This window comes from Pygocentrus nattereri, chromosome 12 (genome assembly GCF_015220715.1).
Source record: "Pygocentrus nattereri isolate fPygNat1 chromosome 12, fPygNat1.pri, whole genome shotgun sequence".
In the NCBI taxonomy this organism is placed as follows: domain Eukaryota; kingdom Metazoa; phylum Chordata; class Actinopteri; order Characiformes; family Serrasalmidae; genus Pygocentrus; species Pygocentrus nattereri.
In genome coordinates, this window is record NC_051222.1 from 16,481,257 (window position 1) to 16,543,149 (window position 61,893).

Genomic DNA, 61,893 nt, shown 5'->3' on the forward strand with positions numbered 1-61,893 from the left:
ATGTATCTGAAACAGCCAATCAATGACACCTGCTTAGCTGTAACAGGTATATAAGACTGTGGTTGGAACTCTGCAGGCTCTGCAGGAAGGTAGATCTCAGCCACCAGGGATGGTGACCACTAGACAAAATAGTCTGGGTTTCTTTCATCTCTTTTTAATGTATTTATTTTAATTGTATACATCAGTTCATAAGACAATTTGTAACAAAAGAAAAAACACAGTAATAGCAATAATAAACAGCATATTATACTTTTAATGTAATGTGGAGCGAGGAGGCGGATGCACGTGCTGAGATAAGCGAGATTTATTAAGGGCAAATCCAAAATTAGGGTCATAACGGTCCAAAGTCAGACGGCCAACACGGATAGATCGGGGGGCAGACATGACAGACAAACCAGAACAAGCAGAGCAGAACAGAACAAACAGAACATCCAACACAGCAGATAACAGTTCAGACAAACAAAGACCAGCACAATACAAGAGGGCTAACGAGGGTTGACAAGACACAGGTGGAAACACAGGTGAGAATAATCAGAGGAGGAATCACCAAAACAAGGGGCCGGACTAGGAAACCAAAACAAATGCACATGGAAGATCAAAACACAACATGAACACGTGGACAGGACTGGGAGGGGCCAATCGTGACATTTAATTTTAATGTTATTGAATGTTTTGTATTTTTTTAATTAACGTGGGAGTTCATTCTGGACTTCAGGATCACCTGGCACTGTCATTTATTGTTTGATCATGAGTATAACTGTTACACTGTGTTATGACTGAATATTTTTTAGTCTACAGATCAATGATCTAAGTTAGGTATGTTTTATTTCATTTTATTTACTTATGAATGAGGACCATCTAAACAGAAAGCAAGACAAGAAAGTGAAACACTACCTCTGAATGTAGACTGTTGCTGGTATCTTTGTACACCATATATAGCTCTAGTTTACAGGAACATCTTTAAGAGAAGAGGTTGGCATCAACCCTTCCAATTGGGCATTATACTAATATAAGCTAGTAAGACGGCTGTGAGACATCAAAGCTAACACTGGTGAGAAAAGGTGAAGGCTAGAAGCCATTTATAGGCTGGGGAAGTGCGTTTTTCCTTGGCGTGACAAAACAGGTTCATTTTCCGACGTCGGGATGAGCCATCTTGATCAGCAGTGTTGCATTAATATGCACCAACAGTGAGAAAGTACTGCTCTTTTAAAATGTCAAATATAGGTAAACCTGATAATGACTACAATTATTTGTCTGACATTTCTGTCACTGCCTTTAAAACATGAAATTCAGCCTCAATTTCAAGATGCTGTAACATCTAAGTTATGTTTGCAAAGGTCAAGCCTGCTTCTGTATATCACTACTGTCAGAACAAAACCTTGTATCTCCAAAATGGTAACTTTACAGGAGAAAAAAAAACACACTTTCCTTTTAATGCAAGTCAATGGAACCAGACCTTTCTCACGTCAGTTTGGGCTGTTTGTGTTTCTCCATTCATCATGAAATTTACACGCAGTGTAAAGGACAACAAACATTTTCAAATTATGTCAGAAACTGAAAAACGACAAAAATCGAGATACAAGGTTTTGTTCTGACCATGGTGATATGCTTCTAATATGCTAATTTGTGTCTAGTTCAGCATGTTGTTGATAAGTGTTAACACACTTGACCTGCTGCTCTGGGGAAGTGTTCTACTTTAACTATGCATACTGTATTATTCTGCTCATTAGCAAATTTGTAATACAGTCCCTAAGGCCTTTCCTCCAGGGGATCTATTCTGATGGGCTTCAAAAACTGATTGGCTTCATTGTAGGGATGTAAATAATTTACAAAGTAACTGGTAATCTGACAGAAAACAGTTGCTCATCCAAAGCTATTGATTAAAAACATTAATTCTATTTTAGTTTCCAATAACCCACAGTTTCTGTTGGATTAAGCAGGTGTATCATTCAATTTGAAGAGCAGTTTTGGACTGCACGCATTAGAACGTCAATAAACATGTAGCTCAGCTTGATTAGCCTACTAAAAGTGTGCAGCTACAAATAGTGGTGTTCAGGACCACTTTTGCGAGAGGAAGACAGCAGAATAAGAATGACGAACCACATCGAAAGCAGTCATCTGTGAAAAATAAGACAGTTGTGGTTATATGGTGGATGGTGATGTCGATGGCTTTGGAAAGCTAGTGAAGAACAATGAACTAAAGCGAGCTCATTTAATTTATGTTCATTTCTATGTGGGCTAATAATGAGTGGTAAGTGTAACTTTAAAACTTCGGAACATAGAACATTTAGTAGCTTATCACTGTGTATTCCAGTGAAGTGGCAACTTTTTAGTTTTTGGTCACATAACCAAAATTTTATATACTTTCAAAGTTTCATAGGTTCGAATAGGCCTGTCACAATTATAAAATAATAGCTGATGTCATGTACATAATCATGATTAACAGATTCATTGTTTCTTCTTGCTGATTGTAAGCAACTATTAAAGTATGAGACTAAAGTGTTCAGATTAGCTGCTTAGCTACCTTGCATATTAGCAGTGTTTACAGAATAGCTAACACTAGCTGTACCGTTGAAACGATACACTACATTGTTGTTTTAAACGAAATAGAATCGCATGTGGAGTTTTTTCTTGGGTGTGGCTAAAAACCCAATCTTTCTGCTAATACGCATGCTAAAAACATTAGCATTAGACATGTAGCTAACAAATAAACAAACATTACTCACATTGTCTTTTAATTAGATTAGATATATTAGAGCACAACCACAGGACCCATGATGTTTCTCAATGACTACATTTACCAATTTCTTTTATTGACATGTATTTGTCTCAGCCCTTTAGCTTGTTGCAGCATAAAACAATCTAACAACTGTGAAAAGACTGCAGTCGGCGTAAATAACTGCAATCATTAGAAATAAAGGTGCTCCTTTCAAATAAGTGGGATTGGGCAAATATGTAATATTTGTTAAAGGCTTAAGTTTAAACAGGGTACAGGGTAATAGCAGGGTGTGTTTAATACGATTTCAAAACGTTCACTTCACGCTTATTTCTGGCCCCACCCATCAGTACCACGTTCCACAGTCCATCCAAGGAACACTTGCTAATATTTCAGTGCATTAATACTGAATTCAGTTAATGTGCGCACAAATAAGTGGAGATATAGCTGGCATTTTACAGCACCTTTGTTAGAGGCTCAGCCAATCAGATTCCATAACCAGAATTATCCGTATAATTTATTTAGGCTTGCCAGTTAACGACGGACCACCAACTAATGATGGTCTGTTAGTGGTCAAAAGAATTTGTATCCCTAATTCAGTGTCAGAAGTAAACGAGGGGCAAAGAGCGCAGATGTTGTTTATACAGTACATGCCCAAAGTAATAGAATGAAGCAATATCAATGCACTTCATTGTGGTCTTTAATGTAAATACAACACCACTGCACTAATATAACAATACTTGGCAAGCTGTCCTTTATCAGACTACATGAACACATTCCTCACTGAATAAATGACCATTACATTACATGGGAAGCTGCAAACAGTATATTAATGCTCACCAGCATTCACTAGCACTTCAGCATTCTTCTTCCAATGATATCGAAACCACACTGAGTCTTTACACGACTTCATTTGTATGTTTTCTACTGTGTGAGACAAAATTTGCTAAATTCTAAGCCCCACCTCCCTTACTCTCAGTTCAGGCTACCTAGCAGAATCAAAGTTCTTATAGGAAAGTCTGTTCACTCAGCGGCCAATTCCTTAACACTGCCGGGCAGTTATTTCCAGCCATACAATACAAGAAATTACTGACAAAATCCGACAAAAACCTCTTGAATGCTTTGCAGTGTTTGGCTAAGTAATGAACGAAAAACTTGTTATTTCTGGTTGTTTTGCATTCTGTGCTTGTGTAGATCTCCACAACTGACGAAGGCTTTCCCCATTCATCCCTACTGAAAAAGCACCTTTAGAACTATTGTTAGTTTTGCTTTTAAATGGGAATTGGCATAATAGTTACCATTAGAGACCACTTTTCCACTGTGATATAAACCCATCAGGAAAACACAGAATACCATTAATGACTGTTGGATTCCAGAAACCATCAGAAACTTTTAATAATTTCTCTGATGTTTTTTGCAGCAGAGATGGCATAACCAGCAAGCTGTTCAACTGTTTTACAGAAGGATGGGTCTTTCTCCACAAACAGACGCCATGTCGAGCATTTTAACCAGTGACCGGTCTCCTCCTTTATAACGTCTCTGGTGAAATCTGTAGCACTGTTGACTGAAACGTTCAGTAACACAAAGGAAAATTTAGAAGCTTGCAAAGGAGACATCCGTTTTTACAGGTTGATCGCCACTGGGCATTAAAGTGGTCAGCTTTCATGTGTAATACAGAATAGATTTGAGCTAAAAAGCTGCCTCATTAGATCAGGTTAGCTAAAGCTAAGAGTGGAAGTAGCGGGTGCTATGCTGAGGAGAGGGCACGTTTTTTTTTATTGTTTTTTTTTTTTTACTTCTTTTTATTTCCTTTTTATCAAGTGCAATCGTACAGTACAGTTATATCTTCAAAGACACAAAACAGGACGCAGGGATAGACGTCTTGTGGGCAGTCCATGAATTTCGGCATTCTCTCTTTGTCAATAAACAATTTCTTCAGGGATGAATCAAATTCTTCCATGAACATAACAGAAGCAGATAGATATGTTTTATAGCAAAGCATGCGGTGCTTCATTTACATGAGGAGAAGAGAAAAAGAGAAAAAAAGTACAGAAGGGACTGTTAGATGATGACATCTGACCACTAGATGACATCTGTTGAAAACAAATGTCATAACTGAGGACCATTTAGTCAAGAACACGTCTGATTTCAATTGTAATCTCGCAGTTATACTTCCCTTATAGTAAACATCCTTAACTTTTTCCCTCCATTGCGCTACCGTGACCTCAGCCAGGAAACCATAATCATCATTTTAGCAATTAAAAGAAGGATTCTCAGTAATGATGTGCAATTATTTCCTACACTTTCTAGTAATATTCCTAATAAAGTAGCATGGTTCTAAGGGCAACTTTATACGTAGGCATTTTTTAATTACATTTTGTATGTTTTTCCAATATTCTGATATCTTTGGACAGTCCTAAAATATGTGTGTATTGTCTACTTCCAGGCCACAGCCCTTCCAGCACCGATCAGAGGGGCCACTGAATTTTGATGTGACAAGAGGAGTTCTCTCATCTTAACTTTCCATTTAAACTCCTTCCAAATAGGCCTATTAATTGTTTTAAATCCCTAGAAGTTTGTATTTATGCTGAAGCTGCTGAAAGGACATCAGGTTTCCTCATTCAAATAACTGACCATACATGATTAAACCTTTTTCTTCTAGCTGAGATGGAAGAAAGTCGATGTTATGTGCATCTTCATCTTCATCGTTCTACATATCGACATGGGGAGTCTAAGCTTCTTTCTCACATTTAACCATATCTTTAAAGTATTTTTTACCCATTGATTGCTAATTTTGTTTACTCTCCATGTACCTTGATTGTGTCTAAGCGCATATTTGGGCAATCGTTCCTGTTCCATCTCCACCCATTTGGCATCGTTATCTTATCCAAGCAACCATTGAACTAAGCTGGGCTTCCCAGTAATATTTTCTCAGGTTAGGCAAATCTAGAATTCTTTTATATTTACTAAGTCTTTTATTTTTACATTTAAATTTACAGTGCCCTCCATAATTATTGGCACCCCTGGTTAAGATGTGTTCTTTAGCTTCTAATAAATTGAGGGTTTTTTTAAATAATATAGGACCACGATGGAAAAAAGAGCAAAATCCAACCTTTATCTCAAGTGCATTTATTCAGTAGGAAAAAAATCCCACATTAAGAAATAATTGTTTAACATCAAATAATGTGTGCCACAATTATTAGCACCCCTGATGTTAATACTTTGTACAACCCCCCTTTGCCAACAAAACAGCACCTAATCTTCTCCTATAATGTTTCACAAGATGGGAGAACACAGAAAGAGGTATCTTCGACCATTCCTCTTTGCACAATCTCTCTAAATCATCCAGCGACCTGGGTCCTCTCCTCTGCACTCTCCTCTTCAGCTCACCCCACAGGTTTTCAATGGGGTTAAGGTCTGGGGACTGAGATGGCCATGGGAGGAGCTTGATTCTGTGTGTGGTCAACCATTTCTGTGTAGATCTTGCCATATGTTTAGGGTCATTATCTTGCTGAAAGACCCAGTGACGACCCATCTTCAGCTTTCGGGCAGAAGCCACCAGATTTTGTTTGAAAATGTCCTGGTATTTCAAAGCATTCATGATGCCATGCACCCTAACAAGGTTCCCTGGGCCTTTGGAAGAAAAGCAGGCCCACAGCATCACTGATCCTCCCCCGTATTTCACAGTGGGCATGAGGTGCTTTTCTGCATACTCAGCTCTTGTGTTACGCCAGACCCACTTACAGCATTTGTTGCCAAAAAGCTCTATCTTTGTTTCATCTGACCAAAGCAGACGGTCCCAGTTGAAGTCCCAGTACTGCCTAGCAAACTCCAGACGTTTACGTTTATGATTGTGAGTGAGAAAAGGTTTTTTCCGTGCATGCCTCCCAAACAGCTTGTTGGCGTGTAGATAGCGTCTGATGGTTGTTTTGGAGACTTCGTGACCCCAAGATGCTACCATTTGTTGCAGTTCCGTAACAGTGAGCTTTGGAGAACTTTTTATTTCTCTTATCATCCTCCTCACTGTGCGTGGTGGCAAAATAAACTTGCGTCCTCGTCCAGACTTGTTTACCACTGTTCCAGTTGTTTTAAACTTCTTAATAATTCCTCTGACAGTAGATACGGACAGGTGTAGGTGAGTGGCTATTTTCTTGTAGCCATTGCCTGACCTGTGAAGGTCAACACACATCTGCCTTACTTGAGTGCTATGTTCCTTTGTCTTTCCCATGTTGAAGAGAAATGGCCTCTGTGTCACGTCATAATTATACCCCAGGGAAACAGGAAGTTGTGAATTGCTAATTAAATGTTCCTACATACTTTGATTAACTTCGTAAACTACTGTAGAAGTGACAGAAATTCTTTAATTACATTTATTTCCTAAGAATTGTTAGGGGTGCCAATAATTGTGGAACAGGTGATTTTATGAAGAAAAATTATTTCTTAGTCAGGGATTTTATTTTCCCCCTAAAACTCTACTTGAGTTAAAGGTTACATTTTTCTACAATTTTCAGTGTGACAGTATGTTTCCACAATAAAAACTGAATTTATTTTAAGGCTTTTGACACATCTTAACCAGGGGTGCCAATAATTATGGAGGGCACTGTAGATAATCTATGGGTAGAGACTAGAACAGAAAAGGCTTCTGTCATTCGTATTATCTCCACTCATTCTATGAAAGATAAGGGGAGAATTTCACATCTTCTAAGGTCAGTTTTTATTTCATGCATCAGTTTCCTCAGACATTGATTGCTGGATTTGGCAACCTGAATGCTCTCCATATTCTTTTAAATTCCTTATCAATGCAGGGGCTTAGGAAACCGGGTCAGTGATATACGTCAGTATGTCATCTGCATAGAGTGAAATCTTGTGTTCTGTTTGACCCTCATCTTTTACACACTTCATGCTATGATTCTGTCTCATTAGTGCTGCTAGAGGTTCAATATTCACAGCAAAGAACAGATGACTAAGACAGACTTTGCCAGAATATTGGTCAGTAGCTTTTAGTCATTACACAACAGACTAATGGGTCTATACCCCTCACAAAATGTCGTGTCTTTCCCTTCTTTGTAGATCACTGAGATAGTGGCCTCTGACCATGTATTTGGTGGATCGCCTTTGAAGAGAGCATTATTCATTTGCTTAATACTGGTACTAAATCATCCGTGGAACATTTATAAACCTCCCCAGGGAGCCCATCTGTCCCCAGAGATTTGTTGCTTTTTACATTTTTTTATGGCTTCTCGTATTTCATTTTGTGCAATGTCTGACATCATTTACAATGCTCAATCTTCTGACAACGAAGACAGAAAGAAAGGTAAAATAAGGCCTCAGATTTGTCATTAATTGTTTTTGACTTGGGTTCTTCATACAAATTTTTATAGAATGGTGCAAAGGCATCCGTTATATCCTTTGGATAAGATAAAATTTTTTTAGCTATAGGATGTACAATCTTAGGAACCACACAACTGGCCTGGGCTTTATGAAATTGAAAAGCTCTGTTCCCCATCTCATAATATCTCTCTTTGGAAAATCATAAAGCTCCTTCGGCTTTATACACAGAGATTCACTCGAAAGAGGCCCCAAATATCCTGTTGTAACTCCCATTAGGATGAAGCAATCTGAACCCAAAAAATCTGCTACACACCTTGACGACTGCATTACATGCCATGCTGGAAGTGATCTCAGTTTTCTGCCAGACACATTTCGACGTGGTGCTCCATGTTCCTGAATGTACTGGCAAGCATTAGAGAGGTTAAACGTGGCGACAGCTGTCCAGCACCTATCTCATCACTCTGACGCAGGGGTACCCAACTTGATCGGAGCTCCATATAGTGAGGAGCACATTGCACATTGTTTCGTTCAGACTGCTTCACCCTAGCAAGAGTTATTACAGAATATTCAGGGCCTCTTTCGAGTGAATCCCCCTTTAAGTGAGAAGCGTATCCAAGGCTGAGAAGGGCAAGTTTTAATAACAAATGTGAATTCTGTACAGTCCTGTTTAATCTGATTTATCAAGCTAATTGCCAGCAGTTAAGAAAATCTAACTTAACCAGCAGATCTAAACAATGTTCTGTAACATTATTTACCATTAGACATCACATTAAAATGAGTGTTAGCAAGTATCAGGTCAAATTTAGCTTCCCTTAGAGCCAGCAAAAGTCATTCTGTTAATAATGTTTCTATTAAGCTTTGAGTGTGGCTATATACATCTATATACAATCACTGGCCACTTTATTAGGTTTCAGTTGCTTGTTAACACAAATAGCTAATCAGCCAATCACAGGGCCTCAACTCAATGGATTTAGGCATGTAGAGGTGGTCAAGACAACTTGCTGAAGTGCAGACCGAGCATCAGAATGGGGGAAGAAAGGGGATTTAAGTGATTTGAACGTGGCGTGGTTGATGGTGCCAGACGGGCTGGTCTGAGTATTTCAGAAACTGCTGATCTACTGGGATTTTCACACACAACCATCTCTAGGGTTTACAGAGAACAGGCCGAAAAAGAGAAAATATCCAGTTGTGTGGACGACAATGCCTTGTTGATGTGAGAGGTCAGAGGAGAACGGGCAGGCTGGTTCGAGATGATAGAAAGGCAACAGTAACTCAAATAACCAACCAAAATCTCTGAGGAATGTTTCCAACACCTTGTTGAAAGTTTAGCATGAAGAATTAAGGCAGTTCTGAAGGCAAAAGGGGGTCCAACCTTTTACTAACAAGGTGTACCTAGTAAAGTGGCTGGTGAGTGTAACTTAATCCAAAACTTAAAGGAGAATTCCACAGATTTTTCAAATTTTTAGAGTGTGAAATGCTCTGTTCTAGAGAAATTTACAGAGTCAGAATTGGTCACAGTGGAGGTGATAGGAACCAGACTTCTGAGGAGTTTGATGCCTCTAAAAGCTCACTCACAGAAATGGTTATAAATACGCGGCCTGATGTCTGACTTTTGTGATAACGTTTTGGTCTAAAACATAATTTTATTAATTAATTTCAATCCATTCATGGTGGAGGGGTACATGAAGGGTATCATGAGACAATTTTTTTTTTCTGATTTACCGCTATTTTACCGTCATCAATGTTACATATGAATGCTTAGAAGGTGACTGGTGGTTTTAGGCAGTAAAATATATAGAAAAAATGTCTAACAATCTCTGCAAATCAACCCCTTCACATCAAACCCTTCAGAATGACTGTTTATATCTCAACCATTCAATTATACAGAATTTTTTTAAAAATCAGTGGAAAGTGTGCATCTGAATTAAAAGCTCCACAGTAACACATTTTCACTTTTCTTCTGCATAATTTACCGCCAGCACCAGGTTTGCTTTGAGGAGTTTAGTCGGTATTTATCATCACTTAACAGGGAAAATAATGCTTGGAGACGGCTGTGACTGACTGATAAGCGCGTCAATCTTTATTCTGCAAACAGTCAATTGCTAGTTAGCATTCAGATGAAGTTAAAACTGTATTTTGAACATTTCACAAAGTGCCTGCCTTTAATCCCCCTTGTGTGTCAGTGAGAGAACTTATTATTTCCCTAAAGACAGTATTATTCCCCACACTGGGCAGATTACATGTGGCATGTATGATATATATAATTTAAAAAGTATAATATATTTCTTTTGTTTTGCATTTCTTTCCTTGAGATCCAAGACATTTATTTGGGTTTATGTATCAAAAATAGTCATAGTTCAGCTGTATTGTTCAGTTGACCATTTTTGAGCAAATTTAATGTGCTGTTTTTGTTTCTGTAATAACTGGAGGGTGAAAGACACATTTGCAAACTTTAATGCTTACATACTATATAAAACATGCTTATTTAAAAGAACTGAGGACAACTTGAATTTCCATGGGCTTATTAAGTACTAAAGATGTCTCAGTGGGGTTTACACTCCAGTTCTTGGCAGGACACATTTTGCAGAAGCCTGTATTTGATGTCAATTTCTCAGAACACAATCTCAGACTGAATAATACAAAGTAATACAAAGTCTGTGAATTTGGCTTTTCCTCTCATGCTGTTACAACCAATGTGGCTGTATTATAACCGCAGGAGTGCAGAGCTCACATCCAGTGGAAAATGCTGAAGCTCTGAAAATTTGATGCAGAGGTGCTTCAATGGCAGGGTGGGGGGTGTTTGGGGGGGACGTTGTAGCTGCCAACAGGTGGTCGTAACACCTTACGCCAACGTTACTGAATAATGAGGTTATGATAACGTTGAGACAGCCTTGCCCAGGCAATGTAAACAGCACCCTCTTTTGACAACGTTGTAGGAAAGCAAAGTTGTGACAGTGTGTTTGCTGATTACTGATGCATGATTAATGCGGATGAACTGGGACTAGGATTATTACATTATATGAGGTTTATTTTTCCCTACCCAGCCGAACGGTGAAAAACATTAGAACAAACCACATTTGTTAAACCGTGAACATTGATTTCGGTTCACTGCATTACAGCCAATCAAATCATACGATCTCCGCCAAGCCCTGCCTTCTTTTCCTCAGCCCACCAATCACTGCACAGCAACCGTTGAGCCTTCAGTCCGTTATCAGCGCGCCAGTGTTTGAATTTAAATCTCCATTAACGGTTAAAAGACGACCCTGTGGACGTGTAACGGTGAGACTCCGTCCTATAACCTAGAGTATGTAGTTAGTTTCTACCAATTCACGGGCAAAAAACGCTGTCATTGCCATCTTTCTGCAAACTGGATACTTTATTTACTATGCTCTTTTACTACAGAGCTTGCAACAGACTTCGAGAAGACGCCGAGGCAGACATCTTAGGTTAACTTTACGTAAGTGCATCACAGGCGAGACTCGAACGGACTATAAACATTTCCATGCCTGCCGTGGCAATATGTTTTTGCCTAGAATAATTAGAGTTGTTGTGTGGTTTTACCTGCATCTGTACCTCTCAGCTGGCTGTTTGTAACTTGGCTAGGTTAGCGAACCTAGTCTGTTCATTAACGTAACCTACGTTATGTGATCTGAGCAAATGTGGTAGGTTAGTTAACGTTAGCCAGGGCGAATGGCTGCTGCAGTGTCGGTTATTCAGATATCAGTTTTGATCAATTTAGTTGATTTATCACGTTTGATATCAGCTAACATTTGGCTGAAACTGGCTTCATATTTGCCAGTATGTTTTTTTTTTTTCCGTTCCACCTTAACTGGTGTTGACAGTGAGAAGTTATGGGGGGCGCAGAAGCAACAGAAGCGCAGTTTAGGGTGGAGCGGAAAATTCGGAAAAACTGCTGAACTAAACTTCACCTTCGTTTGAGAAGGGGCTGTCTTCTCAGCGCAAATTCACACCCACGACCGACTTTGTCTTTTAGTGGTCTAGTTATGGCTTAAGTTGAAACTGAGGTAGAAGGGGTAGGTTAGTGGTTGGAAACCCCCCCCCCTTGAAATGGGACGACCCTTCAAGAACCGGAAACGTCATCAGCGACTTTACGTAAACAGACAAGACGAGGTTTTCCAGACATTTCCAATATGCCGCCTCCAGCTGTGGTGATCTCACTTGTGTGCCACATGACAGGACAGGGGAAACACATTTAATACAGCCTGGAAAAAATCAGGATGTGTTTTCCTGCTTTGTCTCCGTTCTACAGCAATAATGGTACATCACACTGATATTTGCCATTTATCTGAAGGAGACTGAAAGCATGAGCGCTCGCCCAGTTTTACTCTTCAATCAATCAAACGGGTCACAGAAGGAAAAAGTGACAGCAGAGGAGGGGAATTTAGGGCATCATACGCCTTAAAAGAGGGGGGCAATTATTTGTTATCGCCACCAAGAATTCTTCTCTGAAATGAAGCTGAACTTAGCTTTCTATTCGCCAGCTTCATGATCAATTTCCCGTTCCACCTTAAATGGTGAGGGAACTTGACGTACCAGAACGTAACTGCTGCACCATTTAAGATGGAACGGGAAAATTCGCTAGATAACAACCGAGACATCAGCGCGTTACTAGCGATAAACCGCCATTACGATGGTTCTTACAATACAAAGTCTTTTTAACAGAGAAAATGCTTAGATTATGTGTCTCTTTGGTCGCTTGTGGAGTCATCTTGCATGGGCATGATGCACATAGCATTCTGGGAATTTTCTCATAACTCTCCGTTTGGAGGGCCATGTAGCCCCAACACTTCACCCTACCCCCCATCTCAACAACAGTCGGGACAACCCTACCCCTAGACGTGAACGCGCAAAACGGAGGGGTAGGGCTAAGTGTTAGGGGCAAGGGATGAAATGGGATTGAGCCTTGATGTGTTCACTCCTCTCAATACGCATTTCATAATTTGTAAACTATGTTGTTGATGTGTTTTTACCTTGTGTATTTACTTGTCTGATATTTTTATATATATATATATATATATATATATATATATATATATATATATATATATATATATATATATATATATATATATATATATACTGGTGAAATCATTTCAAAATACAAAAATAATAAGGAAATGTCAATAATGTTATTCCTGTCTTTTTCTTACACTCGCTATTTATTGAGGCTTCTTTTTCAGTTCAGTTCATCCATGGCCAGGAGTCCAAGACAGCATACATTAACTGGTCCTGCTGTCTCTGGGCTCTTTCCATCACCCAGTGTTATGCTAGCCAGCACTGTTAGCTGACATAACACCACTCTTCTCCAAGCGTGTTGTGCTGTCTGATGACATTGTGTTAGAAGCAGTTGAAGATGATGTGACGCTTCCCATGACTCAGAGGAAGCATGTGCTAGCCTTCACCCTCCTTAGTGCTGGTAGTATTGTGTGACTGGGGGAGACCTAGCTACTTGAGTGGAATTAGGCCAGACTAAATTGGGGAGAAGATAGAGAAAAACCACCAATCGCCTTTCAACTGAGCAACCATGATCTCTGTTAAGAAAGGCGGCATTAGTGTTAAAGTGTAGGTTTTTAAAAACTTGTCTTTTGTTTTCATGTTTGGTGCTCTCTGGCACAAAAGGGAACTGTCCCAGCTAAACACATGTAGTGAAAATAATGAAAAATCCACATTTATCAATAATTTTGTTCAGATTAATCAATTTTTGAAAATTGCATAACGTCCCTGCCCTAGATATAATGTATTTTAAGTTAAAACATGCTGGTAAAGGTGCTTTACATACACATTATTATTATTTTTTTTTTTAAATTTATTTATTTTTTATAATAGTAAAGAGGACGGGTCCTCTAAAATCTTATTAGCAATTCTACAAACAAATACAGCTGAGGTGCCTAGTCCTGGTCATGGACATCCAGCAGACCTGGCTATAATATTCAGATGCTTTTCAAGGCCTTCATTACCTGGATCAGATTTGTTACATTTGAGGTTAATCTCTTTTTAGAGAGGTCGATCTCCAAGACCAGAATTGTGCACCCCTGAACTACAGAGTGATACAGAGATGGTGGTAAATTTGTTGCTGTCTTGTTTACTCTTCACATTTCATTATGTACATTATAAAACCAAATTTAAAGTAAAAAATATCTCTAAAAAGTTCTGTGCCAGTCTCTTTTTTTTCTATTGTGGTATGACACTAGTTGACAATCAGTTCAATTAACAAAATGCATTTTAGGTCCAGATTTGAAGATCCAGATTAGGTCCAGATTAGAATATGCATCTACATCTTGCCCTAATACCTACAGTGATCTTTTCCAGGGTGGGAGGATACCGTTCCCTCATCTCCAACATGCAACTCTTTAGTTTAAGACATTCAGTTTGAGTGAACTATCCTTAAACTAGACAATCACTGTACACTCAAAATGTATATACAGCTTTAAAAAGAGGTTTTTAGTGATTATTATTATTAGTAGTAGTAGTAGTAGTAGTAGTAGTAGTAGTAGTAGTAGTAGTAGTAGTAGTAGTAGTAGTAAGTCAATTCTGACTCCTAGCAACCAAATGGAATTGGAATTGTTTCTCCAGAATATCCTGGTTGGGTCTTTACACTTTTCTTTCTAGTAAAGGTAATGATTATTGAATCGACAACAAAATTTCAATGCATAAATGTTTCTTTGCCCGTTTTGTTGTTTTTGTCTATGATGGAAAACCCATTGTGTATTGTTCATTAAAGAAAGAAATATATATAAGATCCAAGATTGCGCCACGTACGGCTGCCCTGGCGTTCGGGTGCTCTTTGTTTTGTTTGTTTTTGTGCGTTATTCGTGTGTCTTCGTGCTCCTACAGCCGCGAGGAGCTACTAAACAGCAGAACAGCTGCTGCATTATTAGTGCACTTTATAAACAAAAAAGTGAGATGCCGCCGAAGAGGGAAGCGAGCTGGTGTACTCGTGCGCCTTCGCACACGGGGGACGCGCACGCCCCTACCTGGGATTTTCCTCTCCAACGTCCGCTCACTCGCCAATAAAATGGACGAGATAGCGCTGCTGATGAGAAGGAATAGCGACTTTTCCTCCTCTAGTGTGTTGTGCTTCACCGAGACGTGGTTGAACACACAGACCCCGGACTGTGGGCTCCATCTTGAGGGATTCCAGCTCCACCGCACAGACAACGGGAACTTGCCGGAGGTAAATTGAAAGGTGGAGGAGTCTGTTTCTATATCAACAACGCCTGGTGCTCCGATGTGACAGTGATTTCCCAACACTGCTCTCCTTCTCTGGAATACATTTTCATTAACTGTAAACCGTTCTACTCTCCACGTGAGTTTTCCTCATTTATTCTGGCCGCTATTTACATTCCACCGAGCACCGATGTGCACGAAGCTGAGCGTGCTCTGGCGGACCAGATTATGAACGTGGAGCGGTTTTTACCGGACTCCCTTGTTATAATCCTCAGAGATTTTAACAAAGGGAAACTTAGTCATGAACTACCGAAATACAAACAGTTTGTCACATGCCCGACCAGAGAGGGGAACACGTTGGATCACTGTTACATTACAGTGAGTGGTGCTTACCGTGCTGTGCCCCATGCGGCTTTAGGACTCTCAGATCATGTCATGGTTCACCTGATCCCTGCGTACAGACAGAGACTAAAGCTCTCTAAACCTGTCGTGAGGACATATAAAAAGTGGACCAGTGAAGCTGTGGAGGAGCTACGCACGTGTTTGGACACCACAGACTGGGAGATGTTCAAGGCTTCTACAGACAGCTTAGATGAATACACAGATACCGTGACGTCATATATACATTTCTGTGAAGACAGCATCATCCCATCACGCCCCAGAATCACTTTTAATAATGATAAACCCTGGTTCACACCAAAACTCAGACAGCTTCGCCAGCAGAAAGAGGTTGCTTTCAGAGAGGGAGACAGAGTCAGCTACAGAGGTGCAAAGTATGAATTTAGCAGGGAGGTGTTAAATCCAAGTACAATGCTTGTCTGAAGCAGCGGTTCTACGCTAACGACTCTGCCACTGTATGGAGGGGGCTGAAAGAGATCACCAACTATAGGCCCAGAGCACCTCATTGTTCAGAAGATTTCAAACTGGCTAACGACCTTAACGACTTCTATTCACGTTTTGAAGTCATGGACTCACACCCCCCATCCTCCACCCCCCACACCACAATACACTCAACCACTTTGGATTGCCCACCTGCCCCCTCTGCCCTCTCAGTCCAGGAGGAGGATGTGAACAGGCTGTTTAAGAGGCTAAATCCACACAAGGCTTCGGGCCCTGACTCCGTGTCCTCTGCCACCTTGAGACACTGTGCTGATGAGCTGGCCCCAGTCTTCACGGGAATCTTCAACTCTTCCCTGGAGTCATGCCATGTCCCAGCCTGTTTCAAGTCCTCCATCATCGTCCCTGTCCCCAAGAAACCACGCGCCACAGGACTTAATGACTACAGGCCTGTGGCCCTGACGTCCGTAGTCATGAAGACCTTTGAATGCCTGGTTTTATCCCACCTCAAGTCCATCACCAACCCCCTTCTGGACCCCCTGCAGTTTGCCTACAGAGCCTACAGGTCCGTAGATGATGCCATAAACCTGGCCCTCCACTTCATCCTGCAGCATCTGGACTCCCCAAGAACCTACGCTAGGATCCTGTTTGATCCTGTTTGACTTCAGCTCTGCATTCAATACTATCCTTCCCACTCTGCTCCAGGACATCACCTGCAGGACTCCACCTGCAGACTTCCTCACAGACCACAGTCAGCGAGTACGGCTGGGGAAGATTGTCTCGGACACGCGGACTTTAAGCACAGGATCTCCTCAGGGCTGTGTACTTTCCCCTCTGCTTTTCTCCCTGTACACCAACTGCTGCACCTCCATCCATGACTCTTTCAAACTGATTAATTTTGCGGACGACACCACCCTCATTGGACTCATCTCAGACGGTGATGAGTCTGCCTACAGGAAGGAGGTGGACCGGCTGGTGACCTGGTGCAGCAACAGTGCTCAATGCCCAGAAGACAGTGGAGATGACTGTGGACTTCAGGAAAGCCACAAGCCCCCTGCCCCCCCTTATCCTTACCGACACCCCCATCACCACTGTGGACTGTTACCGGCTCCTTGGCACCACCATCACCCAGGACCTCAAGTGGGAGCTGAACATCAGCTCCCTCATCAAGAAGGCCCAGCAGAGCATGTACTTTCTGCGGCAGTTGAGGAAAGCCAAACTGCCGGCCCAGCTGATGGTACAGTTCTACACGGCCATCATCGAGTCTATCCTCATCTCCTCCATCACAGTGTGGTATACCGGGGCCACTGCCAGGGACAGACAAAGGCTGCAGCGCATTGTGCGCTCCGCTGAGAAGGTGATAGGCTGCAGCCTCCCATCTCTCCAAGACCTGTACGTCTCCAGGACTGTGGGGAGAGCAGATCGGATTATAGCAGACCCTTCTCACCCCGCACGCGGACTATTTGATCCACTATTTGTTCATTGACAATGGCAATAAAACTTCTTCTGATTCTGATTCTGATTCTTAAAATGGTTCTATATAGGGTTGTAGGATGTGTTCTTCTATTATTAAAAGTCATAGTCTATTTTGGTACTATATAGATCCCTTTTTAAGAGTGTAAATATATAAAGAGTCCTCATTAGTCAGGAAAGTCACCGGAGCCATATAATCTGCGTGTTTTCCTCTTGTTTTTCATATATTTTGATATCTGGCATGGTATGGAAGTGATGTTATTGGTATTAGTTTAGAAGTGATGTTATTTATTCCAGCTAAGGAGCATGGAAGCATTCATTGAGGTATTGTAAAAGAGTCCTTATCCACAGTTGTGCTGACAAAACTAAAACTGACGATAAAAATGCAGTGAACTGGGACAGCAGAGTGCCCGAAACGTGACCATGAAGTGAGGGTGGTGATCCAGAGGTGGCAAGACTAATAGAAACATTAATATTCTCCTTCCATTCTTCTCTTCTTTGTTCTCATTCCGAAGCCTGGTCCACATCCTCCACCCTCATTACTCCAACAGTGCTCAATAATGCCATAAATTCAGTGCAACCAGGGCCACGGCAGATCTTTAACGGGTGAACATTGGAGAGAAGGACATTAACCATCAGCATGGGCACAGCAGGCCGTCTGAGAAGACGCTCATTACTGCCCCCATTACTGCCAATCATGGTAATTGTGTGCCAATTTAAATCCAATACCAACCATTCCGCTTTGATTTGATCAGCAGATGCCTCCATGCCTGAGAATCTGACTCACTCATTTAAAGCAGTCCTTCTGGAAGAGGCTTGTTTTATAGTGTGTCAGTTATAAATGGTCCTTATGTTTCTTTTGTAATGTCAAGCAAGATGATACTGGCGGATAATTTGTTAAATAATGTTTGGTGACATTCACAGGCCTGCTCAAAGTAAAATAGTAAAAGATGGAAAACAAAATACAAAATTGTTGAATTTTTGAGATGTAAACAAAGTGATTCAGAGTGGTTTGATGTGGTTTACTGTAGAGAAACTTAGACTCAGTTTCTTTACCATGGTGGTGATGGGAACCAGAGGTTGCCATGTCTACAGCAGAGCTAACTGTTTTGTTTACTACACAGTTTTCAATGTTGATGATAGTAAAATTGTGTTAAATTAAAAATAAAAAAAAGATTTTGGGACTATTTTGCCTCACAGTGCCCCGTGTATACCTCTCCACGAGGAATAAATACAATTTAGCCCAAAAAATTGTCCTATCATTATAAAACTACTCTGAGGCATCAGGCAGTGTATTTGCAACTGTTTCAACATTTTTTTTGCATTTTTGTGTTAAATTTTAAATTATGTTCACATCATAATTTATTTATGCAGAAAATGTGAAAAACCAGTGGAACTCTTTAAGTTAGTGTAGTCTGGACCTGCTGGTAAGTCCATGAATGTTAAATCTCAGAATAAGTAGCATGAATTTAACATGATATATCTTACAGGTCAAATAAACGTCGGTCACAGAGTTCTTTTCTCTTATAAAAGGAACCTACAGTAATGAGGACAAAACCTCAGATTCAAAGTGCAAAAAGTAGCGTGATGTGGTGACAAGTTGTCTTTCACCCATTTACCTTTAACACATCTATAACCATAGTGGACATGCTGGGAGAAAGAGGAAATCTCAGATCCACCTGCTTGCAACTGAAGGCTATTCAAAGGTGTAATTTTGTTTACCATTATTTCTGGCTGGAATTGGCCCTGCGGTGTCATTAACTGCATCATAAACAGTCTGTGACATTATGGCCAATATTTAATCTCTGGAGGGAGAATAAAAGAAATGATGCAATTATCAATCCGTTTCAGAAATCTGTTCCATTGAAAGTGTCTCAAAACATCTCCCACTTTGAAGCATAACTTGCCTTCAGGGTAACGTTAGTCGGCAGCAGTGAAATGCTGACACAGGAGTGTATTCCTTCATTTGTCCTAACTGCACAAACCCATTTTTCCTGAGCTCATTGTCAAGCTGTACAAGCTGTACTAGACCATCGTTGTTATTGTTGTTGTTTTAGTGGAAGCAGCATAACCCTGCTGTGGATCATTCCAACGAAATGTGAAAAGGGAAGAGCTGGTTTAAGGAAGCCTGGCCACTTCATATTTTTTCCAGTGAGGGTACACGTGAGCGAGTCCTACATGAAATGGGGTCAGTGGAGCTAAAGAGCTAAAAACGAAACATTAAAATCGTTTATACTTTTACCAGGCAAATGGGTTTTGGACAGCAGGGCGCTAACATTACTGCTACTGAGTGCTGATTGGTTGGTAGTGCTGATTAGTTGAGTGCTGGTCATCTCTTTGGCGTACATGAGGTGAACGTACATGAGGTGCTGTTATAAAGTCCTCTTAACTGGAGGTCATAAGCTCTCAAAAGTATAGCAGCGATGTTAAAATGTTTTGTGTTGTTCTGTCTTCAGGTAATGAAAGCACACTTCTATATGATAAATGTTTAAGCATTTACACACTGATTTTGCTCAAATGCTCCTTATTAACCCATACATGTTGGAGCCCTCTAGTGTTTGAGAAACCTGGAATACATTACTGAGTGGTAAGTCTCCTCTCTACACATTCTCTGAAAAGGCCCCATTTCTTCTAAAGTAGGATGGATGTTCGCCACCATCCTGTAACCCTCAAACAAGGACACGACTGACGAATCAACACATACCAGTGGCTCATCCTTCAATTCACTAATAGATTCCACCTACAAGCTCACAGGATAAAAGAGAGCTGGGGTTTGCTGATTATTCTCGACCAGAAAGCCCACTGGTCATCCATAGTTCTTTTTTTTTGGTATTTATCTTGTCATTTTAATCACATAGACAGGATATCTTTCATTTGGACAGATGCTTTTTTGGTAGAGAAGAAAGATATAGGTGTAGGAGGGATTATATGCTAATTACATACTGTATTTTGAACACATCCTGAATCAAACTTTTCTTCCAGTACAACCCCATTTCCAAAAAAGTTGGGACGCTGTGCAAAATGTAAATAAAAACAAAAGTCAATGATGTGCAAATCATTTAAACCCTGTATTTAATTGAAAATAGTACAAAGACAACATATCAAAAGAAACTGAGCAATTTTATTGTTTTTAGAAAAATATATGCCCATTTTAAATTTGATGCCAACAACACATTCCAAAAAAGTTGGGATGGGGGCACGTTTGCCACTATGTTTCACTAGCTCATCTTTTAACAACACTCTGTAAGTGTTTGGGAATTGAGGAGACACTGCTGTAGCAGTCTTTCACAGAGTGGTGAACCACTCCTTATCTTTACTTCTGAAAGACTCTCTGGTATACTTTTTTATACCCGGTGTTACTGACCTGTTGCCAATTAACCAGCTGTTGGCAGTCAGCATTACTGGCTGTGTTTTGTTAAAAGCCAGCAATACTGACGTGACCTTTAATTGATGTTCACTATGACTGAATGTTTCGTTCTAAATAAATTACTGAAAAAACACTACTAGGTTTTTCTTTGTAAAGTTGGTACAAGCAGGTTTTACCGAGTATGATGTCGACTTCTGGAATCAAGAGTGGAGCTTCATTTTCTCCTCTCTGTCAAAGAAAGCTCTTATTTATAAAGTGTTATTTATCTGATGGGGACAGTTTTGGTGGTCTGTCAAGTCTTTCACATTGGGGTCACATTTTCTCTCATAATTATCTTTTAATTTTTTAAAAACTTTATGTGTGTGGATTTTTAAAATGTAATCACCTGATAAATATCTCTAGAAAAATGAAAAACCTGAGCTTCATGGCCATTTTGACTGGATGTGTTGGCTTGCAGGGTGGCATGGTGGTGCAGTGGATAGTGCTGTTGCCTTACAGCAAGAAAGCCTTGGGTAGGAGTATATTGGCTTACATTATACTGTAATATAATTATAGTATAAATGTGTATTTTTATTGACTTTTTTTATTATTTCATTGATCTCTTATCATTTTATTGACTTTTTATACAAGCCCAGATTTTGGTGGTTAGGCCTATTTTCATATAAATGATCTGTTTAATTTCAGGAGTGGCCTGCACTCATAAATTAATATATATATTTTTTTATGATTAAGGTATTTTGCAGTGAGCCTGAATGCACACAGTCCACGAATGAATGTTAACTGACAAATTAACCTCCATTGAGCAATGTAGAAAAAAAGTCTGAACTCAGCAGCAGTATCACACTCTAAAGGGCAGTTAGTCTGCTATCTGCACACATATGTTCACATATACATTATTTAATTCCGTATGGCGCATCACCATGTAGGCCCACTGTACAGCTGATGGAGGCCAAGAAGGTGCGCATTGATGGAGAAAGAAGAGAGAAAATAGATGGTGATGATTAATTTAAGCAGAACAAGAGTCCATGACAGATAGTAACTCTGACAGAATGAGCCCAACACTTGCTCGGTACATAATACACAGGCAGGCACGTGCGACGTGGTAGTGCGTTCGGTGTACTAGTCAAGAATTGTCTTAACATGTTAGCATGTTTACAGGACACATATATATGGGTGCCTCTGATTGCTTTTGTTGGTGCTTGTTTATGTCTGTCTAGTGTTATTTCAGTCTGAGCACAATAACACAGTTTATCCATCATACACTATTCAACTAAAACACAATGAGCCACGCTCATGTTTTCTTTATTTGTTTCTTCTTTGGTTTATGGGGGCTCTCCAGTGAACCACACTATATGTCCAAAGGTATGTGCACACTTGACCGTCACACCTATATGAGCTTGTTTGACATCCCATTGAAAGGCAACAGGCATTAATATGGACTTGCCCCCCTTTTTTGGCTGTAACAGGCTCTATTCTTCTTGGAAGGCCTTCCACAAGATTTTGAAGTGTGTCAATGGGAATGATGCAGTGATGTTGTACAAGAAGGCATGTCTTGCAATCATTCGTGCTGTGTCTGATCCACTAGTGCAACACACACTAACACACCAACACAATGTTAGTGTCACTGCAGTGCTGAGAATGATCCACCATCTAAGTAATACCTGCTCTGTGGTGGTCCTGTAGGCGTCCTGGCAATTGAAGAGCAGGGTAAAAGGGGGCTAACATAGTAGAGAAAACAGATGGGCTACAGTCTGTAATTGTAGATCTACAAAGTGCACCTATATGGTAAGTGGAGCTGATGGGAAGGACAGAGTGTGAATACAAGTGTACATAATGAATTGGCTGGTTAATGTACACCTAAACCCATCAAAAGGCAAGTCAGTTTTTCAAAATGAAAACTGTATTTTGTAAAAAGCAGCAGAAAACATGAGTCTCTCTCAAACACCCACACACCATGAGGACGGAACATGTGTTGCGGTGGCATGTTGCAAGTTTGTCACACTTGTACCACATTTGGAAAGTACAGAAGGCTGTAAATGATTGTCTCTCTCCAGTGAAGAGAATTGAATTGGATAGTGTACAGCATTTAAATAACAGGGTGTCAGAGTGATGGCACTCAATAAAGGATGTGAGTGGCTTCCTCTCCTCCCTCTCCCTTTAGCTTTTGGCCCTGAGGAGGCCGTCTATGATTCATCTCAGTCTCTCTGTTGCACAGGGGGGATTTTTATCCAATTTTCTCCCCCTTAGTCATGGGCAATTTCCATCCACTACTAAGTGTGAAGGGTAACCTGTGCTTCCTCCAAGTCACGTGATCTTTCCAAACTGCCATAAACACTGTTATTCAACAACATAGCATTCTTGGAGAATTCTGTTATATCAGAAAATAAGATACCCACATTGCACTGTGTGATGGCGGGGGAGAAAGAGGCTCATCCCAAAGAGAGTGAGGCCAATTTTAATCTCTTCTGATGATGGACGTCTGTGGCATTGCTGGGGACCACACCCGTGATCTTCTGGTGATAGGGCCGTTGCATTGAAGCCCTAAAAGTCGAATTTACATAATCTTCCACTTACCCAAAATGTGGAATATAAGAATATAGTGTTTTAAGTAGAAACCTTTGCTTTATGTGTAGCCTTTGTTTATCATAACACCACAACTACAATAATACTAGAATCATTTTCTCTGCAGAGTTTACAATGTTACATGACAGCCAAGCTAGTGGTGCTGTACACTACCTACACTGGGTCTGAGACTATTAAAGTAGCTCTTGCTCTTGTAACCAACACTTTGCATGTTACAGTTTTGTATTTCAAATGAATGACTAATGAATATTATTGGAAGAGTCTGTTAGCTACTTTTCGAGCTGGTTATTAAAAACTGTTCTTACAAATTTCTTGGCAAGGGCCGTCTTAGGGTTGTGCCAAACATGGTACTTTGAGTCATATCTCTGGTCATTTATAAATACTTAAGTAAGTTTTTGACACTGAGTTTGTTTCCATTTGCTAGCTTTGATCTTCACGGCAAGGTAAATGAAAATAACTTGGAAAGAAAGTGGCAACGGAGCTTCTTATATATATATTTGTCATCTTTGTTCATCGTGGTCATTTTGGTGTCCACTGTTTGACCTTCAAGTGTAAACAAACAGTTTGCTCAGCTGATTTTGATGTCATGTTAAGTGAGTCTATTATCTTCAGGAAATATACAGGACAGCAGTGTTTACTGGCTAGGAATTCTGAGTGGAGCATTGTTGTTTTGCAGAAATGTAAATGTCAGATATAGACTGTATTGAAAAGATGAGAGCAACCATCATCATCATCATCATCATCATCGTCGTTGCCCGCTAGTCCAAACAGGGTCGCGGTAGCAGTTGGGAGAGCAGAGAATCCCAGATGACCCTGTTCCCCGCAACTTCCTCCAGCTCATTCCCGGGGACCCCAATCCGCTCCCAGGCCAACTTGGAGACATAATCCCTCCAGCGGGTCCTAGGGCGACCCCGGGGTCTTGTCCCGGTAGGCCGTGCCTGGAACACCCCCACCGGGAGGCGTCCAGGGGGCATCCGGATCAGATGCCCGAACCACCTCAACTGGCTTCTCTCAATGCGGAGGAGTAGCGGCTCTACTCTGAGCTCCTTCCGGATGACCGAGCTCCTCACTCTATCGCAGAGCGTGTAGCCCGCCACCCGACGAAGAAATCTCATTTCCGCCGCTTGTATTCGTGATCTCGTTCTTTCGGTCATTACCCACAGCTCATGACCATAGGTGAGGGTTGGGATGTAGATCGACCGGTAAACAGAGAGCTTCGCCTTTTGGCTCAACTCCCTCTTCACCACTACAGTCCGGTACAGTGACCACATTACTGCTGCCGCCTGTCCCAGCCTACGGCTGATCTCACGATCCCTCTTCCCATCACTTGTGAACAAGACCCCAAGATACTTAAACTCCTCCACCTGGGGCAGGTCCTTTCCCCTTACCTGGAGTGGGCATGCCATCCTTTTCCGGGCCAAGACCATGGACTCAGACTTGGAGGTGCTGATCCGCATACCAACCGCTTCACACTCAGCTGCCAACCGCTCCAGCGAACGTTGGAGGCATCCATGTGATTCCGCCAAAAGAACAACATCATCTGCAAATAGCAGAGACGCCACCCTCCGGCCTCCACACATAATGCCTTCCTGACCCCGGCTACGCCCTGACACTCTGTCCATGAATATCACGAACAAGAGTGGAGACAGAGCACAACCCTGGCGAAGTCCAACGCTAACCCTGAAGGAGTCTGACTTAATGCTGAGTATACGGACACAGCTCTCACTCCGGGAGTACAGAGATTGGATAGCCCGGAGTAGTAGCCCCGGCACCCCATACTCCCGTAGGACCTCCCACAAGATATCTCGAGGAACACGGTCATAAGCCTTCTACAAGTCCACAAAACACATGTAGACTGGGTTGGCAAACTCCCATGCCCCCTCAACAATCTGTGAGAGGGTGAAAAGCTGATCCATTGTTCCACGGCCGGGACAGAATCCACATTGTTCCTCCTCAATCTGAGGTTCAACTATTGGTCGGAGTCTCCTTTCCAGCACCTTGACATAGACTTTCCCAGGAAGGCTGAGCAATGTGATACCCCGATAATTGGCACACACCCTCCGGTCCCCCTTTTTAAAAATAGGGACCACCACCCCAGTCTGCCAGTCCAAGGGTACTGTTCCCGAGGTCCATGCAATATTGCAAAGGCCTGTTAGCCATGACAGCCCCACAATATCCAGAGCCTTAAGCATTTCTGGACGAATCTCATCCACCCCCGGTGCCTTACCACTGAGGAGCTTACCAACTACCTCAGTGACCTCCACCAGGGAGGTCTCCCGGATTAAGAAGTTCCTCAAAGTGCTCCTTCCACCGACCGACAATATCCTCATTCGAAGTCGGAGTTTCTCCACCCTTGCCGAATACAGCTTGGGCGCAGCCACCCCGACCCCTCCTGAGTCGCCAGACAGTTGTCCAGAACCTCTTTGAGGCCGAACGAAAGTCTTTTTCCAAGGCCTCACCAAACTCCTCCCATGCCCTGGATTTTGCTTCTGCCACCGTTGCAGCTGCCACCTTTTTTGCCTGTCAGTACCTATCTGCTGAATCGGGAGTCCTTCGGGCCAACCAGTCCCTAAAGGCCTCTTTCTTCAGCTTGACGGCCTCCCTCACCACCGGTGTCCACCAGGAGGTTCTTGGGTTACCGCCCCGACAGGCACCCACAAGCTTTTGGCCACAGCTACGCCTGGCAGCTTCCACAATGGAGGTTTTGAACAGGGTCCATTCAGACTCCATGTCCCCTACATCCTCCGGGACGTGAGAAAAGCAACCAAAAAAGATTTTAAAAAAAAACTGATTTGGACAGTAAATAGGAGCGCAAGTGCCTATTTTTCACCCGTACAGTCAGTTTCTGAACTCTAGCTTCTTAACAGTGATTCTACAGCAATTCTACATCTTGCTTAAATCTTGTTCTTCAGAATTGTAAACTGTGCACATTTATATGTTATCCTACATTTGTTGTTTGGACAAAACATACAGGACATTGGAATCTCCATTATGTTAATGTAAAAAAAATACACCATATGAAATAAGTGCACTGATCAATTGTGGTGTATGGTTCTTACCACGTCTTCCACTTTTCCGCTATGTATGTATGTGTGTATATTGCATATCCTGTTGATTTTCTAAATACGAAGTTAACAAATCATCTACAGAAAACACACATAATATGGTATTTCTCTGCAGTTTGTAGCAGACACTTTCTATTTATTTGCCAAGCTTAACATCTTGGGGGAAAAACCAAACATACAATAGAAAAATAACTTGCACAGGCCTTTTCAGTTAACTGTAAAGCTTGGTACTGATTTAATTCAGTAATTCAGTAATTCACTTGTGTGTTAGCTCTGTTGGGTTTATTTACAAATATTTTGTCACCGTCAAAAGAAAAACGTGCATCTCTATGGTTTGCGATTTTTACTTTTCTTCATCATTTAAGCACAGCAGCTGTCCTTTTACATTGTGTGAAATTTTCGAAAATTCAAAACTGCACTGAAACAAAAGATTGTTTTTGACCTCTCCTATAAAGTTACTATTTTGGATATATTGTATGACTCATCCAAAAATATGTGGAAATCATGACTGGAAACTAAAGGAAGTAAGATCAGGACTGGGATATATGATTGGACTCCACAGTGCCAGTCATAATCCTCACGCTCTCCACATCTTTCCTAGATGTCCTCTTCATTTTCTCCTCCAATTGCTGCTTAATAACCGTTACACTATCCAAGTTACCTTGGTCAAGCTTCTTGGTCAAGTTGCATTGTCCTTGTTGGTAGTGATCTGCAAACTATTACCAGAGATAAGATATAAATTTAAAAAAATGACACAACTGCCATGGCAGTACGCTTTAGCTAGGATGCTTTTCAAGGTTGCTGCTTTTTCTGTGTTTATGTACATTTCAGCTGTTCAGTTTAACTGATGTTGTCTTCACTGGGGTAAATGATCAAGAGCAGACACATGGTCTGGACGGTTAGTATGCTGTCATCACAGTGCTGCATAGACCTCTTGTAACCTGTCATTAAAACAAAAAAACACTGACCTCCCAAAAAGGGTAGCCATGTAGGGGTCCACCAAACATTTGTGCCCAGGGGCCAATAACTTGATGATCTGGGCTTGATCCCACATGCATTTTCCCCCCCAAATATCACTGGATCCACTGAATTATGAGGTTGTTAAGGAGTCGAAATATGGCTTTTGCTACATTCATGGTACAAGGAATTTAACTCTCCTGCACATTAAATTGACACTATTCTATAACACCAGCTGCTCAAACTGTATCTTAAATCTGCCAAATCAACTTAAATACCTCATTTGATAGAACTTGCTGGTTGGTGTGGGGTGTTTAGGTGAGGTTGCCAGTCTTATGATGTCAATTCAGTGTGCAGCAGTGTTATCCCACATGTGGCAACATTTATATTTCTACTCTGTAACAGTCTCAAAATTCAAAGTATACAGTGACCTTTGCGGGGACAATGTACACAGGATAAAATGTATCAGTTTTGAAACATTTTTACCAAAAGTGCGATGATGAAAACTTTCTAAAACTAAAGGGCTTTTCACAGAAGGATGACAAAGTCCTTGGCTCCACTGTAATGATTCTTTCAGCTCCATCAAAATTGCCAGAAGACCATCTAAACTATTTTATGTAATGCATTTGGGGCTATTGCACCTGTTACCTAGGCATTGTATTTTATTTTCCTTCCTCTCCCTCACAAGCACAGCAGCCTCTAATTGAGTGGAGAGAAGGAAAAAAAGAGCTTTTTCCTTTGGATGTTAATTAAAGACATTCCCTTTAGATGGAAGCTGTTGGCAGGGAGACGGGTTGCGCTGGTGGCAGGGACTCACTCTGCTGACCTTTTTGCTCATGCAAGATAAGCAAGAGACACTGAAGTCTTCACCAAAGCATCATAGACAAGTAAATCCAATTAGGTGAACAGAGAGAGAGAAAGTGAATTTTAATAGGCCTTTATTGCTCAGTCAGGCACCAGGAATCCTGTGAGGCGAGATTCTTCAGCTAATTTTAACTCCCAAAAATAGGAACTGAGTAAATAAATATCCAGGAGAGACAGATGAAGGGTGAGAAAAATTTCATGTCAATAGTAAAGGAACATTCTGGCATAAAGGTAGCATTTGAATGCTATTTGTGATGTCGTATGTATAATGTATTATTCTGTAGCACAGCATTGCATGGCTTAACCTCATTATGAATTCAATGAATTCAATATTTTGAATTGTCAAAAATAACTTGCATTTTTTACTTCAGTATTCTCTCACTACAATACCCAGAATGCATTACACAAATGCATCATCTAACTAGTAGGAATCCCTTCTTCAGTCAACAAATCCTGACTGCTAGCTCGACGCCTGTCTGTTAACTTAGTCTAATAATTACAACTGGCGTTAATTGTATACTAGCTCAAGAAATTGTGGAACATATTTACTTTTATCAAATATCAAGACATCCATCCATCCATTTTCTAAGCCGCTTCTCCCTCAGGGTCGCGGAATATCAAGACATTTATTGTTTTTAATTTACACGGAATTAAATATTTAGACATATTATTAGTAAAATAAATATAAAAATAAATATATACAAAATCATTTATAGGGTACTTTTCTATTCTATTTCTATCTACTTTCTATTTAACCCCTAAATTTCAGCTTGCAAAAGATACTTATTACTTACTTAATTTTGTCTTTTGAAAGATACTTTGATAAAGTGATTCATCAGGAGTTAGATTTTTAAATAAAAATAGCGTTCAGAAAATTCTGTCCCATATTTTCACTACTTAACACAAAGGTTTAGTCTGTAGGCGGAGCCTTATTTTAGCAACACCCCTGCATTTTAGAGCAGGAAGTGAGACTGCATCACTGTCCCTCATGGCCACATGGTGATGGTGAGCATTTAGATCCTGTTTGGAAGTAAACATGTCCCAGTCTTAAAATCAGTGGGTAACATTAAAAATTGTCACTAATGAATCACATATTTGCAATTAAGTAAACTGAAAACATGATTTTGTGTTTGGATGACTGTTCAAAGCTGTGTTTGCTGTATGTACTGGAGACACTACCAAAATTGTCACTACTGAAACAGTTGATAAAGTTACAGTAGTGTTATGATTGTTTTGGTAGTGATGAAATTGTTTAATTATTTGTTTTATGTTTTAATGAAGTAAGGTAAATGGTAGAGCTGGGGAATATGACAATAATTAACACTATGAATATGCTTTTCTGAGCATATTGTGGATATTGTTAGTACTTAAAAACACTTCCCAACGGTCTGTTTGGTTACAGAGAGAGCATAATTAGTCTGGATTTAGTGCTGCTCAGTATGTGCAATGTTGAATGCAAATCAGTGAAATCATTCATTTTTGATAGCATTTCTTATAACGTGGCACTACTTTGTTCCAACTTATCATATGTCAGAAAAATATTGCGACATGAAAATGTCTTGAAGTATCATAATATTACGTTTTCTCCATATCGCCCAGTGTCATTCAAATGTTTTGTCTAAAGTCCATCCGAAATATGTTTTCAACCCTGACTTTGTACCAATTTGGTAGAAGGACCCATTTACAATATATAGCATATAACGTCTCTTGATTGTAGCCCTTTTCTTTTGAGGAGACTTTTTTCTTTCATTTTTTTCAAAGAAATCTGCAGAGATATTTTTCCACACCTCCAAAGTTCACTCTTAGAAGTTGGTTGCATTTTATGCTTCTTTTGATCCAAGTAATCCAAGCACATGCAGTCATGTTGAGGTCTGGACTCAGTCCATTGTTCTGAGAACACAAGCTTCTTTGCTTTATTTGCTAATTTTCTTCTATTTTGTCTATTTTCTTTTTCTCAGTAAGGCCTTCTTAACGGCTGCACATCCTTTCATCCTCATAGTGTTGAGTGCTCTTCTCACAGTGGAAGGATTGACAGAAATGCCTGTGGATTTTTTTCAGATGTAAGCCAAGAGTGGAGCTTGATTTTCTCCTCTCTATTAAAGATGAAAGCTTTAAATATTGCTCATCTGATGGGAACAGTTTCGGTGGTCAGCCAAGTCTTGAACAGTTGTTAGGTGTCACATTTTCTCTTTTAATTGTTTTTTTAATCAGAACTGTTTCTTATTCATTTTTATTTAATTTATTTCATTTTTTTTTTATTTTGACTTTTCCCTTTCCTATACAAGAGAATTTTCTTTTCTCTGACTTCTACACAACACTGTGCATAAACACTGTTCACTGCTGACTTGCCTATCTAATGTGTTGAACATTAGTATGAACTTCTCACCTTATCCCTCTTTCCTAACTCTATTCATGCTGCAGTCAGTTGTCTGAGCTCCAGTGACTTAAGCTTGTGAGAGTGCACAAAGCAGTACTCACTCTGCTCACAAAAACAGGCCATTTACTATTGATGACAAGCCAAGGTGAAAGCATTTATTGTGAGAATGTCATGTAGTTGTCTGAGCAGCATCAACTCAAGAGTCATTATATAACTCCATAAAGCTGTAAGAGACAGCCAGGTGCCATCCTAGAGTAAGCCCAGGGGCCATCCTCTTCCACGCAAGTCCTCTAACCATCAGCAGAGGGCACATGCAGTCCAGAGCTGGGAAATTTGGGATAATCCTCATGCCTGGGAAAGGTTCAGAGCACACAGCAGATTAGTCCAAAAGAAGTGTTTCTCTTCATGCAGGATGTGCAGTAATAGTGTATAGTGTCTTCATCATAAGCCCTCCCAAAACACCTTAAAGTAGCCCATCATCCTAAGGAAAAGTTCTGGGTATAGATCATTAGTATTTATGTGTTGTTTAAGAACCATCCATTGGAAGATTCTTTAGGAAACCAATGGGCTCTTCTGGAGGCCACATCACACAGTGTAGTACAAAGCTGTACCACGTAGAGTGTAGAATATGCTATAGATTATGCTGTGCAAAATAATTTCTTTAATGGCTACGATGTTTATCATTGGTTTTGATGACATCACAGGCACACACACGCCCATTTTCTTTACCGCTTTTCCTCCTTGGTCGCAGGGGGAGCTGGAGCCTGTCCCAGCAGTCAATGGGCAAAAGGCAGGAAACACCCTAGACAAGTCGCCAGTCCATTCCAGGGCATCACAGAAACAGTGAATTGAGAACAGGCTCTTCTCTCTGTGTCCTGTTGTATGTTATGGTAAATGCTCATAAAATTCAGTACGTGCAGCAATATAGCAAGACGTAATAATCTCTTCTGCTTCTTCCAGTGATTTACAGAATGCTGTGGCACACAGTGTAAGAAAAAGAGAGAAAATAGAATGAATTCTGCTTTTTAACGATGCAAGAAATGTCTCATTTTCCATTTCCTCACAGAGGGAAAATGCAGTTAATTTAAGGCTAAACTCTCATCAGTAGAAAACTCTTGCTTCTTAATGTATTATCTCATGGCAAAACAGCTTTTTACAAAGTCACATCAATCATAATTCAAATTCCACACATTTATTCGTCTTTTACATCACCTTCATCTAGTTTGGCAGTTATGTAAAACGAGTGAGTGTCTTGGTCCTTAACTCTACCCAATTGCTTTTAATGCTTTTCAGACTGCTGCCTACTTCTCTAATGCTCTTTGAACAAGATGCACAGTGTTCACTGCTTAACAGGTTGAGGACATTCATTTCAAACGAAAGTAAAATCTGAAGAAAACCAAAAGAAATGTATGCACTGACTAGTCACTTTTCTGAAACACATCCTGTACCCTGGGAGTCAACTGGCAGATCGTGCTCTGTATGCAGGCCTGGCATAGTATTTCAGCAGATCAAACTGATCACTTGGAACAAAATTCTGCAGCAAAGCCCTTTAACATATGTAAAAAAAATTGGTAGTATTACAGCAACATACATGAACTGGGTCAGGATATGACAGAATACAAGCATTGGGTATAGATGTTTGGAATAAAGAAATGAAATATCTGTATTCAGTTAAAGTTACATTTTGTATTCAGAATACAATTGACAGACTATCTTTAAAAGTGTGCATGTAAAATCTCCCTCTCAAGAACACAAAAAAGCTCTGATTTAGACGGATAAATCAATGTGATCAGTTATTAATCTCAGCATTACTGAGCTCTGCTAAAGCCTGAGTAGACTGATAAATCAATGTGATCAGTTGTTAATCTCAGCGTTACTGAGCTCTGCTAAAGCCTGAGTAGACTGATAAATCAATGTGATCAGTTATTAATCTCAGCATTACTGAGCTCTGCTAAAGCCTGAGTAGACTGATAAATCAATGTGATCAGTTGTTAATCTCAGCGTTACTGAGCTGTGCTAAAGCCAGAGTAGACGGATAAATCAATGTGATCAATTATTAATCTCAGTGTTACTGAGCTCTGCTAAAGCCTGAGTAGACTGATAAATCAATGTGATCAGTTATTAATCTCAGTGTTACTGAGCTCTGCTAAAGCCTGAGTGGACTGATAAATCAATGTGATCAGTTATTAATCTCAGTGTTACTGATCTCTGCTAAAGCCAGAGTAGACGGATAAATCAATGTGATCAGTTATTAATCTCAGCATTACTGATCTCTGCTAAAGCCTGAGTAGACTGATAAATCAATGTGATCAGTTATTAATCTCAGTGTTACTGAGCTCTGCTAAAGCCTGAGTAGACTGATAAATCAATGTGATCAGTTATTAATCTCAGTGTTACTGAGCTCTGCTAAAGCCTGAGTAGACTGATAAATCAATGTGATCAGTTATTAATCTCAGTGTTACTGAGCTCTGCTAAAGCCTGAGTAGACTGATAAATCAATGTGATCAGCTATTAATCTCAGTGTTACTGAGCTCTGCTAAAGCCTGAGTATACTGATAAATCAATGTGATCAGTTATTAATCTCAGCGTTACTGAGCTCTGCTAAAGCCTGAGTAGACGGATAAATCAATGTGATCAGTTATTAATCTCAGCATTACTGAGCTCTGCTAAAGCCTGAGTGGACTGATAAATCAATGTGATCAGTTATTAATCTCAGTGTTACTGAGCCCTGCTAAAGCCTGAGTGGACTGATAAATCAATGTGATCAGTTATTAATCTCAGTGTTACTGAGTCCTGCTAAAGCCTGAGTGGACTGATAAATCAATGTGATCAGTTATTAATCTCAGCATTACTGAGCTCTGCTTAAGCCTGAGTAGACTGATAAATCAATGTCAAGATCAGTTGTTAATCTCAGTGTTACTGATCTCTTCTAAAGAAATATCAGAAAGATAAAATCTTGATTGGTCAATTTTCCACAGAATATTTAACCCACTTTGTTTCCAACCAAAAGCATGATCATTATTTTAAACAAAAGATAACAGATATGCATTTGTTTATTTCATAGCAGTCAATAGGCTTCTCTGAAGCCCTGAGCATTCTACACTGCTACATACTCAAGCAACACACTGCGTTCACACGGGGAAGTAAGACTGTTCTCTTTAGAACACTTCAAGCCACTCTGATCAAACAAGGGATGTATATGGACTATTGTTTTAAATCTGCTGAACTGAGTAAAGCAGAGGTCCTTGTAATCCATGCATTGCACATTTTTGTATTTTAATTTGCACCCCCTATTGGCCAGACCTGATATTGCTTTTTTGCGTAAATCAACAGGATGGAAAAAAAGTAAAAGGGAATAAAACAAATATTCATTTTTTATTTAGTAAAACATGAGTTATAGATGAAACTGCTAAAAAGCAAAAGCACGGTGCTTTATGTGTTCAGATGCAGTATTGCTAGTTTTGTTTGTTCACATTAGTAAGCTCAGTAGAACTACCTATGGGTCAGATTTATAAACTCCACTTTCATATCAAAAACTTATTTTTGGTGCCAACATGGCTGCCATTGTGCTTCAGGAGAAAACAGAGGTCTTTAAAATGCATTTATTTACATTTGATGAGAGAGAAACACTTAAAAAACTGCCAACTTCCGTTATAAAGGAAATAAAAACCTAAAACAAAATAGTGTTAGAAAAGCAGGGATTTTACATTTTTAAACGGTTTCAAAATGCAGTTTAGCTCATCTCACTACCCAGAAATGAATGTTTCAAAACAGAAAGTCAAAATGATCACTAATAGTGATGATAATAATTTTCCTGAATTCTTCTATTTACTTAAACTAATTGGTTCATGTGTGAAAATAGTCACAGGCTTTAAAGTTTGTCATTATTTTGACTAAGACAAAATATTCAGAAAATAATGCTTTGTTTACATCTGCGTTGAAAAAACTGTCATGACTATGGCGGCATGAAGCCACACAAACGTTGGCATGGTGACAACAAAACCGGTGAGAACAGATGCTTATCTGAGTAGAGCTTAGCGATGTATATAGTTTATTCACAGTGGAGAAATACTATATTTTGCATCCATGGCTCCCAAAATATCAACATCTGATTTATTCCACGGCTGCAGTCGACGGCAAAACTCTTAATAAAGTGTTCTGCTCACCACTATTAGCGCCTCAGTAATTATAGCCTCTCGTAGTAAATCTGTCCCGAATGTGTGTCACAATTAAGGATCTACTGCACTCATCCAGCGGCTACTGCAACGTGTAGCAACCCTATAACTCCTCTTTTAGAAAGAAAACTCACTACTATTGGAATCAAGATCTTGGCATTTCAAGCCTTAGCCTTATTGACTTTGACAGCTGACACAGCTGACTCTGCTTCAGTCTGACTTTTCTTCTGTGCCTTTATTGCTTCTGACCTTTGTACCTGACATATACCTACACAAGCACTGAGTGATGTGTGCTTTTTATTTACCTGCAACTGTCAAACACAAATGCAATAACTTGAAATGTCACAGTCCTCCATTTGTCAGCGACATGAAGTTGTGTGGAGCTGGAGTGGAGTTCAGAAAGTGAACTCAGCACATAATGCAGGACAGCTTAGCCTTGTATATGGTTTATTTACAGTAATAATGACACATTCTGCATATCATAAGGATAAGCCCCAGCACTCTTTTATTAAGCTGTTTATTAAGCTCTTTTATTATCATACAGCACTCGAGTCGCACAGTATTTACAATCCTAGGGTGACGATACTAGATTTTTATGTAACATTTGAATCAAAACATGCTAACATCTTGTTTAAATAGCAACAGTAACACACAATGAGTCCACAGTAATGGAAAAGAGAAAACGTGCCTCAGAACAGATAACATTTCTTCATTTATTTAGACATTTATACATGGGTTCATTTATTGTTTACATCTGCTACACATTATTACAAGTAGTTGAACCAGCTTGTTCCTTGTGGTCTGAGGCTCCGTAAGTCCCGGTTGCAGTGGGAGGTCTGGTTTAAGTCTATATGGGCATGAAATTAAAACCCAAACCTGAACCCATGACTTTGAGCCTGTTTACATCTTACATTAACATGTGTTGTAGGTGTAAAGTCAGAGACAGTAGCTCAACTGCTGCTGCACAGTATATGTTACTCATCCTCCACATGTTTCAGGCTCCAGTCCTCGCTGGGGAAAAAAACTATAGACGTCAGCACGCTGCCTCATTAAACACACTGATTCAGCTCTTCATCTACTTAGCAAAGCTTTCGTGACCTAAGATCATCGGGTTAGATGAGGAGAAACACTAATATCTGCAGCACTTTGGCCTGGAAGGTCCCCAGTTCGACATGCCTGCTCTAGTCCTTCATCAGTGGTCACAGGACGCTGCCCACAGGATGCTGTTGGCTCAGGACCCAGCAGATGCATTTCCACTTATGTAATTGTATCCAGATAATAAAAAGGCATTCCGTTTACTCTTGTGTTGAATGTGATCAAGATCCTTCTCTGAGCACCTCTGAGTGTGGTTTGACTGTGATCGTAGTCCATTCATGCATCCTGGGTTTGTTTAAACAAGGCTTTTAATGCAGTGAGGTGCAAACAGGTGTGTTGGATCTGAATGGCTGTGGATCTGCTAAACCTGAATGTTTGGGATTTTCTTTGGTTTTTGTTTCATCTTTTTTTGCAGACGTTAACAAGATGCACACAATCATATTTGCCATGAAAATGCTGCCAAACAGGACTTTATTTCCTCATTTCTGACTCTTGTACAAAATGCACTTCTGTGACTTTATTCTCTCACAAAAGCCAAAATATCGGATGTGAAAACAAACACCACTGAAGTGTTTTGTTTTGTCAGCTGTTTTGTTGAGGTGTAGAAGCCACTTGTTCACGAAGGAGCAGATTTTCACTGTTTCTCTAAAGCAGTATGTCACTATACTAAAAACAAAACAGTGTGTTGCTGGGGTCTGCAATCCTGGCCCAGGGGCTCCACAACCCTCCAGATTCAATATATCTGCCCCTAAAAGCCTTCATCAACTGGATCAGCTGTGTTAAATTAGGGTTGGAGCTAAACTCTGCTGGGTGGTAGGTCCCCAGGATGAGGATTGTGACCTCATAGCAAGTAGAAAAGCTGTATTAATAGAACTTTCTGTAAACAGAGCTTTATTTTTTTTTCCATGGCAAATATTTAGCAAATCTATTATTAGGATTTGTTTACAAATAAAGAGATTAAGAGAGTGCAATGGAGAAGATGAGAGAGTCCAAAATCCATGTAAGCAAACTTAAAAACAAATCTACTGCATAAAAAATCACTGATTAGAAAAAAGGCCCAAGGTTCTCAAACCTGGCCCAAAACCAGATATTTTGTCGGTCCTTGTTGTGTTCCAGTCAGTAATTCACCTCTGGTTTTGCTATTTTCTTCTCTTATCTCTTCAGTAAGTCTTTCTTTAGCTTTTACGTAACAATATTCTTTTGTTTACAGGTTATATTAAATCACCCTTGATTTGTCTGGAATCAATGTGGATCCTTCTGGCTCTAGAAGAAGTGCATTCATCGTCGTCACCCTTCCTCTAAGCATTCAGGTGAATAAAGACATCATTCACATTACAATGTCTTAATACGTCTATTAATCAAGAGAGGTGCTAGGATTGCAGTTTTGGGTGGGCATGACAATGTTGTGGGTGGGCTGTATGTTTGCTAAATGAAAAATGCAGTATGAGACACCAGCTTAGGCTCCTGGCCAACCAAAACTAATACAACTCAAGCCCATTGAACCTTTGTTTCGCACACAGGATCAATAATAACCAACATATTTTTAATGTAACATTTATTTCTGGCATTCAGTGTCCAGAATCCCCTGTGGCATTCAGAAGGTACCATGCATCTATTCATTTTTAACTAATCCTTCTTTTCTAGTTTGGTAATGTGGTCTTCCACACATTAACTAATATATATCTTCTCTTTCGTCTTCATTTTGAGTAATGAGTAACAATTCACTCTTTTCACCAATCTCATGGGAAACTGGGCAAGTTTTCAGATTTACAAATATGAGACGGCAAATTGTAAAGTTTTTCAGAGGGCATAGTTACAGTTGTTCATCTATGAAGGACCAACTGAGTGAACTGATTTGCTACAGCGCCTCCGTGAGACAGAGCAGTGCTGCATCTCTAATTAGTTAAGAATATCAAAGACAGGAGTTGACTGTAACTGAAGCAGCTAAACAACAAGCTCCTCTGATTTTGTATTTAAGCATCTGATTTTCTCTAAAGCAGTGGTTCCCTGGCCTGGGCCTGGAGGACCCCCTGCCCTGCACATTTATGTGTTTTTATGCCAAAACACACCCACTTCAAACCATGAAGGGCTTGTTAATTAGTGAATGAGTTGGATCAGGTGTGTTGGGAGCAGGGTAAACACTAAAATGTGCAGGGCAGGGGGTCCTCTAGGACCACGGCTGGGAACCCATACCCTAAATGATCGGATAATGTCACGATAGGTTTATTTTCAGGAACCACCCAGAATTTAAATTTTGAGACATTCAGGGAATCCAAGAGGTTAATTAGGGGGTACCTAACTCCGCAGGACGCCCTGTATTTCACCGCTTTCTGGCATTTATTCTTTTGGTGTTAATTAGCTGTTTAATGCTTGTGTCATGTTCAAAGTTGGGTAACTGTTCTTACTGTATTTGTCTGAAATATGTTGTGTGTTTATTTTTTTGTGCTTAGAACAAGCTGCCAGCTAAACGCATACGTATAAACTCCCATGAGCCTATGAGAAGTGCATTGACTGGGTGCTGAAACCTGTCGCAGGGTGTTTGAGAGTCTGTTAGTGGTTTAGGAAGGCAAATTTATGCCTAGTTTTAAGGTAAAAAGACACAAACTGGCTGCCGCGACTTGCTCAAACAGTATTTGTAATCAGTTACATGTGGAATACCTCAGCCCACTTTGTGTATGATCACCCCTCAAATGCTTGACAAGAGAAGCACATTTTTAGGTTTTAGGTTCATGCACAGGCCATATAAATTGTGTGTTTAGAAATGGCACTGAACTGCAAAACTGCGTGTTTAGAAATTGCACTGAGCTGCTAAACTGCAGAAGTATTGAACAGATTTATGTGTCAGTGAGTTTGTGAAGAATTGAGCCTTTAATGATCGATTAAGTGGGTGAGCGCACACACACACACACACACACACACACACACACACACACACACACACACACACACACACACATACATACATATACACACACATATGCACGCACAAACAAGCAGTCTGGCCTTTGGAGTTTAATTAAAGAAAGGTCTCATTTCACTTAGCGGCTTCTGGCAAGGAGATACATTTTGTTGGTGGCAGTAACGTTTTGGGCAACTGACCTTTCTGTTACTGCGAGATAAGCTGCACACACTAAAGCCCAGCCAGAGCATCACAGTCAAATAAGTTCAGAGAGAGAGAGAAAGAGAGACAGAGATTAAAAAGGAAGCTTCCTTTTTAAATGATAGACACAAAGTTGTTTTTTACAGCTATTATACTGGAGTGTGAATTGTAGTCATGTTTGCTGTTTGAATGTCTGCATTTTTAAACAAGTGGTATTTGAATATCCCAGTGAAAGAATATTTTATATTGTTACAAATACAAAATTGTATTCGTTTACTGTAAGTAGATCGCATAAGAGGTGCGGTACCTTTTAATTTGGGTTGATTTAGTGATATTTGAGTTTTATGCATTAGTGAACATAACACCTATAAGATATTTAAGATCTATAAAACCCAGAGTCACAGACTACACTGAAAGCATTTGTCATCTTTTCTATTGACATATTTCCATATTTACAGTTCTGTGTGAAAGCCAGAGACCAAAATTCAAAACGTTTTACCTTATGAACTACATTGTTATTTGTAAACATATGCTCCTTCCAAGTATGACGCCTGTAACATGTTCCAAAAAAGTTGAGACGGGAACATGTTTATCACTGCATTACCTCACCTCTCTTCTTAACAATACTCAATAATCATTTGAAGACACAAACTGATCCAGTGTCGAAAGCTGAACGTTCATTCTTCAGTTACACGAGTCTTTTCTTTTGCGACCATGCAGGGACTTTGTTGTCATATTTTGAGCTTAATTAGAAACACATTTTCAATGGAAGACAGTTCTGGACTGCAGACAGGTCAGTTTAGCACGAATGTGCTGTCTTCACAAATGTGCAAGTCCACCTACAATACCATGACAGACCCTGGCTTTTGAACTTCATGCTGGTAATAATCTGAACGGTGCTTTTCTTCTTTGGCCCAACGAACACACAATCCATTATTTTTATAAATAACCCAAAACGTTTCCACTGTGCATCAGTCCATTTTAAATGAGCATGAGCCCAGAGAAATCGGCAGCATTTCTGGATGTTGTTGACATACGACTTTCAAAATAAGTGCATAGTACAACGTCAGCTTGCATGTGTGGATGCATAGAGGGACAGCTTTTATTGACCTTTACTGATCTACATCACATAAAGTTCATCACATAAACAGGCTGGTTTTTAATGCGGTGCCATCTGAGCGTTCAAGGGCACAGGCATTGAGTTGTGGTTTTTGGCCTTTTCCTTTAGACACAGAGGTTTTACCAGATACTCTGAAATTTCTTGATGATATTTTGCACTGTAGAGGGTGAAATACCTAAAACTCAAGCAATGTTATTTGTATACTGCTGCAGTTTTTGCAAAGTGGTGAGCCATGACCCATTCTTTATCGAGAGCTAGGTCTTTCCTGGAGGCTCATTTCATACCTGAGCATGGCTGCTTCTCATGTTTGTGTTTTTGAACATTTCATGTTTTAAATTGCCCCTTTCTCCACCTTTTTGAAATGGAACATATTACATAATCAGTTATTATAGTTCTGTTTTACCTAAAGGTCTGAGGCATGTATGATTCATTCATTTTTTTATTTTTTTATTCTGAACTACCAATGAAGTACACAATTAAGCAAATAAATACTAATGTGTTTATTCTATATAGCCTAAAACAATAATTGATTATGTGATGGGGTCAGTAGGTCTACCCCATCACCAGTGTTATAAAAGATATTTAAGCACTTGTTTTTAAATTAAACGATTGATGTATGTGATACTTACCTGTGATCTCTGCTGTCCTGTTCCTTAGGGGAGCGCGGGTGCCTTCTGGGGCTTCCCTTGTACTGGCTGGTAAAGCCCACAGCCGTGTGTAGAAGGGGGGAGGCGTAATCCGGGAACCTAAAGGGGAAAGGAAAGATAGAATGGTTATAAGGTGTAGAAATTAAGATTCATCACTAGATCATGATTGTGTAGTGTTGTTGTTGTTATTGTTATTTGTGTAAGATGGCCATCGTGTTATGTTGTGTGTGTTTTGTATGTTGTAACCCCTGCTAGCCCGGGAATGGATCATGCTAATGTTTGGGGTGGGGCTAGAGGTTTATAAGGGGGATTTTTCTTTCTTAGGGGGTCTTTTTTTTTTTTTCTTTCCTTTGGGTGGAGGACAATGGTCGTGTCTAAGTGTCCTTGCGGCCACCGACACTAGCTGGCTGCTGGATGCCGGTGGAGACCAGCCAGAACTGCATGGATTGGCGCAGGCCGATCAGTTCTGAATTTATTTGGTTTATTTATTTTCTCTTTGCTCAGCGTTTGTTTTTTGCTTTTCTACTTGTATGATCTCTACTTGAAAATAAAAGTGCTCAAGTGTGCACCTGGCTCTTGGAGTCTGATCCGATTTTTGTAAGGTGAAACCCATGCTCACGCCAACACTACCAAAATGGAAGAAATCCCCTTAACATTCCCACAGATTACTTGGTGTTAATGCTCAGTTTAATGAATAGAGGCATCTTTTCTGTAGAGAATTTTTTCTAAAGATCTGCGACGTCGGACACTAAAAAAATATAAGGAATGTTTTTGACACCTATTTACAAAAACCTGCTTGCCTTAAAAACAAATGAATAAAATAATGTCCATTGTGTAAAAAATGACAGACTTTCTGAAAGAGCTAAACTACACATCTAGGCATAGGCTTGGACACTGCTCAGCTACACTTCTGTCCTTGGTTACAGACCAATATTATATGTAATATGTAATTTAATATAGTTTAGCAATAAACTATTCTGAGAAAACACAGACTTGTTTGTTATTCCTTATTATTATTAATTTAAATATTTTAATCAAGTTTTTAAACAATGTTATGTAATAATGTATTTTTAAACAAACTGTTAAAAGAAAGTATGAACATTTTATTTTATATAAGTAGTATAAAGTATGTTCTCTCATTTTATGGGAGGATGGGATTAGGGCAATTTCCTGGTGGGTTGAATCAAACATTCCCACAGGCCAACTTTGTTCACAGCAGCAGGTGGAGGTGAAAGTAGCTCACATGCCAATAATTTGTTGAAACATGTTGAAGCTCAGTGCGCCATCTGAAAGATATTTTAGTCTCGAGGAAGCCTGGGTACATGCTCAGTTCTCCAAAAGGTTAGGCCTCTGTCGACTGATATTGATGAACCACTGGTTTATTGGTACCAGTGAGCACATCACCTTCTGCACACCATTAATTAACTACATTTTTGGTGGAGAAAAGACCTGGATTTAAACTCATGGCAGGTGGGGGCTGGAGCCATTCCCAGTAGTCATTGGACGAAAGGCACCGTCACCTTTTATATGAAAAAAAGTAAAAAAACAAACAAATAAATAAATAAATTAGAGGTAATAAGTAAAAAGCAAACCCCAGTGCTACAATATAAGGCAGACTGAGAGTTTCTGCTGTTTGTCTGAGTTTAAGAATCCCGAACTGATGATCACTCAGTAAAGCACTGTTTGACTAAAACTAAATTAAATCTATAAAACTAAAATCTAATAGACACATATGAAACTGCATCATCTGATATGATTTTAACCCCTTCAAATTGGTATCAGAATTGGCCACAGTATTTTCATAGCAGACTTTTTTTTAATAATGAGGAGAAAGGACGTGCATGAATAACAGATGGGACTAAGGCTTTCTGTAACACTGCGTTACAGTAGATCAATGAATATGGCCCTAGTGATGCACTGTTGCTCATGGTTAAAAACATAGGCCAGGAATTGTACAGGTGCAATAACAGACTGCTAATTTTGTCCAAGTGATCTATACAGCCAGCAAACTCTGATTGAAACAGTGTTTTTGACTGATTTTATGTTGGGTGACACCATCAACCACGTCAAGCAGATTCAACGTTGATTTAACGGCTCCTGCTGAATAGCTGTTGATCTGACGTCATTACTGATGTTTACGATTGTGCAGTGTTAATTCAATGTTGAAAGCATAGTACATTTAATTCAGTATTCACAAAATATAACACGTATTTAAATTAGGGAAACGTGTCCATGCCTTAGGTCGTGCAAGTGGTCAAATGTGGCAGTAATCTTTTTTTTTTTTTTAAATCAGCAAATGTGTTACCGCCACACTATTTGCCCTTAACGTCACAGTAAATCTGCCACTGTGTTTTATGAATCTGCCCCATAATGTGATGCACATCCTGATTTTGAAGAGCAGGTTAAAGACTTTTAGATCATCATTTATCATGGGGACCAATCACTCAGAGTCATGAAGGCAGGAAAACAGTAATTGTTCTATGTTACAAAAACAAAACTCTTAACTGGTTACGGTGAGGGGCTCATTTATTGTGGAGGAAGTTTAAACTCCTCACTACGCTATGAACACCTGTAGAAAGTGACAGAGTGCAGAGAAATGATATGTGAAATCAAAGATTCGTGTCAGAGCTTCATGCACATGCACAATATTTCAGCATCTCAAAATAACACACCACAGGTGCAGTTACAGTGATTCATGCAATGCCTAAGAGTTCCAGGAAACCCAGTGGTACGAGACAAAGACGAAATGAAGAGTGGTCTCTGATTTTTGCACAGGACTCTAATAAATTATAATGGTACTCAATGAACCTTGCTCTCATTTTTGGGCCAAAAATTGCACATTTTTGGAAATATAAATATATATATATATAAAAGAGGTTATTGTTTTGCTGTTTAAATTCTATCACTATGTAAATAGTTTCTCCAGTGATGTGTTTAAAATAATTCTAAACTCTACAAAATCAGATCTAATTGTGATGAAGATGAGATTTAATGATGCATTCAACCAGCTACAGAGGTGTGTAGAAAAGCCTAAACCCAAAACAAAAACACTCTTAAAAGAACAACTTGAGTAAACAATTTCTAACATATAGAACTGCAGTGTACCTTCTCAGCATATCCAGCATTTAATAACCTGAAAACGTATTTTAGGCACTGTTTACACTTTTTTATGCACTTTTTGGTCTAAAACAAAATAATAAACCTCAAAAGTCTGAATTGTCCAATTACAAAGCAGTACAGCAGTGACCACAAGTGCAAAGACTGCACTAAACAAAAATTCTCCCAAAGTGTCATGTTATTATCACTTGTGTAGTAACAAGTATTGTGTAGAAACAACAAACGACATTAAAAGATTACATTTACAAAGACTGCATTTAGGCATCTGTGCTGTAGTGTCTGTAGCCCCTACTCTTTCACAAGGTTAAAGTTACTTGAGGCGTATTTTTTCCTAAGTCTGGCCAAATGAGGTTTGCAGAGCTACGACCCAGATGTGCCACTCATACTATCTTTAGAATGATCAAAATAGTCCTCTTGCTTGGCCTTCATCAGTTGGTTCATCTCATCTGGCCTGCTCTCACCTGGCCAAAGTCAGTAGGTCATCTCACTGGCTGGTCAAACACTCGGGATTTAAGAGTGGTGGATAAAAAGTCAGTTGATTTGATACAATCAGTTATGATTTGATCAACGTTGAACCACTGTTCATTCGTCACCAGAGTGGTCTAGGTAGAGAGGTATGAGGAAGAAAATGACAATTATTCTATAGTTTAAAGATGAGATGAAGATGCATGTGAATAGAAAATTACAGAAGTATGTTAATAAATAGTGATGAAGTATTTTGGGCATAATTTCATGAAATGTCTGCCACCTCTGACACTTTGAAGCTGGTGAGCGCCGTCTTGAAGGGTCTGTAGAAACTCGGCTCCGATCTTCCATCACCTCTGAATTATTAGCAGCGTTTCAAAAACAAGGCAGGACTAATCAAACATGCTTTGGTTAAGCATGCTCATCAGAGTATTCGCTTTGCTGAAACAGATTTCCTTTTTCTTTTCTGATAGAGGCTCTTTCTACACAATCTTAGAAACCTGGCTAGCACTACGAAACACAGTGAATGAGTACTTAAAATACATTTAAAGCTAAGTTGAAAATAAACAAAACAGACTGAATAAAACAGTTCTGGGAAATTATTTGGTGTAGTCTTGAGTTTCAGCCTTATGAATGCTTCACAGATGGTAAAGCAAATATTGCTAAAACTATGAGAACATCACGCTTTTTTAGTCTCTTTATGGGGACCATAAACTTTTCACCAGCACAATTCACCAGAAACCCCAATGAAGACAGTTTAAGTGTGTGCATGAAACAACTTCCTACTAACCGCTGTTAGTTTTCCACTTGTTTTTGAGACCGAAACCCATTTGCTTCCTCTTTCTCGTCACATTTTCATGTTATGCACACACATTCAACTGTAATGTCTGAAAGTAAAAATATTATAAAAGGTTTCTTTCCAAATGTCTTGGTCAAAAAACATTTAAAGCATGTGTATGAATGAGCAAGAGGGTGAATTTTGGTTCTAATTAAAATGGGGCTGGCTTGTTCTTTGTGGTTTTCAGAGGAAAGGGAAGTGTACGTAGTATACTAACCTTATTGTGTGATCTAGTATGTAGGGTACTGAAACACTTCTTCACTTCCTACTGGTGCACATTCCAGTAATATTTAATAATAATAATAACATAGGATTTCAGCTAACTGCAATGGCAAAGGAGGCTTTCACAGTGTTTATGTTTTCTGTGGGTGAGTTATGGCTTTATTATTATTTTTTTATGATAAAAACTGCACATTATGGTAAATTTTTATATTAAAACCAGAGCCAACATGCATACAATACAGTACATACACACTACCATTAAAACAAAACATTTTGGAATCACGGTTTTCAATAAAATCAATCTGATTGCAAAATAATTTATGTATAAAATGATTGTCTGGTGCAAGTTTATAGCTCTCAAATAACCTGCTGATTTTTTTAGGCGTGTCCAGAATGATGAACTGTAGCTGAATGACTCACAACCTGAATAGCAGCAGTGAAGGAATTCATTTCTAATAAAATTAATATCCAAAATACCTTATTTTTGGATAAAATCTGACCAAAAACTGGCAGAAAGGGAAAACCTAACAGTACATGATTTTTCATATATAGAATAAAACATCTGAAAATTCCTAATCTATAAAATGTTAAGCTACTTTCTGTACATTATTATTTACAAAACATTAAAAACGTTTAATATGATATGTGATTACAAACTTTTTAATAGTGATGTATGCATTCTTTAAAACAACTATCATGAAGTTACATATTTTTGTATTCTGTGAGGTTTTGCTGTAATTCATTTGAGTTATGCATGTGTCTGTTATATGTAGTTATTGTCATTGTATATTGCACTATGAAATTCAGCTCGTGTTACCATGATTAACATGTAGATTCAGGGAAGAGGGTATCTGTTGAGGGGCTACTTCAGAATAATGTTAAATAATGTGAAAATATGTTACACCAAAAATAAATAACAAAAACATTTTTTACATATTTACAAAAAAAAATATGAACATATTTCTGTTTTATTAAACATGAATCTGTAGTAGCTTCTCAGCATTTATCCTCTTCCATAAATCTACAGGTTCTATAGGTTTTGTACAGAATTGATTCAAAATCAGTTGAAAACACATTTCAGATTTTTAACTTGGACTCATATTTTTCATTAAAACACAAAGAAAGTTTACTTAATATGTGTTTTGGTAGCAACAGTTTGTTAGATTACACACTGAGGTTCAAACTTCAAAACTCATTTACTTCAAAACAATCAAACGATCTAACTGCTCATGTGGCGATGAGAGACGGGGATGCTGCCACACTTCCTGCTCTAAAATGCAGGTGTTTGGCTACAATAAGGCTCCAACTAAAACTGTGTTTCTGTGGTGACATGATTTTCTGCATATATAAACTCATAATGAATCTAAATCTTTGAACTGCACTTAAAAAGAAATCAAGAAGATCCTGATGAATAACTGATGATTCTGTAGATATTTAGCTTACTACTTTGGCTTTTAATACATCATGATATAATCCTTGGAAACATCTAAAGTCTGAATACTTCATGAGACAGCTGAAGTCTGTCTTAGGCTGCGGTTGTGGTGAAGTCTGTCGTTGCCCAGAAGCAGTTTTTGCAACTCTACATCTTGTGTTCTTGCACACTGAGGCATTCCACTGTATGTTCTTATGACCTATAAATGGTCAAAATGGCCTCTTTTATTATGAGTGATTATTTTCTCCACAGTGATTTACCAGACTTGGGCTATAACCGTTGACATCCCAGAATTGACTTATGAAGTCGCCCGGGTCATTTGATTAAACTGGATTTAAATATTTAGGTTAAACTGTACCTTTGTTGTGAATCAGCTTAGTGATTCCTTTGCAGTTTGAATCATGATCAAGGTGTTTTTGACCTAGTTTATTAAAAAGCCACACTTAGCACACTAAAGATTCTCCACAAGAGTGAGCTATTAACACTTCAGGCACTTTTGTGTGCACCATTAAAAGAAAGAAAAATTACACCCACATGATGTTAAGAATGCATGCATATTTGAAATAATAAATTGTGTTTATATGAAGTTTGCATTAGGTGCATTGTAGGCACTTTTAACCATAAACAGTTTAAGCTTTCGATGTTGGACTTTTTTAGCATTGGTCACTGTGACCACTCTCACCTCTGCAGCCCCATACACAGCAGGAAGCAATGTACCCTTGTGCTGCAACATGTCTTCTGAAACCATCATTAAACATTTCTGTTTTGTTTATATACCAATTAAGTTCATCTGTGTACATTTTTTCTTCATTTGTGGATTTATGGAAATTGAACCAGTTTATTGTCACTACCAATACAATAATAACGCATTCAGACCAAATGTTTCAGTAGTGACTGTTTCAGGAGTGACAATTTTAGCTAAGTGTGAGTAGAACTCAAAATGCTGACCAGTTCATGACTAGCAAACCCAGCTTTAAACAGCTATAAATACATAAAATCACTATATTTTTCATTAAAACAAAAATTTTAATTTAACTTAAAACTTAATTGCAGAAAAATTGCATCTGACGTAACAGATCTTTCCTCCAAGCACGTTCAGCTGTCCATTGATGTGTGAGCGGCAGTTCAAAAAGATACGATAGCTGGCTCCAAAGGTCTCAGAAAAAGCCTGTGTTAGCCTTCACCCTCCTAGCGTTAGTCAGACTCTTAGAGGTAACTCACTGGCTCAAAAGAAATAGGTTATGAAACTCAGTTTTTCAAAATTATACATGGAGTTGAACACACTTTTTAGGCTTAAAAAGCAAAGCAACGTATATATGACAAACCATACTGTTGCAAAAACTTGAGCTGTAAGTTGAAGTAACTCTTACATTGTTTCTTAAGTTTCACTTTACTTACATAATTATGATGATGACAAGCTGAGATGTAGAAATGAACTATTTCTAAAAGAGCTTTTGAAGTTACATACTCCACTGCCAACTTTGGGAAAAACAGACTTAGCAGCAATTTAAGTTGCTTTGTAAAAACTAAACTTACTACTCAGCAGAGACACTAAACACACTCATGGTTACGGTGTCTAAACATGTAAAGAGCACCTAAACTTGTATTTAAAGCTATAGATTTTTTGTTGTTTGAAAATAACATCTGAAGGAAAAATAAGTTTAATAGAGCTGTTAAACAGAAATCAACTATCTCACTATTGCAGTTAATGTCTTCAGTAGGAGAATCCTCAGGGGAAGTGAATGGGAGTAAAGATGGCCAACAGCTTGTTGAAACTTAAACTCAGACGTGGACAGTAAGCTTTGTATCGTGAATGTAGCTCCTGTGGTTTTCTATGAAGGCATTTTCACTCCAAGTACAACTTGGATAAAAGTTTTAATGTAGTGGGATCTTCATGCCAAGTCACTCTGAAGAGGAAGGAAGAAGAAAAAGGTGGATTTCTTGAGTAGCAGTGAGGAACTACTTTTATTTCACTATAATTTAGACAGCTAAATATAATTTAGACAGGGGCAGCTGGAGGTCAGTTTTATTAGTTAGCCTCTAATTTTACAGTGTATCAGCCAGCAAGATGGGGGGAGATCCTGATTAAGGCCTCCAAAGGCCTAGAGCCAGCCATGTCCAGAACTGTGTGTTAATTTTTTTTTATTTCCCATGCATCACTGCTGCATTGCATTTACAAACAGAAACCATGTGCATGCCTTTCCTTCTGTCTTTATAGTGAAATTCACTGTTGACAGAAATTCTTGGCTGTGATCGACAGTGTTTGTTGGTGGATGACCTTTTCGATTGTACGAGATAAGGCCTGTCTTGCCATTTAATGACTTCACAGACAGAGGGAAGAAAAGGGTTCAACACAATGTTATTCATAGTGTAACTTCTCAAAGGTCAGTTTCTTTTTGTGGATATTTTTCTAAATTGCTAAGGAATATTTTTTTCATCAAGGTACAGAGTGTAAATGTTTATGAGAAACTTGATTCCTTAGCTTCCTATACCAAACCTGACATACGAAACCTGGGTGTAATCTTAGACTCTGAGCTCTGCTTTCCTGCACAGGCCACTAAAGTAACTTTTTATCATTTGAGAAATATTGCTGAAGTTTGGCCGTTTCTCAGAGCGAGGCAGAGAAACTTAATGCGTTTGTTACAAGCAGAGTTGATCACTGTAACGGTCTTCTTACTGTTACTTCTTACTCTTTTCATAAGAGAACAATCAATTCTCTACAGCTTGTTCAAAATGCAGCAGCACAGAACCTAACAAAAACAAAAAAGAGATCATATCACTCCCATTTTCAAAAAAATGAACTGGCTGCCTGTATTTTTAGGACTGATTTTAAAGTTCTGCTACTAGCTTTTAAGGTTCTAAATGACATTAAAGCACCGAGTGTAATAATAATAATTATTATTATTAGTGTATTTGACAGAAATAAACACTTACAGTCGAGCTCAGTAGCTTTCCAGCTCATTTTCTCAGATGTCTGAAGTGCTAAATATGACAGTGAATGCCCCACACAGAGGTTTGTAATAATTAGGTCACAAAGCTCATCTCGCCTGCCCTCCCCTGGCCAAAGACAACAATCCACCTTAACCACCTACCTATAACCAATGAAGAATTTAGTGAAGGTTCTCCAGGCAAAATCTTCCAGGCACCAAGTCTACCACTCAGTGGTGAACAGTCTGCTGATGAATACACCTTTAACACTGATCACAGTTCTCCTGTCATTTTAATGATACCGTTAACACTAGCAACAAATTATGGAACCTGATAAACTGATCTGTCCACTTCGCAATCATATGTAGTGTCCAATTCACTTGTGAAACTCACAGTAGGCTTCTAAACAGTGCAACCTCCGTGCTTAAAGGACAGTTAGTGCTAAAGCGGAGTTAAAGCTAAAACCTATACAAAATAGTGATAAGACTTGACTTATTTTGAGTTTTAGGCTTAAATTTCAGTCATGTGTTTAGTTCACAGGTGGTAAGCCATATATTGCTAAACCTGCAAATGTGTTAGTGAGTATGGGTGTATCCACTTTGTTTTGGTCTCTTTGTAGGGACTAATTTGTTGCTGCAGTAATGCATGGTTCTGTACAGATAGTATAACATGTATGTGCCTGTGTGCTTGTATGTGGTGTGGGCCCTCCCTCTCTACAAGGCCCTGGTCAAACCAGTTTTGATGCAAATCTCGTCTTGTTTTCCGCGACTGAAAGCCACTTGTTTCCCTTCTGCCGCCACATTCTCATACTCTCGCTCTAACACAGCTCTAAATGTGTCTGCGAATGAGAACACAGAGGAAAGAAGCATTCAAAACCAGATCGCATTTACTTCTTTTAAACATAGTTAAGTCCTACTTGAAAACGCCGTAAAACTCAATTCTGCTATTTCTGATAAACAACCGCTGGATGTATGTGCTATACGTGCTTTCAAATTACTTCTCAAACTCTTTTCGCGTCTGATTGTAATTCTATTTTTTGTAAGAAAAGTCTGAAAGCTTGCTGGTCTGATATCTTGTGTTTATAAATGGTATGTTTTGAAACTTTAACAGCGTTTAACGTACTACATCAAACTCTTTTGTTTAAAAATACAGGAGAAAATATAATTTTTTTACAATATGGGCCACATATTTTTTCCTTTAGGAACATGCTTGAGGGTGTCTTACCAAATTTCCTTGGTCAAAACGAATATGATGTACTACAGTAACTCACAATATGTGTTTCTCCTGAACCTCAGGAGAAAAGAGGATTTTTATGATTTTAATGATTGACCCTGAATGATTTCTGGAATGTAGAAGAGAGACACAAGAAAATGATGACATCTTACACTTTTCTTATGTAAATATTATTGTGTAAGACTGGGATGAACTGAGTCAGACACAAGAGTGAAGCCATCTGTGAGACTATCTTTAGATCAGTGAGAAAATCCAGAGGTTGTTTCTCAAGAGCTGGGCACAAAGGGGAATTCCACAAAATCATCAGAATTTCTGCCTAATATAACACACATACATACATACATGCTACCCAAATGGACCAGCAAACCTACAACTGTTCAAGAGTTTTCATTTGTAATGATGGTTCTGTGAGCAATTCTGGCTCACCAAGCATCTCGAGAACAGAGCATTTCACTCTGAATGCCTTCATGGGGAAACATCCGTGGAATTCCCCTTAATTATGTCTAGGAGAGGTAAATGGGATAAAGAGGTGATCTTATTTACAATATGTCTTTCTTCTGGTAAAAAGAGGACAATTAAGAGTAGGTTTTACATTAACTGGGTACAATGAGATGCCTGGCATGTTCTCCATGGTCTTTCACAGTCAATGGTTGCTCAGGTCCTCGCTGGCCTGTGCTTGTTAACCTACCGAGACTGTAGATGGTGCAGACATGCTGAAACTTGATTACTGGGCGGATCCTCGTTAGTTCTCCTCGGTTTCTGTCACTAGTACACACCTGCAGAGCTCACCTGAGGCAGTTCCTCATCTTACTGCTCACTCCAACGACTGACTTCAGCAAACGGCGATGGCCGGGGCGATTTTCGCAGTGTTTCTGTTTTCTGTGGGTGAGTGAGGCCCGTTTTATACCTACATTACTGCTAAACTGGACATCATTGGCGGCGTTAAACAAGAGCATCGAGTAGCACACAGACAGTTTATGGGGTCATCATTAATGGTACAGACACAGTAAGCCAGACCCGCCCTTTCGCTTTAAACCGTAACCTGGTTAAAGATTTTAGCTCTGAACTGCTGGATTAGGCGTTGGGTCGTTATCCTAACTAGCTAGCTAACATTAGCTAAGGCTAAATGTTTCTGTATTGCGTTGTTTGGCGTTAGCTTTGATGAATTAGTCCAATTCAGATGCCAAATGTGATGTTATGGCCTTACATTGGGTCAAAAAACGACTCCCAAAGTGTTTTCTGAGGAAACTGCACTGGTTAATTGATGGTAACGGGATAAGGAACCTTAACCGTGTAGTTACAGGAGGGTAACGCTACTTTACCGCGAATTGGTGAGATATTCATTTAAAAACAGGTTAAATAAAAGGTAAAATTGCGAACACACATCCGCAAACCGAAAAAAAGCTTCCAGGGACCTCGAAGACCATAAAAGCCCGAAACCGAACTCGCGGAACCGAACATGTCCGCTGCTGTTTGGTTACCACTCGGCGTGAAGGCGGACGGTTGGGAGCCAACGCCCCGTTCCAGCAGGTCACAGCAGCTTTGCCTGTGTTGGTCACCCTTTTGGTTCAGAAGGTGCCTGTTGTGCTCTTATTTCTCTGCGGAAATGATTATAGATTAACAGTCTTTGGACTTTTTGCCAAAGAGCTTTAATCGTAGCATGAGTGGTACTGATCTGGTCGTTTCTAGAAATCCCGGAGTCGACTCCGGTTCGAGTGATGGAGTCGATTCCACGCGTTCGATTCTCTGTTCCAGAAAGTTACAAATAAAAAGCCCAGCATTTATTTCAGTTCATAGCAAGCCATCATAATTTGTTATGAACTACAAAGGGTTTTGACGTAACTTAATTTGCCCTATCTCTGTTATTACTCGGTAACACAAGAAGTGTGACCTGTTGGGTTAGGGGTGGTGAACTCCAGGCCTGGAGGGTCAGAGTCCTGGACAGTTGGGTGGATTTACTACTCCAACGCGCCCGTTTCAGGAGTGTTAAGAGCAGGAAAATCACCAAATTGTGCTCGACACTGGCCCAGGACTGCAAGTCACCACCCCTACATTAAATCTAAGCAAGGCAGTTTGAAGAATGAGTTAACTGTAGCCTAACTCATTTATCAGACTAGAAGAGTTGAGTTGGGCAATATGACGGTTATTGTTACAGTGGTAATTTGTCACAATATGCCTCTCTGAGCATATTATGGATAACATCCGTACTTAAAAATGCTTCCCAGCTGCATGTAGGATTACAAAGAGAGCATAATTATGTTTAGCTGGATTTAGTGCATCTTAGAATGTGAAATGTTGAATACAAACCATTGCATTAATAGTTTTTGATAGTATTTATTTTTGTAATGTGGAACTATTTTGGCTGTTCCAACTTGCTGAATATTGGAAAACAAATGTGAATTATTGTGTATCATTAAACTCTTTTTGCCATATCACCCTGCTCTAATAGGTAACTAGCTAAACTAAAACTGTTTTTCAGTTCTCTGTCAGCTCCTTTGGGTGGGTTTCAGCACTGACTACTAGAAATGAGTAGTTTGCGAGCAAGTCAACTCTTTGATACGGCTCTTGTAGGTGGGTGCTGACTCACAGTGAAGAGCCAGTTTCATTCATTTAGAAACAATGGATATGTCTTTTGACACTGTGGCTGGAAATAAAAAAAATCTGGATCTTGGAACATTCCAGCTCCTCTTTATTGTCTCCAGACCTGCTGATTGCTGCTATCTTGTCTCTGGTTTTGTTCTTGGCAGTTTTCACGTAGTTCATTCTTAGCCATGTTTCCAAATGTGCTCTCGTTAGTTCTTCTGATGTTTGGCCTGCTTTTGTTTGTTGATGACTGGTTGATGTCTGAAAATTCATCTAGGAAAATGTCTTGTTTGACTGATAAAAAATAAACGCAATGCCATTTTGTTTGATTAGCTAATAGGTAGGCTAAGGTTTTACTGAAAGCTAAATAATGCATATTGCTGACATGACTACTGCCGAACGAGCCGACTCTTATGAGCTGAACCAACTGATCTGACTCGCTAAAAAGAGCCTCGATGCCCGTCACTACTGTCAACTGTGGTTGTCAGTCACTTTTGTTTAAATTTTTGTTTTCCATTTTATCAGCAGTAAAAGACAAAGTCTATCAATGGGTTGATTCTAGGACACAGTTTAGACTGTCTGTCTTGACCGTGACGTAACAATTTCTCTCACTCTTGTGTGCGCATGTGGGCTAGCTTGAACCTCACTGTGTGGAATTATGTCCTAAGCTTAGGAGTCAACTGATGATTCCAAACTGTCTGGAATTGGAGAATCAACTTGTCTTTTATCTGTCTAGCTATCTATCTCGCTATCTATCTATCTGGGATCGATGCCCAGCTCTAGCCATAATTTTCTACTTGTTTACTAGCCCTGTCTGGTATATAGAGGTCTCTTTCCTGATTTGAGTCATAATTAAACCGTGCATTCTTCTTTCTCTGCAGCTGTTTTATTAATCAAGAATATGTAAGTTAATGAAGTTGGAAATCGTCTAGGCTGATTTTTATATTGTCCCCCCCCAGCAGTGAATTACCAGACTTGGGCTATAACCGTTGACATCCAAGAAATGACTTATGAAGTCGCCCGAGGTGACACCATTACGATACCCTGCACCTTCAAAACTACAAAAACAAACTTCTCAGCAGTCTCCGTCGACTGGACAGCTCACGGAGATGTTGACACTGATCCAGATGTAAGAGACCAGATCTACTTTGTTCATTTCTTGCGCTGCTCCAGTAAACCAATATTCTTGTCATTGGGTAGTGAAGTGTTAACACAAATTTTACTGCCTTCATCTTGATTGTTTGCATATGTTGTCCATGTGTCTCTTACTCATGTTCTATCCCACAGATTGAAATCATCTCTGGATTTTATCCTAAAAATGGTGATCCAATTGTTGATCCAGGAGATGGGTATCAGGGAAGGGCATCTCTGCAGTATGACTTGGCTAAAGGGATAGCAAACTTGCAGCTCAGTTCAGTGACATCAAAGGAGACAAGAGTGTTTCAGTGTAAAGTCAGCATTCCTGGTGACAAGACAGGAAAACTTTCAGACACCACTAAGATTGTGGTTTTGGGTAAGTGATGGAACGAAGAGTAAATTGTCTTCCTTTCCATAATATGTAAAGCAAAAAAATTTTTTTTTGTATTACAAATAAGCATGATAGACCTGAAGCTGTTGCAGTAGTATTTTGTTTTACCCTCAGGTTTCAGACTAGCTTCAAAGCATGGAATGTACTGTAAAGTAATCATGGTATGTGTTTCTGTACAGTAATGCCAGTACATTGGAATTAGAATGGGATTGAAGCTTCCTGACTAGGCCTGTTAACTCCAAATGAATAAAAACTGATTCAAACCTCTCAGATCAATAAAGTACATGTATTCAGGGGATTGGGTTTTGTGGATTTTCTTGGTGAGAATAGAAACGTCCTCTACAGTGAACACATCTCTGCACGTTTTAATGCACAGTTACTGTTTAACAAAAAACATGTAATTAGTTGATTTAACATTTTGGCAGAAATACAGCTTAATTCTTTTATATATTAAGTATTTGTTGGCTCTCTGTAGAGGTTGTATTAACTTATTTTCACCTAGACAATCAACAGTATGTACTGTTTGTGTGAATTTGTGTATATCATTATATGTACCTATTTGACTAATTCACTTCTGTTAATGTAAGCTCAGGTTTTTTGGCATTTCAGAGGTTCTTTAATAAAATACTTGCAGAATCTTAGGCGGCTTATCCAACCATGCACGTTATTATATATTGTAGAGGGATCGCTTGGGGAGTCTGAGTTTAGTTGTGCATGTTAAACTAGCGTTTAATTTGCAAACTAACTTGCTTTTTCACCAGAAATTTAAGTTGACAAGGTAACATTAATTTATTGCCCATGTGTCTTGGATTCTTAAATTTGCCTTAAATGAGTCCACGTGCCACAGAAATAGTCACCTTGAAAGCTACCAGGAGGTGTGTGCACTCAGTTAAAATAAACATATACAAATAAACCCTGATCTTTATGATTCTAATTTGTTTATAGGATGTATAAATAACTTGAGGTAAATGTGAAAATGCTCCCTTCCAGTCAGAAACCACAGACTAACATTACATAGTTCACACATGCCCACAAAAGGCTCTTTTCCTAAATATAAAGTTTTAATTCTCAATAACATGATTTGTGTTGTTTTCTTCATAGCTGTTGAATGACTAAACTTGATATTGCGGTAAATGGGGGGAATGACTGTCATGTATGAAGTGAAGTGCTGTAAAAGCATGTGAACTTAGCTTTACACTGTTGTGCTACTCAAAATATTTTCCCAAGGTTGTCAGGTCTAGAAATGTGACCAAGGGGCTTGAAATGACTTACCAATGGGTCAGTGGGTGGCAATGGTTCAGCCCATGTTAAGCTGCCCAAAACAAATGGACTGACAGTGGAATTACGCAATGTTTTTAAAGTTTCTGTGTAATTAAATTAAGATCATTCAGAGTGGCTTCATGTAAAATGCTCTGTTCAAGAGAAGTTAGAATTCACAGTGGTGGTGATGGGAACCAGACAGCTGCAGCACTTAATGCCTTTAAAAGGGGTCTCATAGAAAGATATGAGCCATTGTGACGTGTTCCTGTCACGTTCACTGTAAAATCCTAGCTGGTAAGCTTCTTTTAAGATGAACCGTTGGCAGCAAACCATTCAGTGATTTGTTTTCTTTCTTTTTTTTCCAATTATTGAGAAACGTAATGTGTTCCACAGTTAAAGAGTTGAATGTATCTGTGGAAAAGTGCAGCCTAACGTGTAACTGGGACCATAAGCACTTTGTCAGATTTTGTGTAGTTGGACTACAGTGTTACCTGATGTTCTTCATACTTTAAGCACGTTAACTAAGACCCAGATATGTAAGAAACTTACATTAAGTCCAAACCAAATGGCAACATTGGCTAAATGATCTCCTTCTATTTAACAGTGGCTCCTTCTGTACCCGAGTGCAAGATTGTAGGAAAAGCTGAGTATTTCCAGAACATCAACCTTACCTGTAAATCTTCGGAGGGCACTCCAACACCTGCATATAAATGGGCAAGCTATGATGTCAAGAATGCTCTACGACCCAATCCTCTCAAGTCCACTGATGGTATGTGTGGCTCTAGCCGTTTTCCTGTACATTTTCCATGTCCAATGAATGTGATTCTCAGTAACAAACGTCCCCCTAAGCCTTCGAGGGATTGTCTCTCAAATGCATTTCTTCCCATTCCATTATGTTTCATCACCTGTTTGTATGTCTCTGTTTTAGTGAATGGGGTTTTGTCACTTTACAATATCTCAATGGACACAAGTGGTTACTTTATCTGCACGTCAAGCAATAAAATTCGCTCAGCGACCTGTAACCTGACTTTGGCCGTCATGCCGCGTAAGGACCCCCCCCCCCCCCACCTTTTTATCTGATTTCTTCTTCTATACCCTAATATGCCACCCCTTTTTTCTGTTTTTCTTTTAGTTATTTATTTTTTCTATTGTCTGCTGTTCTGTTCCTCAGCCTCTATGAACATCGCATCAACGGCAGGAATAATTGGCGGGGTTGTGGCTGTTATTGCCATCCTGGCAGTCGTTATTTGCTGTTGCTGCTGCCGTAAGAACAAGGACAATGCAGAGGAGTATAACATGGGGTAGGACATGATCTCTCTCTTTTTCTTTTTTTTTTTTGCTTGCTCTGTAAAAACCGCCTCCTCTTTTAAAGTTATACCAGTGCAAAAGGTAATCTCATACTCTTTTAAAAAAAATAAATACAGGGGGTTTGGGGAGTGTGATGATACGGGTTCCATTAAGCCACTCAAAAGCAGCTTTATACCCAAGTGGGCACTAAATTCATCTTTCCAAAATCCCAGTGGAATTTCTGGGCGTCTTTCTGCTCTGGAGAGATGGAATTTCATGTGAGATTACTGTGGAGAGCAGCTAGCTATTAATCCAGAGCAGCAGGAAAAGCTTTTGGACTGCACCAGGTGATTTAACACCAACATGATCACCTCAAATTAGGGCTCTAATAACTATGGTTACAGTGCAGAAATGGTCTTGACAGCCCGGCCTACCATAGAGATACCACGATGGATCTGACAGAAAAAGACCACTGTACTCAATTAAAAATGTTAACCTGCCATGCAATAACAAAGGTGGTTATGTTGCCCTTTTTAGATGTCGAATTACTGTTGACTTAGTAGCATTTAGCTTCAGAAACAAAGTTGTTTTCCATTAGACTAATAAAAACTGATGCACATAAATGTATGCTTTTAAAAAGACATTCTTAAAAAAGGCAACATGTAAAACTGGTAACATTCAAGCTATTTGAATGTTTTTTTTTTTTATTTCGTTTGGTAATATTATTAAAGTGGTTTTTCTATAGCTTTAGTTCTCAGTCCATGTCCTGGAAGACCCCTGCACTGAATGTCTTTGTTTTCCTTTTTCCCAACACACCTGATCCAACTAACTTTCTATTTAACAAGCCCTTCCTAAATTGAAGTAGGTGTGTCAGAGCAGGGAAAACACCTCAGATTTGCAGAACAGTTGTACCCAAGAACCAGGATTGGGAAACACTGTTCAATGGCATCACTTCAAACAATCCTTTTGGCACCTTTTATTCTTAACAGGTTTAATCTGGGTTTAGGTTTAATCTGGCAAAAAACCACACCCTAAAGCCCTTTTTCCTTCTTCTCGGAAATATTTCTCTAGCAGGTCTTGAAAGGGTCTGCTAATGTTTTATCCTGCTGTGTTCAGGGTTCCCACAAATTCCGAATATACAGACAAGGAGCCTCACAAGATTGAAGAACATCAAGATGAGCGTGTCGAGAGCAAACCTGAGAAGAGTGCAAACCAACGTGACCAGTATGAAGACCGACGCGAGCAAGACTACGACCACCGTAGTGATCGCTACTCTGATCGCCGAGATGATTATGACGATCGCAGGACGAGGTCCAATGATCGCCTAAACGACCGGTACGACGACCGCTACGACGACCGGCGCAGTGACCGGTACGACGACCGCTACGACGACCGGCGCAGTGACCGGTACGACGACCGGCGCAGTGACCGGTACGACGACCGGCGCAGTGACCGGTACGACGACCCACGAAATGATCGTCGTGATCAGTATGACGATCGCTATGATGACCGTCCCAATTATCGCCGTGACCGCTGATAACCGCCGAGACCGCTATGATGACCATGATGGCCACTAGAAGGCTTAACTGCAGATGTACCTACCAACGTTATTTTAAGTAACTGTAATTAGATTTTTTTTTTTTAAACCGGTGTTGCATTTAAAACTGCCAAAAGAGACAAAAGATTTTGCATTATGTGGACTAGCTGAATGAAACTAACCAGCTTTTCCATGTACTGCATGATCATGGACATGGCTTACCCTAATCCTCAATCCTTTAGTTATATGGTGATTGTTTTATTAGAGCCTCTGTAGAGCTCTGGGTAATACACAGGCTGGCTAATTATTTTAGATGCTCAAACTGGCACTGTAGAAGATGGCCTGCTTTACTTTGCTGTATATATTGTACATTTGACCATAGAGCCTAAAATTGGCTTGTGGTTGACCAACTGTGACAGAAGAAAGCTTCATTGTTTCACAATGTTTCAGTTGAAAACGTATGAGCAGCTATTGCCTGTGCTGTAATGGCCGTAATCACATCCTAACAAAGGCCATCTCTCGAAAGATCAAAGAACTATTTTTGAAGTGCTCTGTATGTTTTTCCTTCCCAGTTGTTGGGTTGTTGTGCTCTTCTGTAGATTTTCTCTTATGTTTGCTTTTATACGTCAAGATCTCGGATGTATTTATGCAATTTATTGTATATTATGGCTATAATTGTGTATTTTAATAAAATCGTGTACACTTTTACAAAGGGTTTTGTTTTAATGCATTGTCTTCGTGGAAGTCCTTTTTTGGGAATGAGGGAGGGGTGGAAATGATTAGAAACTGGGACACCAAAATGTGGTGAATGTCGGGCTCACAAAAAGTAATGCTCACCCACTGTTCGCTGCTGGTTGAATGTCAGATTTCTTTTTTTTTTTTTTTTTTTTTTTTTGCACTTAATTATACTTGTATTCTACAAAGGTCGGCCTCATCATGGGCTTATTCCTGATGCAGGAAACCCAGTGGCATGAGTGAATGGAAAGAATGGAGCAATCAAGACTTCAGAGATGTGTTTTTCTTACCTAACTCACGTAGTGCGGCAGAGAGCCCATTGTTCAGATAAGTAATATCTGGGAAAGTTGGTGCTACAGAAGTCATCTTATTTAATAACTAGTTCCAACGTCTGAGTCAAGGTGAATGAAATTTTAGAAGTGAACTTTTCTCTGAAACTTGAAGTAGGTGAATGTTCTTTCAAACCTGATCTAAACCAAGTGCTGTGATTAGAAGAAGCGCAAATCAATGTGTGTCCAGTTACAGTATAGAAGCACTTTAGTTCTACAATTTCAGACTATTCCACATATTTCGTTGCATACTTTGTTAGCCCCCTTTCATCCTGTTCTTTGATGTTCAGGCCCTCACAGAGTGGTTGATTAATTTCAGCACTGTGGTGACATTGACGTGGTGGTATGTGTTGTGCTGGTCTGAGTGGATCAGGCACAGCAGTGCTGCTGAAGTTTTAAACACCTCAGTGTCACTGCTGGACTGAGAACAGTCCACCAGCCAACAGTGTCCTGTGGGCAGCATCCAGTGACCTCTGATGAAGGACTAGATGATGACCTACACAAATGACAGTTGGGCTATCATCTCTGATTTTACATCAACAAGGTAGGAGTGTCTAATAGAGAGGACAGTGAATGGACACAGCGTTTACTCCATCACCCCTGCTGTGTTTGATCCAATCACACCAGCACAAAACACACTAACACAACACCACCACGTCAGTGTCACTGCACTGCTGAGAATGATCCACCACCCAAAAAATGCCTGAAAAATTGGACAGAGTGTAAATATAAGGAGGTGTATTTAATGAAGTGGCCATTTTGTGGCATAATATGGGCAGTCGTGGGCTGGAGGTTAGGGAGCTGGCCCTGTGACCGGAAGGTGGCTGGTTTTATCCCAAGTACCGACAATCCATAACACACCCAGTTGCTCCCCAGGCGCCATGGATAGGGCTGCCCACCGCTCCAGGCAAGTGTGCTCACTACCCCCTAGTGTGTGTGTATTCACTAGTGTGTATGTGGTGTTTCACTTCACGGACGGGTTAATTGCGGAGGTGGAATTTCCCCATTTGTGGGATTAAAAAAGTATCACTTATACTTACTTATAATATGGAAGGCCAGCCTAGGGATGGGAAATACGTCACAATACACTTTTCTGAGCACACCATAAATTTAAAGTATTTCAAGAACACTAGCTTCATATTTCATTACAAAGAGAACATAATCAGGCTGGCTTAACTGGTCTGGACGCAGAGCGGTAGTTAAATGGTGGGTACGCATCGCTGCGCTCTGTTTTTGATGGTATCTTTAAATGTGGCACTGCAGGTGCATTTCTTCGTTTTTTAAACTGATCAAACCTCAGAAAAACGGTATATGGAGATGCATGCCGTGTATGTTAATGTCTTCAAGTACAGTAATATCAGTGGAGAAGTCTAGACTGAATGTTGCAATGTGACTAGCAGAACTGAAACACTTAGCTAGGTAGCTAATTAGCCTGCCTAACCCATTAATGTTACATTCGTGACATAATTTCACTTCATGTATAATTTTGAATTTGTTTAATTTA

General features: G+C 39.6%; 1 protein-coding gene across 3 annotated transcripts; it reads left to right on the plus strand.

Moving 5' to 3' along the window:
- Positions 1-45,628: 45,628 nt before the first annotated feature.
- Positions 45,629-60,037, plus strand: gpa33a (glycoprotein A33 (transmembrane), paralog a). 3 transcript variants are annotated; one of them, XM_037543199.1, is made up of 7 exons: positions 45,629-45,683; positions 54,673-54,842; positions 55,001-55,226; positions 57,106-57,270; positions 57,430-57,546; positions 57,673-57,802; positions 58,905-60,037. In XM_037543199.1, exons 1-7 carry the CDS (start codon positions 45,644-45,646, stop codon positions 59,323-59,325), a joined length of 1,269 nt encoding a protein of 422 aa, XP_037399096.1. In that variant the 5' UTR covers positions 45,629-45,643; the 3' UTR covers positions 59,326-60,037. The 3 variants fall into 3 exon arrangements, with proteins under 3 accessions (XP_037399096.1, XP_037399097.1, XP_037399095.1); XM_037543200.1 differs by lacking the exon at positions 45,629-45,683 and adding an exon at positions 51,838-52,015 and having other exon boundaries at positions 54,676-54,842; XM_037543198.1 differs by lacking the exon at positions 45,629-45,683 and adding an exon at positions 51,839-52,015.
- Positions 60,038-61,893: the final 1,856 nt, after the last annotated feature.

Excerpts from the sequence above, each read along its gene's own strand:
- gpa33a (XM_037543199.1), top strand. The coding sequence starts at position 45,644 with ATGGCAAAGGAGGCTTTCACAGTGTTTATGTTTTCTGTGG. Across the intron at positions 45,684-54,672 it reads AGTGTTTATGTTTTCTGTGG|CAGTGAATTACCAGACTTGG; the intron begins GTGAGTTATGGC and ends GTCCCCCCCCAG. Across the intron at positions 57,803-58,904 it reads GCAGAGGAGTATAACATGGG|GGTTCCCACAAATTCCGAAT; the intron begins GTAGGACATGAT and ends TGCTGTGTTCAG.